Source organism: Dendrobium catenatum, unplaced genomic scaffold, assembly GCF_001605985.2.
Source record: "Dendrobium catenatum unplaced genomic scaffold, ASM160598v2 fragScaff_scaffold_1076, whole genome shotgun sequence".
Taxonomy (NCBI): Eukaryota; Viridiplantae; Streptophyta; class Magnoliopsida; order Asparagales; family Orchidaceae; genus Dendrobium; species Dendrobium catenatum.
In genome coordinates this window covers 466,057-538,145 of record NW_021319538.1, presented here as the reverse complement: position 1 = coordinate 538,145, position 72,089 = coordinate 466,057, and the positions used below count along the sequence as shown (strand labels likewise).

The window sequence follows — 72,089 nt, the reverse complement described above, 5'->3', positions numbered from 1 at the left end:
TGTGTGTTTATTTAATGTGTGTGTGGTAGACATGTAATATTAGAGTTTTACGTGTTAGATATGTAAATTGTATGAAATAAAGTGGTATGTATGTAAATCCCAACAAGTTGAATTAGCTACTCATTTAGGTTTTAATATTATGACATTTTAGTGTTAGATAAAGAAATTTATTTCTCTTAAAGATTCATAGATAATCAATAGGTCAAAAATATTATATTTTTTTTAAATTAATGGCTCCCATTTCTTGAAAAAATAAAAATATGTAGATGGCTGATGATCTTAATTGGATAAAAATGAATTTTTAAATGTATTTGATGATTTTAATTGGTGAAATATAATTATAATGTATGCTGTTTTTATTTGGAGAGCCTCTTTTATGTTATGTGATCATTTAATTTTTTTTTTCAAATACTTTATAAATAATTAAATTATTATAAAAATATCATAAATTAAATGCAGTAGATGCTAATTATTGGTTTTGATTGAGAAATGATAATTCTCTATTTTAAGTGAACTTCAAATCAATGTGAAGTTGATCCAAACTTTTGAAGAAAGAAATTCATTATATTATAATTATTAAACCTGCAATGGATTGGAGCTATCAGTCCTTCATCATGGTGATATAGAACTGTTGAAATTAAGCATTATTACCATGCTTCATTCTAAAGCTTTCAACATATAATGGCAGTATCAGTAAAAGCTATGGAGTTTGGTGAGGATATGACTTCTGAGATGAATAAGATAAGCAGAGTTTGTTTGTCAATCAATTTACCTGCATGGAAGTTTCTGGTTGCGTGTGAGATCTCATCATAGCTAAAGCATCTCCATGAAGGTTTCTGCTCCTCATACTTCTTTGGCAAGCTATCTTCTCCTATTTCCTTTCCAGATAAACCTTCTGCTGAGCCAAAAAGAAGGAACTTCAACTTGGAGAGACCCCTCCGCATCTTTCTCCTATTCATTCCACCATTGTAGGTACTTGAAGAACTATGGATTTCCTCAAGTCCATCTAATACAGTAACAGGTGAGCTCAGCTCACCGAAGCTCTCTCCGGCCGAGTGTCGTCGCCTTTCCCTTTGAATTTTTGATCCAAAAAGCTTTGTGATGGTGAAAGGAGTCTTGGTTGCTGGAGTTTCTTTGTTAGCCCATTTGAAGCTTGAAGAGTGTTCATCTGTCATGGAAGCAAAATATTAGTCACAGAATGTAGAACAGAACAAAAGCAGTGGCTGATTTGGTTTAGTAAGGAGATTTTTTACTTTCAGATATAGCAGATTCTGAAGGAGGGTCCTGAGGTAGCAATGATTGAGTTTGTTTACCCATGACAATCAGTGAGCAGTTCTCAGGAATGTGCTTGAAGCAGTATTTGGTGATTAGATAAGATTTACTGCTAAGAAACAGAGAAATCAGCTAAGTAAAAAAAAGTGGGCTGTATTTTTTGTTAAAAAGATTCAGGCTAAAACGGCTTTTTTATTGCTTCTTAAGACAGTTTTTGTACTAAAAAGTTGCTTTAAGAAGCAGGAAGAAAGCCGTCTCAAACGAAGCCTCGAAGTACTGTTCAAAAGTTGTTTAATGAAGCAGTTCTCTAAACTAATTTGATCAGAGAAAAAAAGTTCTTTCTTTGATGAAATGAGATGAATCTATTAAATGTAAATTTCTGCTACTGTAATGAAAATAAGAAGTTACACAACGAATGGCCCATTACCTTTGTGAAATCCTACTTGAACCGCAGCCGAGAAGAAGAAAATTAGCTTCAAGCAATGTAGCCTCTTCAGCAAGTCCCTCTCCAACGCTGCTGCTGCTCCTGACTTTTGCTTCTAACCTCACCTTTGCAATGGAATAAAGAAGCAAGTATGAATCAGACTAATTATTTTCTTAGCTGCTCGAAATTCCAGATTCCAGACCTACCTGTTTTGCCTGAGAGATCTCTGCAAATTCTCCAAGCATGGAGATAACTGAGGCCTTGGCCTGTCGAAATCTTTTCACATCCGAGCAAATTTTCTTTCCTTCCTTAGCCACTGCAATTCATAACGGTTGAATTTCAATTCAAACTCATCTTATTCTTTCCATTTTCAAATTTCATAACAAAATAGAAGGTCTGATGTTTACTAATGACATGCAAGGCAATCACTGTATCGTTTGAACGAGTTAAAAGCTCCATCCCCCATGAAAGAAGCTCAGAACTAGCTTTGGAATCGACTGAAACATCAACAAGTATTCTTCTGCCATGAGAGCCCTGCAAGGAGCTCATTCTGTCAGCACTGTCCTGGTTTCTCTTTCACTGCAGAGTGACAGAGAAATCTTCCAATTTGTAGGGGGAGAAGAAGCATTGTGTGGAGGCCACCGTTGGCTTCATTCAAGCATTCCTTGCTTAAGAAGCATAAAAAAAGATTTGAGTGGATATAGGAGATATGAGTGATGTAGGCTTAGTTTGATTATGGTGCTTTTACTCTGAGCTCTATCTTATAAAATTTTCATACTACTACAGAAATGCTAAGTAATTTTGTAAGTTAGTGGGCTTAACTGAGTCCGATTAGAACGAGCTCAGGTGTAGTCAGTTCAATTCATCAAGCAAATGAGAAAAAAAAAATCAAATAAAATATACGCAATGATACTTTTTTAAACAGTATTTCTTACAACTAAAGCATTTTCATTGTTCAAAAAGTAAATTATGAGAAAAAAGAAATCAAATAAAATATGAGGGCATATGATGTTTCATTGTGCTTCATTTTTTTTTTCTCTATTTATTTTGTATTTTATAAATGAATGCATAGCACTAGCACATATTGTTTCTAAAAAAAAGATTTATTGAAAAAATACAGCGTCAGCGTTACCAAACAAAGCTTCGGAGGGAAAAGCCGTGGGATTTTTCCTGCTGCTTTTGGGATATAGTGCTTATAATTTGGGTGGTTGGTGAGGTTTGGAATGGAAGCAAAGGCTTGCAGAAATCAATTTTAACTTGCTGTTGAAGCCAAACAATGGTGGCCATGCTAAGTGGAGCTCAGGCTGTTTAGTCCCTCATTATAATATAAATTTTGCAGAAGTTGGCCATAAAAACTCCACCTTTTTTCCTTTTTGTATATATTTATAAGTTGAGTCCATATCAATATTTCACCTTTTCTTTGGGATGACCATATAACTATCACTGTCGTGAAGGATTCCATGGATGGTGACCGCCATTGTTATAGACAAAAAGATTTACTAAGCTATATATATATATATATATCATTAGCTAGAAATGAAGATTACAAGGCCCAACTAACAGCTAGGGAAGAAAAAACATATTGAGTTACATTCAAATTAGGCAAATGGGCTATCCTAAAAAAGAAAAGAAAAGAAAAAGCACAAGTAATGAAAGTTGGACTAAGAATGACTAAAATACACCCAAAATCATTGATAATTACAATATCAAAGTGCTCCATGGTTGTCGGAGCGACCTTCTGGGAAAATTAATCAGAAAAGCCTGGTTGAGAGCATGGCTATCCACGGTGATCAGCAATATTGGATGAGCCAAAAATATTTATCATCGTCTGGTGATGCAGCCAAAAAATCTCAGTGTGAAAATACTCCGTAGCTTACAAAGAAACTTGAAGGCACCATCCCAACTAAAAGAAAAATTAGCAAAGCAGAACATTCATATATCCATAGAAAGAAAGATGCAGCTGAGCTTGAAATGTAGCAACACCAAAAAAGCCACAACATAGAATATATGCAGAACCCGAAAATAAGAGGCATCAGGCTATGGGACCAATAGATCCTTCATGTTTTTTTCTAGCCAATAATTTTGAGCTTTATTGCTTTTTTTATAAGAGTTGTAATCGTTGAAACACAACAAAATTTGATACCAAACTTCTTGCTATATATTCCTCTCCCTCCATAAATGATAAATAGAGTTGCAAATAATCAAAGAGTATAAGTTTTTGATATTTTTGGAGAAGAACTGAGAATCAGCAAAAACATCAAAAAGCTTAATAATATTAGGTCTTAGCAAGAAACTATCCAATCCAGGCAAAAAAGTTGGAAAGAACAAAGATGGAGAAATCACATTCAAAAAACATGTGAGAGCAATTCTTTTGGCGCTGAGTGGCAAAGTATACAAGTAGTCTCAACAAAAATATTTCTTTTGAGAAGAACATCAGTAGTTTTAAGACCTCAAATCAAAGCAAGCTAAGAGAAAACAGAGAACTTGAGGGTAGACCATTTATGTCAAATATAATTGGACAAAAGAACCTTTGCAATTTCCTTGTAAATTCATAAATGAAGTTCTTAAAGGAAGGTCAATCAACCCCACACCATGAAAAAGTACATTAGGAGAAATCAGAGATGGGAACAATATGCACAATCCCCTGAGGTGAGGTAGAATGAAATGAAGGGAATGTCAATTACCATTAAGAATAATTGCACTAATTGGAGAGTTATGGGAAAAGGTGTTGAGAAGAGGTCCACAATCCATCAAAGCAGAAATAGCTTGCCCATTGCACTAGGGATATCAAAATAGAGAACAAGTGCTAGATGGGGAAATAATGAATTTAAAGTTATGGTTGGCTTGTTGGGCAGTATTAGACATATATTTCAAGAAAACAGATGATTTTATGAGGCGAGGGTTCCATGGAGAGTCATATTTGTGTTTACACCAGAAGACAAGAGGGCTGTCAAAGTTATAAATTCTAAAAAAATAGAGAAGCCATATGCAAAGTGTAAAGCATGAAGAGAGGGTAGGCCCAACCCACCACAATCCTTAGGTAAGTAAGTTTGCTTCAAAGAAATCAAATATAATATTTGGCTATAGTGTTCCCTTGAAAGAAGAATTTAGCACATAACTTATCAATTTGTTTGCAACAAGATTAGGGAAAATCCATACTTCTTATTCAATAGGCAATGATGCTCTAAATAGTAAACATTATGTATTGCAACCTTCTAGCGAAGGAAAGCAACTTTGCTTTCCAACCATCTAAAAGTGTATAATGTTTCAACATAAAATGTTAAAAGTCAAAAACACGCAGCTTTTTAGGGGAAACATAAACACCCAAGTAGGTAATATGATTGTTGAGGCAGGAATATTAATAATATTATAATTTTTTTAAGAGTTATGGGTGATAGGGGAAACAAAAATATAACATTTGTTGTAATTTATTCGCAGCCAAGAAGAAGAAGCAAAGTGATAGAGAATGCTAATGAGGGATGTAACATTATGCTTAGTGGAATTCCCAAATAATAAACAGGTCATCTGCATACAACAAGTGTGAAATTTAAACATCAGCAATAATAACCCCATAAAAAATATGACTTCAAGAGGGGATATTAATAAGGTTAGAAACCATATCTATAATAATGCAAAAGAGATAATGGGATAATTGGCAACCTTGTCTGAGCCCCAAAAAGATGAGAAAAATTCTTCCAAGCCACTATTAATGTTACTAAAATGATAAATCTCTTTAATATAGCTAACGATCCAAGAGACAAAAAGAAGGGAAAAGCCCTTTTAGTGAAGCCTTTGAATAAGAAATGCATTTGAACCATGTCAAATGATTTATAAATATCTAATTTAGGAAAAAATAGCTTATTGTGAGGGGATTTAATAAACTCATCCAGCAGCTTTGAAGTAATAATAGAATTATCAATTGAAATCCCATTATTAATGAAGCCACTATATTTTTTTATGAATAATGTGAGGCATCAAGAGTTTCAATCTGTTGCAAATAATCTTAGTAATCACTTTGTAAAAAGCATTACAGAAAGATATCGTTATGAAATTAGAAATCACGGTTGAATGAGTGGTCTTGGGAATTAAGGCAATAACAATCGCCTTAGCTTTCTTAGGAAGGTGGCTAGTATGGAAAAATTGCTTCACTACATAACATTCATGGTGCTCAATAAAACTCCATGGAGCTTAAAAAAACTCAAATGTGTAACCATTTAGGCCGAGTGTAGCAGAAGAAGGGGAAGAAAAGATAATTTGTTTGATTTCAAAGTTAGTAATTAAAGCTGTAAGAAAGAGGACAAGGTGAGGAGGAAAAAGGTTCTAAGGGGAGGGAGAGAAAGGTTCTCTTGTTGGGATTAAGAGTGTTATAGAGTTTATGGAAGTGGTCAATAATGACTTTGGTGTTATCAATACTAGATGAAGATACCCCATACATAAAGGAGATGCAATAACCCTATTTTTATTTTGCCTGACTTTGCTTCAAGCTGTAAATTTCATGTCATCCTCCCCATGAGTAAACCACTTGTCCTTAGACCTTTGCAGCAACCAAGAAGTCCAAGAGGTAGAGAAGCAAGCCAATTGAGCATTAATGACTTTCAGAGAAGAGTTTAAGTCAGGGTTGAGGGGATCTTGGTCAATCATAAGAAGCTAGGCAGTATTCTTGTTGCTACTATAGAATAGACCTGGTGGAGTTTAGAGAATTAGAGGATGCCTATTATTTGGATTTAATAAGGATTTTGAGGGTTTGGAGCCAATTGTACAGTTCAAAAATATGGAATTCACAATGGGTTTTTGAGAAAAAGCCTTGAGAAGGGCATCCCAAAAAATGGGGATAGAGGTTCTATAATTCTTAAGCAGGAACTTGTGGTTTATTTGAAGTGGAGAATTAGTCAGGAGGATTAGGTGAGTATGATCATAACATCTGAGTTGGTCCATATTATAGTATAATAAATGGAAATTCTCAAACCATAGATCATTTGCGAACACACTATTCAATTTAATAAGAATTAGATTATTAGCTTTTTGGTTGAACGAAGTATGAAACATTCCAATAGAAGTCGATTTTTTAATACCAATATTAAATATAATTCTATTAAAGGAAGACCAAGCATGTTGTGATGAAGAGCATTTCCACCAGATATCTCATTGGAAAACTTGCATAAATTGAAATATCCAAAAATAGCCCACTATTACGGCCCGGCCCAATTAGCTCGCAAGTGCGAGGCGGGAACGAAAGTCGGACAGGGGGAATTTATACAAACTTAACATTACTAAATAAAAGGATATCTTCAAAGCATAATGAAAGAGCCACTAAAGAACTTCAAGTAAAATTTTCCATTCATTTCATTCATTATCACATCAACATAAAGTTTACAAAATATGAGAGGTGTCCAAAAAAAATCATTTTCTTACTTTTCATTTCTAATCCTTCTATTCAAAATATCAAAATAACAAAACAAAATCTGTCGCCCGTCGTCTCCCTACGACGATACGTGATGGGAGGTCTATCCACCATCTATCCTTTACTAAATTCTCCTTAAAAGTAAGAAAATGAAAACATAGAACTTGAGGGTATGTCAATTACCATTAAGAATAATTGCACTAATGGGAGAGTTATGGGAAAAGGTGTTGAGAAGAGGTCCACAATCCATCAAAATAGAAATAGCTTGCCCATTGCACTAAGGATCCCAAAATAGAGAACAGGTGCTAGATGGGGAAATGATGAATTTAAAGTTATGACTGGCTTGTTGGACAGTATTAGACATATATTTCAAGAAAATAGATGATTTTATGAGGGGAGGCTTCCATGAAGACCCATATTTGTGTTTACATCATAAGACAAGAGGGCTGTCAAAGTTATAAATTCTAAAAAAAAATAGAGAAGCCATAAGCAAAGTGTAAAGCTAGAAGAGAGGGTAGGCCCAACCCACCTCAATCCTTAGGTAAGTATGTATGCTTCAAAGAAATCAAATATAATTTTTGGTTATAGTGTTCCCTTAAAAGAAGAATTTAGCACATAACTTATCAATTTGTTTACAACAAGATTTGGGAAAATCCATACTTCTTATTCAATAGGCAATGATGCTCTAAATAGTAAACCTTATGTATTTCAACCTTCTAGCAAAGGAATGCAACTTTGCTTTCCAACCATCTAAAAGCGTATAAAGTTTCAACATAAAAGGCTAAAAGTCAAGAACACACAGCCTTTTAGGGGAAACAGAAATACCCAAGTAGGTAATATGGTTGTTGAGGCGGGAATATTAATAATATTGCAATTTTTTGAAGAGTTGTGGGTGATATGGGAAACAAAAATATAACTTTTGTTGTAATTTATTCGCAGAGAAGAAGAAGAAGCAAAGTGATAGAGAATGCTAATGAGGGATGTAACATTATGCTTAGTGGAATTCCCAAATAATAAATAGTAGGTCATTTATATGCATACAACAAGTTTGAAATTTAAACATCAGCAACAATAACCCCATAAAAAATATGACTTCAAGAGGGGATATTAATAAGGTTAGAAAACATATCCATAATAATGCAAAATAGATAATGGGATAATTGGCAACCTTGTATGAGACCCAAAAAGATGATAAAATCCTTCCAAGCCACTATTAATGTTACTAAAATGATAAATCTCTTTAATATAGCTAACGATCCAAGAGACAAAAAGAGGGGGAAAGCCTTTTGGTGAAGCCTTTGAATAAGAAATGCGCTTGAACCGTATCAAATGATTTATAAATATATAATTTAGGAAAAAATAGCTTATTGTGAGAGGATTTAAATAAACTCATCCAACAGCTCTGAAGTAATAATAGAATTATCAATTGAAATCTCATTATTAATGAATCCACTCTAATTTTTTATGAATGATGTGAGGCATCAAGAGTTTCAATCTGTTGCAAATAATCTTAGTAATCACTTTATAAAAAGAGTTACAGAAAGATATAGGTATGAAATTAGAAATCACAGTTGAATGAGTGGTCTTGGGAATTAAGGCAATAACAATCGCCTTAGCTTTCTTAGGAAGGTGGCTAGTATGGAAAAATTGCTTCACTACATAACATGCATGGTGCTCAATAAAATTCCAAGGAGCTTAAAAAAACTCAAATGTGTAACCATTTAGGCCGAGTGTAACAAAGAAAGGGGAAGAAAAGATAATTTATTTGATTTCAAAGTTAGTGATTAAAGCTATAAGAAAGAGGACAAGGTGAGGAGGAGAAAGGTTTCGAGGGGGAGGGAGAGAAAGTTGTTGTTGTTGGGGTTAGGAGTGTTATAGAGTTTATGGAAGTGGTCAATAATGACTTAATTTAATGTTATCAATACTGGATGGAGATACCCCGTACATAAAGGAGAAGCAATAACCCTATTTTTGTTTTTCCTGACTTTGCTTCTAGCCGTAAATTTTATGTCATCCTCCCCATGAGTAAACCACTTGTCCTTAGACCTTTGCATCAACCAAGAAGTCCAAGAGGTAGAGAAGCAGGCCAATTGAGCATTAATGACTTTCAAAGAAGAGTTTAAGTCAGGGTTGAGGGGATCTTGGTTAATCATAAGAAGCTAGGCAATATTTTTGCTGCTACTATAGAATAGACCTGGTGGTGTTTAGAGAATTAGAGGATTCCCATTATTTGGATTTAATAAGGATTTTGAGGGTTTGGAGCCAATTGTACAGTTAAAAAATATGGAATTCACAATGAATTTTTGAGAAAAAGCCTTGAGAAGGGCATCCCAAAAATTGGGTATAGAGGTTCTATAATTCTTAACCAGGAACTTGTGATTTTTGTGAAGTGGAGAATTAGTTAGGAGGATTATGTGAGTATGATCATAACATCTGAGTTGGTCCACATTATAGTATGATAAAGGGAAATGCTCAAACCATAAAACATTTATGAACACACTATCCAATTTAATAATAATTGTATTATTAGTTTTTTGGTTGAACGAAGTATGAAACATTCTAATAGAAGTCAATTCTTTAATACCAGTATTAAATATAATTCTATTAAAGGAAAACCAAGCATGTTGTGATGAAGAGTGTTTCCACCAAATATCTCATTAGAAAACTTACAGTAATTGAAATATCCAAAAATAGCCCACGGTTGAGATATATAAATATTCAAAAATTGATCCCAAAGAGATAACCTCTCATCAAAAGAGATAGAGGGATACATCACAGATAATTGGTAGGGGGAAGAGAACCAGATAAAATGGTATCATGGATTACTTAGCTAGATAAAAAAGAGAGAATAATAGGTTTTGAAAAACCAAAATTATTATAATTGTCTTCATTCATAAAAATTTGGTGAGATGCAGCAAACCAAAAGGATCATCTAAAGCATAATTATTATTTTTTGCTTTAATAATACAAATCATATCCAAAGAATGGATATAGGTTAACTCATTACTGTTAAGAATTTTATCTGAGCAATTAAAATAATGAATATTCCAAGATGCTATGGATGGTTTGGATCATTGGGACTTGGAAGATTGGTTTGTTGCAATTTTGGAAAGTTTGGCTCAGGTGGATTTGGATACATGAGAATGTGGTGGGTTGGGAGAAGTAACCACCTGAGAGATATCGGATCCTTAGATTGTAAAGAAACAAAAGTGTTATGGATTATGATGGAATCAAGAGAGGGGTGTGATGATATTAGGATGTATATCATATGCATGTTGATCATCTATGGGAGAGTTAAGGTTTGGGATTGAAGCTTTTGATGATATGGGGATGGAGAACGAGGTAGGAGGCTATTGGAGGGGAGGTGGAGTGGGGAACTACTTGAAGGGGTGGAAGAATATCAACCATAGCAGTTTAGAGGTTAGTTGAGGGGATTAATGAAGGAGGGGAATTTTGTGGAGGGGCTTGAAAAGTTGTTGCCTTTATATTTGGTTTAGCTAATTTAAGGAAGCGGGGGGTCCATTTATGAAGTATGGAAGGCTTGCTTTGAAAGAACCCACACGTCCAGGCCTTGTTATAATCTTCTTCCACCACAGAACGAAGGAGGAAGAAGCCCTCTTAAAGAGAAAGAGGAGTTAGGTTACCTTTGAGGATTCATGTTTTGCAAATAACCACCAAATGGGCTTGATAGTATGGGTGTAGACCAACAAAGTATCCTACCAAAGATAAAATTAATCCAATCTTTGGAACCTTCAGAAACCTCCTCAGGGGAGAAGTGCACCACATTATTAATAGCTAGAATGAAGGATAAAGGTAAAATCAATAGTTGAAGGGCTGTAGGTTTGAAGAATTTGCTTCCAGTTCTTATTAATATGCTTTGGTTGAGGAGCCCCTAAACACGATGCTAAAACAGGAAAGCCGGAAGAGAAGAAAGCATCCATATAGTGGAAGAAAGGAGAAATGGAGAGGTAGTCTATCGCTAATAGAGCTAACATAGTGAGAAGGTAAGGAGAAAATAAACAAGGCGACTAGGGTTTTTTCATAGGAGTTGCTCTCAATTTACAGGTACTCACAGTAGCTGACTCTGTCGATTCTTGCTTCTCTCGTGCTACATGTTGTTTTCTAGTGCTATATTAGCTACATATTTTCTTTCAAGAAAGACTATAAATTATGCATTTTATCTTGGGGTCTATTAAAAAAAAAGTTTCTCGCTATTTATTTTTTTCACATCACAACTATAGCTCCGTTTGACTGCTGCTTTTCAAAAATTTTCATTGTGGGAAGATGCTTTTTACAACTAGAGTTGCTCATATATGTTAGTTTTAAGAAATCAACTACTCGATTTCTTTTAAATAACATTTTTATAGTAGTCATAGCAATTTTTGAAATATTTTCTTATCTCATAATTAACAACTTTATAAATAAAATATTACAACCATCCTAAACAGACTCTTAATTAATTTGTTGGTTGAGACCTTAGATTCCTAAACAACATGACTTGAGTTCGACATCTTGCCTATATAATGTTTACGTATAATGTGTATGAATTTACAATTAAATTCACTCAAAAATTTCAAGAAAAATTTTAAATTTCTTCTGTTCAAATGTAAGAAGAAAATAAATAAATAAAATCGGGTTCAAGATTGATGATACTCTCATCTTCTTTCTTAGGAGAAAATATTATTAGGAGCAATAGCAAGAGTAACATTCAAATTTTGCACACTTATAAAATTAATACAGATCTATCTCAAAAGGCACCATCCTCTTATAAATCTAGTTAAAATTCATAACAATAATCAAATTTCAACATAAAAATACATAACATCAAACTAAAATACCATTTTATTTAATTAATCATTAATAAATATTGAACACAATTAACCCCCAAAACATCATACACCTTTGCAAAGTCATTAATGGTTAAGCGTTGTTCAACAGCTTATATGTACACCCCTTTTTCATCCACCAAAATCACTAATTAAGGCTTCATTTGTCACAACTTTTTCATTGATTTTTAAAACTATTGTTTAGTAAAAAAATTCTAATTCAAGAAATTTTTTAACTAAAACACTGTCTTAGAAAGCATTAAGAAAGCTGTTCCAAACGAATCCCAAGACTTCTTACTTTCTTATAAAACATTTTTTAGTTCAAAAATTTTTTTATTAAAAGAACTGTTTTTAAAAAGCTATAAACCCATCCCAAACAAAGCCAAAGCCACGAAAAGATTTCCATATTCAATCTTCATCAATCAAGAATTGAATCAAAGAAACAAGCAACAGCTCTCTAACATCAAAAAATGGTGATTAATTAATTAACTAATCACAATTCCCTTAAAACGCAGAGTAGCAGTTCAATAAGTGCTCAAATAATGCATATATATATATACGTATTGATGATCAGCCACGCAGCGCAGTCCTCCTGCTCCCCATCGCTGTATCATACTGCCCATAAGTGCTCTCCCTCATCCTCTGCACCGCCACTCGACCACCACCACCCAATTCAAAGCTGCTCGCACTCGTCGTCTCCGTCTCCCTCTCCCCATCCTCATCCTCCACATCCCCGTCATTGCTATCATCATCATCCATGGCCATCAACTCCTGCCCATACTTTATGCTCTCCATTCTCAACGTCGACGAGCCTTGCCGATCACCATAACTCACCGCCTTCATCATCTCATCATCACCACCGTCGACATTCCTCTCCCCTCCGACCCGCCCATACACACCGCCATTACCACCCCCGGACAAAATATCCAGCACCTGTCTCATGGTGGGCCGCCTGTCGGGATCGGACTGGACGCTGCGGGCCGCGGCGTGGAGTATGCGGCGGAGGTCGTCGGCGTCGAACTCGGCGTTGAGGCGCGGGTCGATGAGGTCGGAGAGTCGGCCTGAAGAGATGAGGGGTTCGGCCCATTCGGTGATGGTGCGTTTGACGCCGCCGGGGAGCCTCTCGATGGGCTTGCGGCCCGAGACGAGCTCGAGGAGGAGAATGCCGAAGCTGTAGACGTCGCAGCTCTCGGAGACTTTGCCCCACATGGCGTACTCGGGGGCGAGGTAGCCGAGCGTGCCTTTGACGCGTGTGGTCATGTGGCTGACGCCGTCGGGAATGAGTTTGGCGAAGCCGAAGTCGGCGACGAGGGGTTGGAAGTCGGAGTCGAGGAGGACGTTGCTGGCCTTTATGTCGCGGTGGATTATATGCGGAGCCGCCTCGTGGTGGAGGTACCTATATAATATTGATAATATATATGCAAATATAATGGTTAAATATTATTTTTTTAATTGAGTAAAAATATGAAGAATATATCAACAAATAAAAGAATTTTACAAAAAAATATTAAATGGGTCTTTTTTTTAGGTTAAATTTGAGTTAGTTGGAACCCGACAAGTTTAATAAGCGGGTTCAAATGCACGACCCAAACTCAACCTGTTTAATAAGCAGGTCAATCCAAATCCGAATTTTTCAAATCGATTTGATGATTCGTTTCATTTATTGACACCACTATCACATAGTAGTGGCCAAATTATTAGGTCTGGTCACCAGACCTATTTGTAGGTCCGGACATCCAATAAAAATTTGCCACGTGGACTGCACTTTGACTGCGCTTTAGGTGCGCTTTAACTGCATTTTACCTGCGCTTTACATGCACTTTACATGTGCTTTTTTGAGTCAAAGTACAGTTCATGTGACAAATTTTTAGTAGATGTCCGGACCTATTTCTAGGTCTGATGACCGGACGTAATAATTTGCCCTAGTAGTGGGGCTTCACCGTTGCTAACCTTATGCCACAAGCTTCAAAGTCATGTAATATAGAATAGGGGTTGCCCCTGGACAAATATAAATAGATTTTGTTTGATTGACTCATGATCTAAATGGACTTGCATTCACATTCATGATTTGTCCCATTAAATTTGTCTCATCAAATTACAATTGTGCAATTATGAATTTATTAAAATAAAAGTCCCCTGATATTTGAAAGAGTTTTTAGTTTTTTACTTTTGAATTTGAGTACTTCATTGAAGTCCAATAATTTTGCAAAATTACTCATTTACTAAAACTTATGTGTTCAAAGGATGAGCTCTCCAAGCTAAAAAAAGTGCAATTCTTTTAAACATTATATTCTTCTTACATTCACATCAACTTAACTAATTATACCACTGTGTTAACAATATTTAAGAAATATTCATTATCACTAGATCCATAATAATGCTTAGATATTATTTAAAAATCTGATTAAATTAAAATTTCTAGTCATACTTTTTTAAAATGTATTAAGGAATTCATGTCATGAATATTCGACTAGTTTTACGCTGGCTGTCAACTACCTAATGCAGCTCTCAATTTTCTCATCCAGAACTTGGGACCTTATAACTTCAAGTGTTAATTAGATTTAGATGAGAATTTGAAGCTTAACATGACACAATGGAGAAAAATGATTCATATAGCCGATCCCACATTGTGGGATAAAGGCTTGTTGTTGTTGTTGTATACTTTTTTTTAAGTGAACATAACTAAAATATATTTTTAGTCACATAAATAATAATATCATAATTTTGGAAAAAAATGATTAAATATCAAAAAATGAAATAAAAAATTAAGTAAGATCTATCATTTATTCAATAAATAAATTTATTTTAGCCAACAACACCAAATTATTTCATTTCCACAGCAATAGAAAATATTTTTTTATAAATTATTATAATTTGTCAACAAATACGACAAAAGTGATAAATTCAAAAAAAAAAAAAAGGAAAAAAAATAAAAAAAAAAAAAAAAAACTTACATCAGGCCTCGAGCAGATCCAACAATAATATCCATTCTCTTCTTCCAATCCAATCGCATTTCATCAGCAAATTGGCCATGAAGATGAGAAAGCAAGCTGAGATTAGGCATGTAGTCATATACTATAAGCCTTTGATCAACTCCAGCACAGTATCCTCTAAGACCCAACAGGTTCTTGTGCCTCACTCTTCCAAGTATCTCAACCTCCACAGCAAATTCCATCTCAGCTTTTGAGTTCATGGCTTTCAGTTTCTTCACTGCAATCTGTGTTCATCCCCCCAACATTCAAAATCAGAATTTTTTTTTTTTTTTTGGATTAATCCACACGAATACAAACAGTAAAAAGTATTCTGAAATATAAACCTGAAGACCATCAGTAGTCTTTCCCCAATACACACTTCCAAAGCCCCCTTCTCCAAGCTTGTAATCTTCGTTGAAGCCATTAGTGGCTGCATGGAGCTCCTTATAAGTAAACAACCTCCATGACGAGCTTTCTGGCGCTCCAACATATCTATACACAGGAAAGCAATACATATAAAACTAGTTAGGAAGAAGAAGTTCTCTCTCCAGAGCTGCTTAAGGACGAAAAGTAGAATGAAACTAAGCTTAAATCTCACCCTTGAGTGCCGACCTTCTCCTCTCCACAACAAGAGCTGGTCACCGCCCCCATGGCGATCGCCGGTTCTTATCTTCTCAGGTGATCGATGATGTTCTCTAGAAACAGCTAGCAAATCAAAGAGAACAGGCTCTTGAATACTAGCTAGTTGTTCTTCCGGCTTCAAATAGAAGAGAAAAGGTGAATGAGCTCATTCATTAATATAATAATGAAGATAAGTATGTTTCCAAATTTTAAATTAGAACATAGAACAACCATGGCCGGGCCGGCCGGGATTGCCGGCAAGGTTGTAGTTGAAAGCTGGATTGTATATTTGGCAAGCGACGGTGACTCAGCAGTAGAGTCGGTAACTCAGGTGCTGCAAGCGAAGTATGAGTTGACATATGTTGATGTCTGGATGTGAAGATTGAAAGGTGAAGGTGAAGAGTTTGTCGCTATTTACAGCTAGAATTCGTCTTCATGAACTGTTCTTAATTTGTGAAATTTTTTTGGATGCCCGGAAATCAGTCAATCAGAGTATCTTTGATATTTGCTTGGAAATTAAACTTGTTTAAAATTTTTATTAAGCTGTAAAAATACTTATAGTTAAATTTAAAATTTTGAAAATTATTTGTCTTAAAATTTTGAAATTCATAAGAAGCTTATTATTATAAATAATGATAAAATCATATTATATATCTTCTCATAATTATTTCGGATTATTCAAACAATAAATATTGTTTTACACTTCAACTGCATATAACGTGTGTCATCAAGTGCTTCAAAATTGCGTTATTCAATCGTCAATGGGAAGTAACTGGTCCATTACAATTGTCGCTATACCACCATCATTGACTAATGGAAATGATATCCTAGAGATTCCCATCAAGTCATCCAAGGGGTGAATTGATTTGTTTACATGAATAGGGGATATTTAATAGACACATCAAGAAAGCGTCAATGGAGTGAGGTATATAGGATAATCTATATTCTTAATTTTGAAGCAAGTCTCTCTCTCTCTCTCTCTCTCTCTCTCTCTCTCTCTCTCTCTCTCTCTCTCAATTATTTGATACCAAATTTTCCTAAGCATTTATGAGATGAACTCTCTCTCAAAGGAACAACTTAGTAGAAGATGAATTGTTATATCAACGAGTCTAACATTTGTCCCTCCTAACACACCCTTTTATATCGATAAAAAGTAGTTATTATAATAGTTGTGAACTTACAATGGTATGACATTGAATGCGGCATCATAAATTATATATACAAATATGACTCTATTTTGAGGAAGTTATAAGAAGGTGGTACTTTATTCATCACTATAATCTTGGACAACTAAGTTCATACTATCATCATGATTGTGAGATAAGGGGTCCTCTTATATTCAGAGTGATTCATCTCTTAGGTATCATCCAAATATTCCTAGAGCTCTTCTCCTAGAGCTCCACAACTACAACATGGAGGACACAATGTGCAGGCCGACATGAACAATTATGTGAAACCCTCACACCCCTTGACTCCCTCAAGGAAATTCTCTCTCAACCTCATATCTTCTCTCCTAAGTGGTTTGGACACTCTTGCAAGCAAGGAGATACTTCTCCCTCTCTAAAGCTCTATATGATCTCTCTTAAAAAATGACATTGACTACTCAACACGTACAACCCAGTTAAGTCTTGTGTGAAATAAATAAAGTTTGGTGTTTAAAATAAATATAAATTGATGTTAATACATGTAAATAAGGATATGTAACTATATATGATGATATGAATTACTATGCACAATAAGAATCATTGAAATAATATAGATAAGTTACAATGCCATAAATAGAGTATGACTTTAATGTTATAGTCTTAGTCATAATTGTGTCATACATGACACTTATACATATGATTCTAACATAATAATATTGATCATGATCATATACATTGTGTATGATATATATAATTAAGAGTCGTATAGAGAATATTGAATCAATAAAGGATTGACCTCCATAATTCAATTAATAATAGCATACATATTATTCAACTTTCTTGCATTCAGTCAACTACTAAGCTATCCTCTCACTTTATATGTTTACCAATTTTTTAGGGAAGGGGAAGTCACTAGTTGGAGTAGATCAAAGGTATATTTGATGAATTATTAGAACCATGATTATTAAAAAATATTTTTATATGAATGGACTTGATATATATTCTCGATCCGTATGACATTAAGTCTTTCGCTCGTCATTTTAGGCTTCATTTGGGACGGCTTTTTTACTGCTACTTAAACCAGTTTTTTAGTACAAAAATTAAAATGTTTGTACTAAAAAGTTGATTTAAGAAGAAATAAAAAAGTTGTCGCAAACGAAGTCTTAGTCGCCTCTCATTAACTCGACGTCGGTGGTACTATCAGGCCAACACTGATATTACTGGAGAAAAAAGGTAATGGGAATAGGGGTGTTCGAGTGTCGTTGCTATTTGAGGATTATGACTTATATTTTTTATGGCAAAGACATTTAGATCCAAAAGCAGCATATAGGTCTATTCTCCCAAAAAAGTAAATGTATGCAAACTTGATCAATTCTGTGCATTATAAGATAATCAAATTTGTATTAGGCAAACGGATTTAAATTAAATTATGATTAAATAAATTATATTTGGAAACTTTTCTTTTCAAATTCAACCACTCAAATGGAATAATCTGCATAAGAACTTAGTTCATTTGACTAAATTTTGGCACCATCAAAGCAGCCCCTTGCGGCAAGAATATGATAGATAAGGCTTCATTTGGGACGATTTTCTTATTGCTTCTTAAAACAGCTTTTTAGTATAAAAATTAAATTTTTTGTACTATAATGCTGCTTTAAGAAGCAGTAAGTAAATCATCCCAAATGAACCAATGAATGATTTTAAAGATTTGTTGTTAGTCATTGACATTTTCTTAGAAACGACCAAAAATAATGAGATAAAAGATGAAAGAAAAATTGGGTCAACATATTCTTTCATGATTTCAAATAAAAACATTAATATATTTTAGATTTTAAAATTAAATGTCCAATATATTAAGATTTTAAAATTGTACTATTAATTTTTATTTGAGTGCAATATAATAATTAATTAATTAGTTATATATTATTGATGAGTGTCGAAACATTTGCGATGGCATAGATCGATCTTGAGAGTTTAAAGTCTTAGTTTTTCATAAAGGTCTAGCACATACATAGATAAGAGACAAGTGCAATAACTATAAGAGACATCAAAATTTTTACATAAAAATCTCGTGGAAGGAAAAACAACGAAGCTTAACCATTTTAAAATGAATCTACTAGTATTAGTATATGATTATAAGTGAAGTCCTTCCTTGAGAAAGGCATTGATACACTACAAAGAGCATATTAGTTGGTTGAAGTTAGAGAGTCTTTTGGTAGGAATCCATCATAAACACAAGTGTTGGAATTAAGGGTAAGAGTTGATGCCAACAACGTGCATTGATCTTATAAATGATTGTGGGTGCTGGCATTTTTAATAATTGACAAAGTCAGTAGGCGTTGGAGTTTCCATGCAATTATAATTAGAAGATTGTAGGTTGGCGGGCCTTAGTCAATGGGTGACATAGGTCAGAGGATTGTAGTTAGAAGGCAACAAAGGTTGAAAGGACCCTAACTATGCGACAATGGTCCAAGGATAGTATTCGAGAAGATAATGTCGAATGATTGTAGTCAGTCAACAATAGACGAAGGACCATAGTTGATAGGTGACAGATGTCAAAGGATTGTTATTGACGGGCAATGAAGGCCGAAAGGACTGTAGTTGGGCAACAATGACTGAAAGAACATAATCAACTGACGAATAAGGGTTGGAGGAATGTAGTCAATGAGCGATAGAGGTTGCAAGAATCGTAGTTGGATAACAGTGGCTGCAAGATTGTAGTATGACGATAATGGTTAGAGGATTTTAGTTAGCGAGTGATGGAAGTCTAAATAACCATAGTCATGTGATGGTGGTCAGATGCCTATGTTTGGGCAATGGTGCTCAAATGATCTTAGTCGGGTGACAGTGGTTGGAGGATTGTAATTGATGAGTGATGAAGATCAGTGAACTGTAGTCAGATAATTGTGGTGAGAAGACTGTAGTGGAATGATTGTAGTTGAAAGACTATAGTCAAACAGTAATGATCTGAGGACCGTTGTCAGGCAATGGTTGTCTGAGAACCATAGTCATACGAATGTGGTCATATGATGATAGTCAGACAATGTAGTTGGATGATCGTAGTCAAATGATGTGGTTGGAGAACTGTAGTCGAATAATGTAATCAGAGGAACATAGTCAGTAGGCAATAGAAGTCAGAGCAATGGAGGTAGAAAGAACTGTAATCCTCGGGTGACGTTGGAAGGAAGGCTGTAGTGAGTAGGTGCCAAAGGTCTGAAGGACTATAATGAACCGACAGTGGTCTGAGTGTCATAGCCTGAGGGCGACGGTTGTCAGAGGATCATAATTGGGCAACAATATTGTATGAGGACTGTTGTCAGGTGATAATAGTCGAGGGACCATAGTGGTTGGTCTGTGAAGGCTTGGCAAGGGTGTTCTTAGAGCCTCAGAGTTCTCTTGAAACTCAAAAGAGAGTTCATGCTCTAACTTTAAGCTCTCTCCCTCTCTCTCCCCCATCCCCTATTCATGTAGAGAATGGATGCCTATTTTTAAATTTTTTAGAGTGGCATATACCAATAAAGGTGGAGAAAATCCGAAAGACTTTTTTGGACGACTCCTATTGATTCTCTTATAATAAAATATTTCTTAAAAAAATAATTTTAAATTTCTATTATCAAGTTTAAATCAGACTTTAATAATTCTGTTTTTTTTTTGGCAACGCTGAGATCAATTCAGAAGCATATTCTTTCTAAATGAAGATTAACTTCAAATATTATAAAATAATTTTTACATCGAATAGATCGCCTCTCATTGTGCAATGAAATCACTAAGTTAGAAAACAAAATAAATATTTTAAATTTGTAATCATATTCAGGCTTTCATCCAATATATATATATATATATATTCTGGCCGAGGCAGAGCGGTCTCTGATGAGAGAGATGACGTCTTTGATTTCTTTTAACAAATTCGTTAATTGAGCCGTACAAGCAGTTGAAAATTGTAACCGAAATCATTAAAAAAAGATGGGGCCTTGAAAAATATGATTATTTAAATTTTATCAATGACCATATTTTATAAGTTGAAAGATATATTCTTTATTTTGCATTAATATTATAATATTTTTCTAATTTTTTTTATTACACATTTTTTGTTTAAAATGATCAAAAATTTTGATCTAATTTTAATTAAAATATATTTCAAAATTAAAAGAGCCCTATAGTCCATGTAAGTTTTGGTTAAGAAAGGCCTTGTATGCAAGCAATTATAGATTTCTTTTGGGATAACTTTTATATTATTTTATGAAGAAGCTTTTTAGTACATTTTTTTTTTCGAAAAATATAATTAACTTAAAAACTGTTTTAGAAAGTAGTAAGAAAGCTGGGATGACTTTCAACTGCTTTTTAAAGCAGCTTTTTAGTTCAAAAGTTAATTTTTTTTATTATAAAGTTGTTTTAAGAAAAAAGTAAGAAAATCGTCCCAAACGAAGCCTTAATCAGTGTGGGTCTCCGAAAGGATTCTGCTCGTAGGGTTTCTAATGCAAAGGGTATGACCGCACTATCCCGTAGGACAAAACAATCGTAGGCATTTACACTTGACACAAGCAGGCTGATGAAAGTGCAGATGGAGTCATAAATACGATTAGTCATAGAAGAGAGCAGCTTTCACCTACACACCTTAATGAATAATAATATGTATAACCCAAAAGTCACGAGATTTCCCTCATTTGATACATCAACTCGAATGTGATTTATTTGATGTGGGAATCGACTAGGTCATGACTCAATATTCCTTAAAGGGAATCATCAGTTTAGGTCAATTTTGATCAACCTAAGGTCTACCTAAATTAGGATTAGTCTAACTAAAGATCAATAGGATATCCTAGAGCATATGAATTAATTTAGGTCAAATTGGGCCCAGTTATGGGTCATATAATCAATTAAGATAATATAGGTCAAATTGCACCAATGTTTAATCAGGGCCTAATCTTGTATGGACTAGAGCTGAGCCACCTAATCTAAGATGTATAAAAGGGGAACTTAGACTCTATCGACCTAAGACTAAGACAAGTCTGAGACATATGCCTAATCTAGTGGTAAACCTAGGATGGGAATGACTAAGTTGGGTCTATGTTAGGTTTGAGCTGGTCTAGCCACTTAAAGTCAAAGGACAAGTCTAAGAAGCTTAGGATCACCATGGGCTAGGCAAAGTAAGGGACAACAAGAATATGTAAAAGTAGAGATATTATAACGAGCAAGTTTGATGTTCCTCATGTACATTTAAAGATGATACATTTAGGAGATCATGACATGTGATATATATATTAAAATAAAATAAAAATTATAAGTTTGAGATATGAGGAAATTTGTTTTATATTATAAAATAATTTTTACTGGCTTTTCTAACACCAAGACCATATTATTATATAGGAGCGACTTATGCAATGTGATTCAAACCATTTACATAATGTATTTATTGGAATTAATAAATGTGAGGAAATGTTGAGTGGATTGATGAAGCCCTATGGGTAGGTTATGGTAGAGTGGGAATTGGGAAAGTCCATAGTACTGAAGAAGATAGTAGAAAAAAAATTATGCTTTTGATCGTGAAGGCATCATTAACTCCCTCCATATTAGTAGCTTAATTTTACAAATATAATATATGAAGTAGATGGTATTAGACACTTTATTTAAAATCTTGAATATGTTATCAAGATACACGTGGACACCATTCCTTGGTCACTTGCTTTTATTATCTTCTATATATACATCTGTAAACACTTCTCATAATAATATAGTTTTATCTCTTTCCTTTACCTGCTACCTTTTCCTAGCTTCCTCTTTCTTGTCTTGTCTGTTTCAAGAACATAACATGGTATCAGAGCGGGTTCTCCCGTGAATACCTAGGTATCTTGATCTTTCTGCTCCCTCTATCTCTCCCATTGTTCCTCCTCCGGCGATCAATCCATGGCCTCCTCCTCATCCACAGCAGCCACTAATGATGCCACACAAAATCCGACTGCCATTCTTGATCAACAACCCATCCCTCAACAGCTCAAATTTCTTATGAGCAACATCAAAAGCATCATTTCTACCATTCTCACCGCTGAAAACTACCCTCTCTGGCGTTCCCAGGTACTCAAAATCTTTAAAGCCAATAGGTTCGACGGATCTTGCCTCTGCCCCACCGACACCGAGTCCTCAGCCGCCCAAAACTGGCTACTCATCTATCAGAATCTGGCTGCCACACTTTACTCGATCATCTCACCCAGCATTCTACCTTATGTTCTTTCACTTGAACATTGCTCAGAAATTTGGGACACAATCTCCCGCCGCCTCCAGTCCTCCACTCGCTCAAGAACTATTCAGCTACGCAACGAACTTCATCATGTCTCCATGAACACAAAGAACATGTTGCAGTATCTGCTCACCATAAAATCTCTTGTTGATGCCATCGCTGCCACCGGCTCTCCGCTCGATCCCAAAGAAGTTATATTCTACACGCTCAACAGTCTACCGCCCAAGTTCCAGGCGTTCAAAATCGCTATACGCACGAATCTCCAACCTCTAAGCCTCGACGACTTGTACACCCTTCTTTGCAGCGAGGAGTTAAATCTTGTTCAAGAAGAATCCAAGAATCTTCAAAAATTGCAATTAACTGACCCCTCCACCGCGCTCTCCACTCACCACAGCAACAATCGAGGACGTACTCGCCCGGCGTCCATTGGACGTTCTTTTCATCCTAGTTCGGACAAACCCAACACACGCTCGATAACCTACCAAATCTGCTCTAAATCGGGCCACTCAGCTCTCAAATGTTGGCATCGCCACGATCCGTCCTACTCCGACGACAAAAATAAAACAGCCCTCTACGCTCCTGCTGAAACCAACAGCTCTAATGATTGGTTTCTTGACTCCGACGCCACCAGACACCTTACTGCAGATCCTTCACAGCTCAACTCAATCAAACCGTATACATGCAATCAACAAATCACTCTCGGCAACGGCAACCAAATCCCTATTCAAAATTCAGGTAAAGGCATCCTGCCCACACCATCAGGTAATCTTCAACTTCAACATCTTCTTCACGTACCTAATCTTTCTTTCAATCTTATTTCTATCCATCGGCTCACCAAGGACAATGAATGCATTGTCCAGTTCTCGGCTAACGGTTTTAAAATTCAGGACTCGAAGACGGATCGTTTACTACTCACGGGTCCTTGTCTTGACGGTCTCTATCCCATTCGGTCTGCTCACCACAACCCTCCTCTAGCTCTCGTCTCAGCCCAAGATGTTCCCAACTTATGGCACAAAAGGCTCGGACACCCCGCGGATACCACCGTGCAATACTTATATAGATACATTCCTTCTCTTTGTAATAAAAACATTACTCATTGTAATTCTTGCAGAATAGCAAAAAGTCATCGCTTACCGTTTACTCGTTCAACTAGTCGCACTTCGCATCCGTTTGACTTAGTTCACTCAGATCTTTGGGGACCGGCTCCAACAACATCAGCTCAAGGATTTAAATACTACATCTCATTTATAGACGATTATTCAAGATTTTACTGGGTTTACCCCCTAACTAATAAATATGATGCTTTTTCTAAATTTAACGAATTCAATCATATGATCTCTCGTCAATTTAACGCTAAGCTTAAAATTTTTCGGTCATACGGAGGAGGAGAATTTGTAAATGGTAAGTTTCAAAATCTGTTTCGGCAACTTGGCATACAACATCAGTACACTTGCGCCTACACCCCACCTCAAAATGGGGTCGCCAAACGTAAACACAAACACATTATCGAAACCGTCCGCAGCATACTTTTGGAGGCTAATCTCCCGAACTCACTATGGGTTGAAGTGCTTATCGCCTATGTTTAATTACCTCCTTAATCGTTGCCCAAGTCGCTCCTCAACAACTACAGCCCTTACCACATCTTGTACAATAAACCAGCCACCTACGATCATCTCAAAATCATAGGATGCCTTTGCTATCCCTGGCTAAAGCCGTACAGCTCCTCCAAATTCTCCCCTCTATCTACCCCATGCGTCTTTATCGGCTATGCCACCGCTCAAAAAGGATACCTTCGTCTCAATCCCACAACCGGTCGCGTCTACGTGTCTTTCCACGTAATATTTAACGAAGCCATCTACCCATACCGGTCCAAAGAATCTCAGCTAACACCGGACAAATCTCAATGGTTCCCGCCTCCCCTCCTTCTCGTACCCACTAACCTACAACAAACAAACAACCCAGCTCAAGCCACGTCTGGCATCGTCACCCCGGCTTCCTTTCATCCAACCGACCCTCCTCTCAACACACAACCGAGCACTGTCTCTTCAACTCAACACACATCACTCATTCCTACCACGTACACATCACATGAAACAGCCGCCAGGCTTCCTCAACGCCCAACATCCAAATCATGTATGCCGGCTGAAAAAGGCACTCTACGGCCTCAAACAATCTCCACAAGAATGGTTCGCAACGCTCTCCGGACATCTCCTCACTCTTGGTTTCAAGCTAAGTTCCTCCGACACATCATTATTTATCTATCATAACCATAACATAATCATGTATTTCTTAGTCTACGTTGACGATATTATTCTTACAGGAAACTCCCCAACCGCAATCAACAACTTCATCAACAATCTCAACACCAAATTCCCCATGAAAGATCTTATTGGCACTATATCCCAATTCCTCGACATACAAGTTGTCCATAAACCTTACAGAATGCACCTAAATCAAAGCCGATTTGCTCAAACTATCTTATCCCGAGCAGGTATGACTAATTGTAAACCCGTCTCCACACCGTTTAAACTGAAATCTTCCATTACACATACTAACTCTAATGCATTTTCAAACCCGTCTCTCTATCGCCAACTCGCCGACTCACTTCAATATTTGACGCTCACGAGACCAGATCTCTCATTCGATGTCAACAAAGTGTGCCAACACATGCAAAATTCAACCATCGCACACTTCGACGCTCTAAAACGCATATTGCGGAACCTTCAAGGAACAATTCACACCGGTCTCCCTCTCTTCCGAGACAAGCCTTTCCTCCGGTCATTCGCCGACTCAGATTGGGCCGGCGACGACACTGACAGAAAGTCTACCTCGGGTTTCTGCAATTATCTCGGCTCATCACTCATTTCTTGGACAGTCAAGAAATAAACCGCCGTCGCCCGCTCATCCACTGAAGCCGAATACCGCGCACTCGCCGCCGCTGCTACAGAAGTTGTCTGGATCCGCAGCCTTCTTCGCGAACTCAACCACAACCAAATCACAGCTACTCCATTGTATTGTGACAATACCTCCGCCATCGCACTTGCAAACAACCCTGTCTTCCACGCCATGACCAAACACATCGAGGTCGATTGTCACTACATTCGCAGCTGTATCAAAGATAAAACTCTGGACGTTCATCATATATCCACCAAGGACCAAATTGCTGACTGCTCACAAAAGCACTACCAGCTCCACGTTTCAAAGCCCTCTCGGACAAGCTAGTCGTTTCTCCCGAACCAACAGCTTGAGGGGGGCTATTAGACACTTTATTTAAAATCTTGAATCTGTTATCAAGATACACGTGGACACCATTCCTTGGTCACTTGCTTTTAATATCTTCTATATATACATCTGTAAACACTGCTCATAATAATATAGTTTTATCTCTTTCCTTTACCTGCTACCTTTAATTTCCTAGCTTCCTCTTTCTTGTCTTGTCTGTTTCAAGAACATAACAGATGGTAAGTTTTATAAGCTAGTGTTATGCTTTTTACTGATTTATTTAATATTTTTATAAAGTTATATATTCTATGAAGAGATCCTACTATGATGTAGCTGCTTATATATACGTACATAATAGAGTTTATAGAACTATGAATATTTATATTTATATATATTTCAAAGTGGTGCAGCAGCTAAAGAAGGAGGAAGCCGGAATGGAGAGAAGAACTCAATGTAAGTATGTAACAGTGATAACCAGATATTTTGTAATTTTAAGTCTAAGGCATCCTTCTTACAGCCAGGGTAATAAAGAAAACGAAAGTGCTAAGTTTGGAAAAGCATGAAATAAAAAGGTGCAGTACTAAAAATAACAGAAAGGTAACTTAAGCAGGTAATAAGAAGAAGTGGAGCAGTAATAAGCAGTATGTGATCCGCCGGATCACCGTAGGCGAATGGTACCCGCATCACAAAGTATTCATAGTTCTATAAACTCTATTATGTGCGTATAAGCAGCTACACCCTAAACCCTAAAGTCTTAACAATTAACTATTGTACAATATACACATGCTAGTAGATAAAAGAAAATAATCGGTGAATTTTTGGATGATGATGATGAGTGAGAAAGCAAAAGGATAAGAGAGCTTGGGAGGCCAATGAAGGAGAAAAGAGAGGAATGAAAACAAACATTCAATAAATTTGAATAAATTAACAAAACATGACATCATGTGGTTCTTAATTAACTCTTTATCTTTATTGATGTCATTTTTATCTCATATAATCATTATAAAAATTGAATTTTAAATTTAGTTAAAGTAATTTAGTAGAATTAATAATGACACATATAATCTAGTGGTTGGATTGAAGCTTGTTGTTATCCTTCATTGCACTCGTCTTTAAATATTTATCAACAAATCCTATATATGAAGGTTTCGTTTGAGACAACTTCCTTACTGTTTTGTAAAACAGCTTTTTGGTACAAAAATTTTTTGAACTAGAAATTTTTGTGCTAAAAAGTTGCTTTAGAGAATATGAAGGAAATTATCCTAAATAAAGCCTAAGATATTTTAGACTCATATCGTAGACTAGGCTTGGTTTCTATGTCTTCCAAAGTTTTTCTTACAACAACTTGCCAAAATTGACAATTCACAGTAGAGATCAAGTTACTCGGCAAAGCTCAATTCACAGTAGAAAACAATAAAAAAGTTGTCCCAATATTAATTCTCAGCAACATGTCTCATATAGTTTAGACCAAATACATATTAAAGATTTATTGTGCATTTCTTGCATATGTAGCCAAGATTATAAAAAATATATGGTAACTTTTTTTAAAAAAAAATATTGAATCAAATTTTAGAATGATAATTAATTTAATAATTTATACTTATAATTAGTTTTAAATTTCTTCTTCATTGCTAACAACATTTGGTTTCTTGTGTAGCCTTACATATAGCCTCTCTTGGGATTGAATTGAGTTGGTAGTGTACAAAACTGGGAAAATTCTTATGTGCTCACGTCGAACACGTTCGAATGTGAAGGAGGAGGCGTCACATCACCCAATGCAAAACTGAGAGCTGTTGGGGTGAGAAGCCGAGAGAGAGAGAGTTGGGCGGAGACACGAATGAGATTTCTTCCCTCTCGTGTAATTTCTAGCAAATCAAGAGGAAATAGGTACATTCGAGATTGGAAGCAAGAAGTGAGATACTTATGATTCTTCTTATAGCTTTGAGATTTCTTGTGCTTGCAACGACGATGAAGAACCTAGTCTAGGGCATTAGTTGGGATGGCAACTTTATAGAAACAAAGGAAAATGAACAGATCTAGAGCTACATCACTATGGATGTAAATCATAGAACTATTCTTTCTTCCGTGTAGTATATTAAATTCAAGATTATCAGGTGATATTATTTCTTTCTTTGTTTATATATTTCACTAGCTTTAATTCAAGATAATTGTTAATATAATTGTTAAATGTTAGTCTCTTGTAATATGTGAAAGTTAATAAAGCCCTATCTTTTTCCCCATTGAACTTTTATTCTATCCAGTAAACGTAGGCAGAGGAAGGTTCGGTTTTAGGCAAAAAAGTGCCTGTACCGAGTTTTTTTTCAGTGTACCGAGTTTTTTGAAAAAACTCGGTACAGGCGCTTTTTTGTCTAAAACCGAACCTTCCTCTGCGTACGTTCACTGGATAGAATAAAAGTTCCATTGATATGGGCACAAACGCGCTGAATCATGTAAATCTTATTTATTTGTGTTTTGGATGCATTTATGATTTTCTTTCTTTATATGGTTATTGCTGGTTTTATAAATTAAGTTTTTGGTTAATCATTAGACCAATATTTTCCACTCAATGGGTTTGCAAAGAAACTTTAATAGTTAGCATATTGTTAATTGAGCATTATTTAGTGCAAATTATTTAGTTAATTAATTATAATTAATTAAAAAGTGTCCTTTTAAACTATCATTAAATATTCTCCTAAGTTTCTTTAAAGTTTTGGCAATTTTTTTATGGCACTAAGCTATATTATCTTGTTTAATTAAAGGATAACTATTATTTGAAAAGTTTAGACTATTTCTTTTATTTAAATTGTTTGTAAGTGCATTGTTGTTGACCTTGAAATAATAGGTCCTTCTATGCAACTTGAATCGTTATTTAAAAGTCTTAGTTTCAATCATTTGAAAAGATCCTGAGTCAGTTTGGTTTTCAATTATATCAAATTTATTAGAGCCACCAATTAAGGTTAACAAAATGTGGTAAAATTGAGAGGCTTAGTAGAAAATTTGATTTCTCAATTTGGCATAACTGAGTGAAAGCTATTTTGGTCCAAATAAAAGTTGATAAGGCTTTAAAAGGAGATAAATTTTTCTTGCTCCTTAAACACATATGAAAAAGTAGAAATCATAGAGCTAGCATATGATACACTTGTGCTACATTTGGGATCTGATTGTAATTAGAATGGATGTATATGAGTAAGAACTTGCAAAATAGAATGTACTTTAAAGTTAAATTGGTTGGATTTAAATATCTGAATCAAAAAGACTTAAGGATAATATATACAATTTAAATAAAATTATCATATATTAGAAAATCTAAGAGTTAAGGTGGATGATGAGGACCAGACAATAATCATCAGAAATTCTTTTCCTAAATCATATGTTCATTTTGTTGAAACAATGAAATATGTTTGGGAGAATTTGTCGTTAGAGGAAGTTCAGATATCTTTAAAATCAAATTAGATTGAAACTAAGAATGAGAAAGAATGTGAAGGATCTCCACACTCAAATGCTAGAGGTAGGTCAAATAAAAAAGAAAAGAACAAATAGAGATATAAGTCTAGGTCTAAATCAAATGCCAAATTCAAATGATTTCATTACTACAAGAAATGTCATTATAGGAAGAATTATCCTAATTTGGAAAAGAAGGATGAAAAAAATCTATTGAATTTTGGGATGCTTCGGTATCATCATATATATTTGTCGATTAAGATGTTTTCACTATTGTAATGGATTTAGTTCATTCATTTCTCATGACTTTTAATAGGCAATGGTTTGATTTATGACAAAAGTCAGTGGTGGAAAGATCGTTATGGGAAATGATGCAGCTTGTAGAGTAATTTGAATTTAAACTGTAAAAGTTAAGGTTGATGGTGGAGTGATTAGGATTCTTACTGAACTCAGATATGTGCCAAACTTGAAAAGAAACTTGTTGTCTTTTGATACTCTTGATACGCTCTATTACATGTGTAATGTTGAGAATGGTGTTCTTAAAGTGATCAAAATTTTGAATGTAATTACGAAGGGTAAGAGGCATATGGATTGCATTCTCTATTGGGAAAGATAATGACTAGTTCAGTAGGCATTTCATATATTACATAGATAAATCAAACAAAATTTTAGCATCTTTGACTTGGTCACATTAGTCAGAAATGATTAAATATTCTACATGAACCATGAGTTTTTTTGGCAAAGATAATGTGAATAAGATTAATTTTTTGTGAACAATGTATCTTTGTAAAGAAAACAAACTCAGATAAAGATTTATACAAGACAACAAACAACTAGAGTGATTATTGATTACATACATTCAAGTATTTGAGGACCTACTCCTATTTTAACTCTAGGTGTTGGTAGGTATTTTTATCTCCTTCATTGATGATTTTTCAAGAAAAGTTCGGATGAATATTTTGAAACATAAAAATGAAGTATTTAAGACATTCAAGCAATAGGAAATGCTAGTCGAAAATTAGACATAAAAGAAAATTAAAATGTTAAGAATAGATAATGGGTTGGAATACTTGAATAGTGAGTTTACTAAATTTTGCAAGGATAATGGGATTGTCAGACATAAGACTATTAGATAGACTCCACAATTGAATGGTATTACTGAGTGAATGAATAGGAAATTGCTAGAGAAGGTCTAAAGTAAGCAATCATTTGTAAAGCTAGATAAGCATTTCTAGGGAGAATTATTTAATACAGCTTGCTACTGAGTTAATGGAAGTTCATTTATTGCTCTTAATTCAAAACTACTAAAGAATTCTAGATAGGGAAAAAGGTAAACTATAGTAATCTAAGAATTTTTGGATGTCCAATGTAGATTAATATAAATCAGGAAAAGCTGAAACTAAGTTATGCAAAAAATATATATTCTTTTGAGATCCGAAGGAAGTGAAAGGGCATGGTGTTAGTTGACTGATGAATCAAAGTGTATCATTAGCAAAAATGTTATCTTCAATGATCATAATATGATGATTAGTCAGATTACTAACATAAATCAGAAAACCATAAAGGTTATGACATAGTGAAATTACCAGACTAGTGACACAAATCAGTTGTAAGTGGAGCTGATATCGACATATGGCAGTAGTATAATCATCAGGAAGAAGCTGAGACTCAACAAGATCATATTAGTTTTGAGAATTATAATTTAGCAAGAGATGAAGCAAGGAGGAATATAAGAGCACCTAGACATTTAGGTTATGCAAATTTGACTATGTATGCACTTATAACTACTAAAAATTACTAGAAAATGAGTCAAGTTTGTACAAGAAAGCAATGAATAGTGATGAAAAGAGTTTCTAAAAATAGGTTATGAATGAAGAAAACAAATCATTAGAAAAAAATTGTACTTGAAAACTTGTGAGAAAACCACCTAACAAGTGGATCATGGTCTGTAAGTGGATATATAAAAGAAAAAAATGGCATTCCTTATGTTGAACATGTAAGATACAACGAAAGTTTAATGGCAAAGGGTTTCACTCAAAATGAACAAATAAATATCAATGAAATTTTCTCACTAGTTGTTAAACATACTTTGATCAGAATGATTTTATCTCTAGTAGCCATATATAATCCTGAGCTTAAACAGATGGAAGTGAAAATAGCTTTTATGTATGGAGAAGTTGATGAAGTAATTTATATGAACCAACTAAAGGTATTTATTAAAGCGGGATAGGAAAACATAGAGTGTTATCCTAGGAAATATTTATGTTGGCTAAAGCAATCTCCGCGATAGTGGCATAAGAAATGTAACTCATTTATGCTTCATAATTATTTCAAAAGAAACACTTTTGATATGTATGTTTACTACCAAAGATTCTTAGAGAACAGAGTAATATTTTTGCTTATATCCGTCGATGATATGCTTATAGCCGGTGATAGTTCTTTGGAGATAGCAGAGTTAAAGAAGCTTCTAACAATCATTTTGAGAAGAAAGATTTGTGTGAGGTCAGGTGTATCATTGGGATAGATATAATAAGAAAAATAAATAAAAACTTGTTATATTTATCTTAACACAAAGATATCTAAAAAGTTATGAAGAAATTTAGAATGGATATAATCAAATCAATTTCACCCCTATCAGGTTCATAATTCGGCTTTTTGTGTCACAATCTATAACAACAATGGATGATCATAGGTATATGGGGTTAGTACCCTATGCAATTGTAGTTGGTAGACTTAAAAATAAATAAATAAATAAATAAAGTGTAGTTGGTAGACTTACATACTTTATGTTTTGCACTACGCCAAATATAGCACATGCCACAAGTATGATTTGCTTATTTATGGCTAATAATAGAAAAGAGAACTTGAGGGTTACTAAGTGGATTTTCGAAAATCTCAAAGGATCAAATTATGTTGGTTTGACTTACAAAAAGTAAAATCGGCTAGAGAGCATATTTTAGGTTTTGTGGATTCTTATCATGTATGAGATCTGGATATATGTAGATCGTTGATAGGTTACGTCTTAACAATTACGATGACACAATGAGTTAAAAATTTAATCTTTAATTAGTTGTGGCCTTATCAATCGTAGAGGTAGAATACATGGCTATTATTGAAGAAATAAAATAATTTGGATGAAGAGTTTCCTTGAGGAGCTTGAGAACACAAAATTAAAAAAATTGTTACATGATGTGACAGTTAAATGTGCAATTCAACTAATGAAGAATTAGGTATTTCATGAAGAATCGAGTATTTCATGAAAGAACAAATCATATTGATATCAGATTGTATTTATCAGTGATGTTTTGGAATGGATGTTTAAAAAGTTTATACATACAAGAATCCTACTGACATACTCAAAAAATGTAATATATGGAACCAAATTTCAGCATTACCTAGCTCTGCTTCAAGTAGGTAGGCCTCTTGGATAAGGAGGCTTTGGGAGAAAGAGATAGCTTGGCTTATCTACTTGATTTAAAGTGGAGATTGTTAAAAAAATTGAATCAAATATTTACTCTACTAATTTACACTAAAAATTAGTTTTAAATTCTTGCTTTATTGCTAACAACATTTGGTTTCTTTGTGTAGGCATGCATATAGTCTCTTATGTTACCATTTTCTTTGCTTTATTTTGCTTTTATATGAACAGGTGGGACCAAACTAAGTTGGGAGTGTGCCAAATCGAGAGTTGTTGGTGTTTAAAGATGAGAGTGAGGTCGAAGATGAGACCAAGAGTTCTCTCTTGGGTGATTTCTACTTTTCTAGGAGATTTGAGAAGAAAGAGGCGCATTTGAGCATGGAAGCAAGAGGTGAGATTCCTATGATTGTTCTTGTAGTTTTGAGATCTTGTGCTGGCAAAGACAATGGAAAAACCAATTTAAGGCATTGGTTGGGTTGGCAAATTTGCAAGAAATTGAGAAAGAAGAAAGGATCTAGAGCTACATCAAGGCAGAGTAGATCAGAAAACTATTCTTTTTTTTTTCTTATAATAGATCAGGTTCAATATTATCAAGTGATATTTTTTCTTTCTTTATTTATATGTTTCATTAGCTTGATTCATGATAATTTCTAATATAATTGGTAAATGCCATGCTCTGGTAAAATGAGAAAGTTAATAAAAGATAAGCCCTTTCTTTCTCCACGTAGATGTAGACACATATTTATCGAACCATGAAAATCTTCTGTGCTTGTGTTTTGGATGCATTTCTAATATTCTTTCTTTATATGTTGCTGCATGTTTTATAAATCAAACTTTTTGTTAACCATTCTATTTAGATTTGTCAGTCAAAAGATTTGCAAAGAAACTTTAATAATAAGTAAGAACCTGTCATGGCTAATTATACATTATTAATCATAATTAATTAATTAATTACCATTTTAAACTATCATTAAAGATTATCTTAGGTTTCCTTAAAGTTGTGACAATCTTGATTCGAATAAACTATATTATATTGTTTTAATTGAAGGATAAAAATTAGTTGTCAAATTTGTTCTCTAGTTCTGTCATTTAAGTGGATTGTGGATGTATAGTTGTTGAATTTAAAATAATATTTCATTCTACACAACCTAAACTCTTATTTGAAAATCTTAGTTTCAGTCATCTGGAAAGATTTTGATTCAGTTGAGTTTTCAGTTGTACCAATACTTAAATCTTATAGGTTCAACAATCTAATGAATGATGAAGCTTCTCACTCTAGAATCTCTTTATCCAAATTCTTTTTTTCTTATTTATTCTCCATTTTTCTTACTAAAGTCTTGAAGTTATGGACAATTTTGGATCCAACAAAATCAATAGCTCCATGCCATGTAACATTGCTAACCTCTTCACTCTAAATTCAAATTTTAATCGAAGACATCAAGGATGATTCAAACAACATCAAGAAAAAAAATTCAAACTCTATCCATGCCAATTTCCAAATAAATAACTTTGGCCCCCATCATTACAACTATCAATCACCTCATGTTGTAAGTTGTAACCTCATTTTTTCTTATTTTTGCATGTCAGATGCTTATATAAAGAGATAAATATGTTGAAGTTGGTGCAAGATAGATTTTTTTACATAATAAACATTTGAGCAAGCTCATCTTCACTCTTTGAAGAGCTTGGTGGCGAATACTTAGATTGGAGGCTTGGTGGCAAATCATTGTAATTCTTTACAATGATTGTGCATATTTGCATATTTATTTCTTTTTTTTTTTCCAACATGCAATACTCTCCGTTTCTTCCCTTCAACTTTATTTATCCTCAATAACTCATCATCAAGCTCTCAAACTCTCATTTAAGGAAAAATCCAACTAAATTAAATTAAGCCCTTAAATTCCTCCTCATTCATATGCCCTAATCTTCCCAACCCTCCCCACATCTTCACACTCCTCACCCTCCAACCTCGCATCCTCACTCCACACAAGCCAAACATGAGCAAGCTACAAATAAATTTCCTTTCTTAGTGAACCTTTTGACCTCCTCAATATTCCACCCCATAAGTTGACTTCTCAAGTCAACTCTTGCTCACTTGAGAAATATACCTTTGTATTGCCTTCTCAAGTACATATCATCTCTATTAATCATCTTCTATTAAGGGAAGCTCATATCTTTCAAAATCTACTCTTCCATGTTCATCATAAATATATATTTTTTTAAATAAATTTATTTTTTATGTCAAATTATGTTATATTTTATTACATACATATTTTTATTCTATTTTAAGAGATATTTTTTATATTATTTTTTATTACACAAATGACATTATGTTCAATGGATGATATTTATATGGCTAACTCCTCATGAAATTGCTACCACATAAAAAGCATTGAAACAAATGATCTTTTTAGCATAGCTTGATCATAGGGTGGACAATATAGTAATAACTACTAACAAAAAGTTCAATATGAATTTTGGTGGATAGTTAGTTTGAAATTTTTTAATAAACAAATTGCATTAGAATTATTGCGTAGTTTTGACTATATGACCATAGGTAAGTACTGACAGTCTAATCCTTAAGAAAATCTATTTCTGACATATTGTGGGGTCACCAAAAAAATCAGTAGATTGACAATTTTTTTTCGATGGCAAGATTTTTCACTATAAATTTGCCTTAACGTGGGTGATTATAAATTTTTTTTTGACATTTTATAGGAAGAATCTATTGAAAATGATTTGTTTTTTAATGTGTCTCCTCACTACCGACTTTGAGGAGTATAGCCTCAACTTGTAAGATAAGAACTATTCCTCAACTTCTAAGATAAGAAATATTTCCCCCCCTCATTATTAGCTTCGAGTTACATAGTCGTTATCTTCTTCCAAAAGAGAGATTATTAATCCCTACCTTTTATTATTAGTCCGGATTGTTTTGGAGCTCTTTTCTTTTATAATACGAAATGTCTTTGGTGGTTTATCACCTCTAGATCATTAAATCAATTGTATCTTATTGGAGATAAATTATATTGATTGCCTTTAATCATCCACAGGCTCTAATTGTTTGGCATCTCATCTTTTCAGAAGAGAAACTATCTCAATTGCACTTCATTGCTGTCCACATAACACTTCTAAATTTTCTTCAACGAAACTTGTAGATAGTTTTACTATCCTCCGTGACCTCCTCGCATTACCACATCACTACTTTTAGGTTAAATCAATTATCTCTCTAGAAGAAGGGCCACCCTATCTACTTATAGTCATCAACATTACCTTTCTATGTTTGCTTACTTTTAGGTTAAATCAATTTTCTCTCTAGAAGAAGGGTCACACTATCTACTTATAGTCATCAACATTACCTTTCTATGTTTGCTTCGATGTTGTCTTCGTTGTTCAACTTATACATTTAAGATGAGAATTAATTGACCATCCCTAATAGCTCACATAAGCTTTTTGCATCACCTAACTGTAAGGTCATACCGCCTTCACCTCTAGTAAGAGGACTAATACAGTCATCATCAACTGCTTCATATTATATACTTATTTTCATATCATATAAATTACTATATTTGTAGCTCCTATGTATTATTAGTGAAATGCCCTATTTCAATTAAGCTAAGCCTAATATTTTTTTTTTCTTTTTGAAATGTCCTCTAATCATTTTATTTTATTTTTATCACGCATGGGCTATCATTCAAATTAAAACAATTAAAATCTATCTCTATTATCTTTACATAATACAAATAAATATATGCAAACAATTTTTTTTTTTAATTTTTTATTGTGCATTCGAATTTTTATTATTGAATCGGGCTCGATTTATATAATTACGATCAACGGGGCTCTGCCTTTGAAAAGCTTCTCTGTGCAGTCCGCTGCAGGGGTCTACGGTCCCGCACCTCAGCGACGAAAGAGTTAGGGTTTACTCCTCATGGCAGGTCCCGGCATACATCACTTCCACCAGCCATGGGCTCAGCTTGCGCCCCCGCCGCCATCAATCTCTACTCCTCCATCCATCGCCGTTCCTGCCCGCCCAACGAACGACGAGGTAACCTGACAGTATTCCTTACCGCTCGTCTAACCAACGATATTTATCCATCTCTTTCTCTCTCTCGTTCTTTTTCTAGGTTCGGACGATCTTCATCGCTGGCCTTCCTGCAGACGTGAAGGAGAGGGAGCTTCATAACCTTCTGCGTTGGCTGCCTGGCTTCGAGGCGTCTCAGATCAACTCGAAAGGGGATCTGCCCATGGGTTTCGCTCTTTTCTCCACTGCCCAGCATGCTATGGCCGCTAAAACTGCGCTCCAGGTGATCGTTTCTCCCACTTAGATTTCCTATTGTTTTGCTTTGTTTCTTGATGCCAAGAGCATGCTAAAGTGTTCGGTATTTGGTTAGGACTTGGTGTTTGATGCGGATTCAAAGTCCGCTCTTCATACAGAGATGGCGAAGAAAAATCTTTTTGTTAAGAGAGGTAGCGCATTGGATATATCATGTCTTGTTGCAATGGTTTTTGATTACATTGTTACCAGTCCTTTTTGGGTTTTGTTTTTTTCTCAAATTTCGTTCATGACTTGAGATCTATAATTATTTGGTACTGACAGATTCCGTATATGTAGCTATTTTTTGTCTATGTCAGATTCAGTAACATAAGGCCCATTTTTTTTTTAATTTGTGGAGTTACAAATTTTTCTCTCCAAGATAAATGGAAATTCTTGGATAATCAGATATTCAAAAGTTTGCCACAAGTTCGTTTTTGTGGTTGAAATTTAAACAAAATTGTAAATTTGTTACAAGCTATAAAAATAATCCCTTTTAAAACACATCTGTGTGCCTTCAACATGCCTTGGGAAAAAAATGCTTTTCCACTTTAATGTTTGCTAAATTAATTCAAGCTGCACTATACCATATGCGCATTCAATGTTAACAAAAACATGTGAAATTTTAGTTAGTGTAGAACCCTCAGAACAAAGGAGCTACAGGAATGAGAAATAGAGCAAGAGTAAGAATAATAAATCAAATTGAGTTCAAATCCTAGTATATCATATCATCTATAATTTCCTTTTCTTCCCCTGATACATATGCTTTTCCTGCTCTCAAGCTGGAGCTAGTTTTTACTAAAAGAGAATCCTAACAGAAAAAAAGGGATATAATACTATTGTTACTAAAAAAGATAACTTGGTAGTGGAGGCTATAACGATTTAAAATAGAAAGGTAAAGTAAGCATGTGAGTTATTCCCTCACACAAATGATGCACTGCATCAGATCGCCCCGGCTGAAGAAGGGGCCTCATTTGCTAAGGTTAAAGTGGATTGAGCATTGTCGGAGGGAAGTATAGAGATCAGAAATATTAAATGTGGAAGTGGAAGAAGTGTTGTAAGTCAATGACGTATGCGTTATCATCAATTTTTTGTAAAATGGGGAAAGCATCCACTTTTTAGCGTGATAACTTTAAATGCGTTTTTGACACATACGAACCATAACCAAATCACCCGGATTGAAAACTTTGCGGCGACAGTGGGAATCAACGACAAGATTATAACTATTATTGGAAGCAATAAGTTTGTTGTGGATATCAATGATTAAGTTGGTGAAATTATTGGCAATGTTGTTACATTTTGGTAAAACTGCAATATCAATAGTGTGGTTAGGTGTCTTCATACAAACAATACTAAAAGGACATTGGTCGGTCGATAGATTTGGCATTGTATTGATGAAAATTTAGCCTGCCTCAATAATTCATCCCATAGCTTTGGTTGGTCTTTGACCAAACATCTTAAAATTCTTCACACAAATGATGCACCGCATCAGTAGTGCTCTTTACAATTCGTTAATTGACAGCATGGAATTGTCTCAATTGTACATCTTTTTTGGCTTAGAACCAAATTGATTCTTTGAGACAAATATGAATATTCTAAGATTATGTTTTATTAACCTATTGCATAATTCTCATTGTCATCATTACTGCAATCTGCATTATTCATTAAGCTTACTGCCATAATGCGTATTTTGTAACTATTTGGCATCACCTTAGTTTATGTTTTTTAGTTAGAAAAAAATTTGAACAAACTTGATAAAAGAAAACGAAGGCAAAAACCTCTTGGACTAAGGTAATGGTTTGAGGTGGAAATAACACAAATGTTCAGATGTTATGAGAAAATGGCTAAGTAAATGAGAAAATGATTTAAAATAAGGTGTGAAATTTCCTAACTTTAAATCTCAAGTTTATGTTAGACCGGTCCAATGGACCAGTCCAACCGGTCCACGCGGGACTGGCTCAGGTGGAATAGGCGGAAGAGTTCAGCCTCTTCCTTTTCGAGTGAACGAGCCGCCAAAGCTAACGAAGCATTTTAGGAAGGATTTTTGAGGGATTTGGGAGGGAAATATGAATGTAGGGACTATTTAGTGATTTCCTTTTGAATTGTATACATTAAGTAGTTTATTTTCCGACGGTTAGGGCATCTTGAATTTGGATGAAATTTGAGATCTCTTAGATTTAAGTTTTCTTTTGGGCTCTAGCAGCGTTTAGAGATTTGGGAGAGATCTCGATCCTCCTCTCGAATAGAGGATCAATTGTATCTTGCTATTTTCCATTTCCCTTTCATCAAATAATACAAAATATCTACTGTTTTCATGGTTTTTTGTGGATTCTTGTGGAGGATTTTTGCTGTAAAGATTGATAGGAATTACTTGAGATCTTCAAGTGTTTCCTATCAAATTGGTATCATAGCTTATTTTGGGACTGTTTAGTGGAGTTTTCGGAGAAAATCAACAGCTGAATTTTAACCGGAAGGGGGTTGTTTTGCTATTTTTGGAATCGAGATTCAGATTTTTGAGTCCAACAAAGATTAGGATATCGATGGTGGCCAAAAAAGTGGATTTGTTGGAGGAACGCTTGGAAGGGGAGATCGAACAATTAAAAACTGAAATTTCAAATCTCCACGCTCAACTTTATGATATCAAAAGTCAAATTTCAGCCATCAACGAGAAGATGGATGAGAATTTTTCCAACCTGGGGGAGATGTTGAAGAAGTTGCTCTAGGGCCAATGGTGCCGTTAAAGGCGAGAGAAGCCTCCGACAAACCAGGAAGCGGGGAAAACTCTAATCCAATAAGTCAAAGGGTAGATCAGGAGGCGGTGACTCGAAAGGGAGAAGAGAGAATACCTCTCCTAGGGAGGAACCTGGTAGAGGGTTTGAGGAGAGGTGTGAGGAGGTATGACAAGAACGAAGATGTGCTGATTTAGAGAGGAGAGGGGCGCGGTTGGAAAGGGAAATGAGTAATTATGACCAAAGTGGAGATGAATTTGAAAGGCGAGGGATTTGTTATGATTCAAGAGGTGCGGAATTTGAGAGGAGAAAGTGGGAACATAGAGGGATGATTGGGACACTTAGGGGGAACCACCCCCCTTGGGAAAGGGGAAGTTATGAAGGGAACAAAGGGAACATAGGCGATCTGAGGGTGAGGAAGCTGAAGATGCCTATTTTTGAGGGAGAGGATGCCTATGGGTTGATCTACAAGGTGGAAAGGTACTTTACGTCAACAAGTTGACGGAGGAGGAGAGATTGATGGAAGCCGGGATGTGCTTAGAAGGGAAAGCTTTAGCATGGTACCAATGGAGGGATACGAGGCGACCAATAAGGACTTGGAGGGAGTTTAAGGACTGCTTGTTGGAACATTTTCAAACTAGTAGGGGAGGGGACTTCTATGAGCAGTTCTTTGCTTTGGTGTAGGAGGAGATAATGATGGAGTATCGTGAGCAGCTTGAGTACCTTACCAGTCTATTGGATCAGCTTCCGGAGACTGTACTGGAGGGGAACTTTATGAATGGATTGAAACTAAAGATCCACACAGTAGTCAGAGTGATGAGACATCAGGACTTGGGAGAGTCTATGGAGTTAGCTCAGTTGGTGGAGGATCAGAGGCACCTGGAAAAAGGAACAAGAGGCAGCAAGTCAGGAGGCTCATATAGGATGACCATCACCTTTTTGACAAGCAAGGAGCCATCATTGAGTACTCTTAGGGAGACTTCGAAAGAGAAGATTACATGAGAAAGACATGGGAACAACTTCAAGAAGCTCACATAAACATAATTACAGGAGAAGATGACAAAGGGGATCTATTTCAGATGTGATGAGAGGTATACGTCGGGGCACAGGTGTAAGGACCGAACTCTTCAAGTTCTTACCGTTTGTGATGAAGAAGGAATGGAGGAGGGTGTCGTCTTTTCACCTTGCAGACAATGTGGATCTTTGGGAGGGGAGTATTGTTAGACCGGTCCAGTCGATCCAGGCGGGACCGGCTCAGGCGGAACAGGCGGAAGAGTTCCGCCTCTTCCTTTTCGAGCGACCGAGCCGCCAAAGCCAACAGAGCATTTTAGGAAGGATTTTTGAGGGATTTGGGAGGGCAATTTGAATGTAGGGATTGTTTAGGGATTTCCTTTTGAATTGTATGCATTAAAGAGTTTATTTTCCTAGGGTTAGGGCATCTTGAATTTGACTGAAATTTGAGATCTCTTAGATCTAGGTTTTCTTTTGGGCTCTAGGGGCGTCTAGAGATTTGGGAGAGATCGATCTTCCTCTCGAATAGAGGATCAATTGTATCTTGCTATTTTCCATTTCCCTTTCATCAAATAATACAAATTATCTATTGTTTTCGTGGTTTTGTATGGATTCTTGTGGAGGATTTTCACTGCTTTTCTAAAAATTGATATGAATTACTTGAGGTCTTCAAGTTTCCTATCAGTTTCACACTTGAACAAGGGCATTGCATCTGGAAAAAAAATTGAATTAGCACGCTTAGTCATGCACATCTCATCCATGACTAGGGGGAAAATCTTTATTCATTATTGAATATATTAGTATTGTGAATCGATGCTAGTATTTTGATTTTGATGTTCAAAATTGTTTTTTAATAAATTAGTTTGATTAAAATTGATAGATTATTCTGTTTAGGCTATTATTAATTTAAGCCTTAGAAGTTAAAATTATTTCAGAATGCTTGAAGGCAAATTAGAATTTACCAATATCATTAATGCATCACTTGAATTGAAAATACAAGAAATGTATAATGCTATTAGCAACAGTTTCTATGCGGGCAATTGCACCGAATTTAATTCACATTGTGTGAGAAAATATATGTCGGATTGAAGTACTTTAGAAGACACAACATTAACACTATAAATTTTCAGAAGTGACCTATGCCCTATCTTGATAAACTAGATATTGGTAATCATGAAAGCATAGTACAACTTATGATCCATATTTTACATATGATGCTTAGTTTCATTTGGCTTATGGAAAATTACTCATTCTAAGATGGGTACGATGTCTCTAGTAATAGAATTTAAACTCCAGATACGTTTTATCATATTTAAATTAGAAAAATGAATGGTAAATTGTGAATTTATGGTGTTAATTTCTTATCTGCATTCAATTTTGCATGTTAAATGCCTCTTTTGAATCTAAAATGAACTATACGAATGTCTTGTGGAACCCTTCTCATATTTCATGCAAACTCAGAATAAAGAGATGATGCATGTGATATAGAATTATTGCTTTATAGTTTGTCCTAAAATTTATCTCAAAGAGTAAAATCATAAAAGTATGGTTGCTCATAGTAATTTCTTTTAACATTTTCAAGTTCAAGTCAATAGGATTTGAATTTCCTGTTAATACTGACAAGCGAATAAATGCATAATAATTATCAATTTATATAAGACAATAATATGCTGATTTTTTCATCACACCATGTTTTTGAAACATATGAATTTAATTGTTATTTTTTTGGGCCAATGAACAACCTAAAAATATATCGTAGCAATTACAATTATATATTAAATGTTCTTAAACCATAGTCAACAAGTCGTTCAGTCTATTTCAATCGTACTCACACCCTTTAGTGGAACAGACTTACAAAAAGGATATTTGACCTTTCACTTTTATTAATGTTTTCTAAGCATACGCGTGTTGCCACTTACTCTAGAACTAGGATAGGTTTGTCTAAAATACAAGAAAAAGAAAAAAGAACTCTGAACATTCAAGCTCATTTTATCTAAAAATTTTACTTTCAATTTCAAAGCTTTATTTTTTTCGTTATTCCCAAAGCCTTTATACTTGTTTGAATTCACTTTTGTTTCCTATTTTGTGTTTTCTTCTTTCAAAAAGTAAGACAAAAACATGTTTTGATGTGTATTTGTTTCATATTGTCAGACCTAAAGCACATAAAAAAGGTAAAAATCCTTATTTTATTTTGGGGAGTGATCCCGAATGTGAGACCACTAATGATGTGAGGACACGGTGATGGTGTGGCTTGGTAGGAACTTTATGAGCTTCGACAATCAAAGAGTTTGTCACACTCCAGGATCTATATTAGAAGAATTACATATGTCTTTCATTTTAATCATTTAACCAGAGCTAATCAAGGACTACCGGAAATAAACATGATTGAGTTTTGTCTAGAACTGTAGGTAGAAAAATTATGCATGTTGTTTGGAGCCTTATATTATAAGTTCCTTACATTTTCTTGAAAACATATAAAATCACGTAATGAGCACATAACTCAACAAGTAACTAAAATCTTATAACTAAAATCCGAATTTAGGGGTTTTACAAAATTCTACTTAAATTAAATCCTAGTTGCATCCAAATAAGCCCTAAAAATAATTCATGGTATGAAATTACACAATATGAAATAACCATTGAGCCACAGCTTAGGTTGAGGCATAAGGAAGTAGCGTCAAGGCTTACTGTTCACATAAGGATAGTGAGGCACATGCTCACTTAATTGAGCCTTGAGCTGTCTAAATTGAGATGCACACCTTAACTTTTCAACCAAACCTAATACATTAAAAAAAAAAAAAGTCTTCATCAGGGTGTGAGTGACATTGCAATATTTACAGTCAAGTTCATACCAAAAGAATAAATCACTTGACTATCTTAATGATAAATTCAGTGGTTTATAATATAATGTATAATAAGAGATTAACAAATAGATACTCGAGGAAGAAAGTTTTGGGGGAGGATTTGAAGACCTCTTGGTTATTAATGACGTGCCATAGGATGACGATTGGTTTATGGAGAATGAAAATAAAGTACACTTTTACAATTACAAGAGGGAAATTTCCATGTTGAAATCTTTGTGAAGGAAAGAATAAAAACATCACAAATCATATTCGTCTTTGGGATGGGGAGGGATGAATATCTTATCATAGTTCCTCTCCAATTAAAGAAGATTTAAAATGTAGATCATGGAAAACTAATAACAACATGGTCATGGCATGGTTGATTAATTATATGACAAATGAAATAGGAGAGAAGTTTCTCTTATACAATACAGTTGAAATAATATGGGAAGTTGCAGGGGCTTATTCTCATGTTCAAATATGTCTTTGCTATTTGAGATTGAGCGCATCATTTGTGATAAAAGACATGGAATCTTACAGTTAATACTTTTAATGTTTTCAACCGAAATTAGCATCAATTAGATATACTCTAGGATTGTCCTGAACATAGAGCTAAATACAAAAAAAATTGTAAAAGAAATGGTTTTTTGAGTTCTTAAGGGTATGGATAAGAACATAGATGACGTTCAATGGAGAATTTTGTTCGTCTTTTTTAGAAGCATTTGCAAATGTCAGAAGATAATAAAGTTGAAAAGAAGTCATGATGGGTGATCCGCATTCTCCTATTAATGGAGATAAGACTACCATTGTTGTTCATTCAAGACAATAATTGAATGAATACAAAAAGTCAAAGAAGGATGGTCTTTGTTTGTGCACTATTAGAGATTTTGTCTTACAAAGGATAAAATCAACGGCATAAAGACCCAACTTTGATACCATGCTGGAAGAAACAACATTTATGCATCTACCACTATCCATGATGTCCTTACAGTTCTTGTTTTTGATTTTGGTGTATGTGTGAAAAATCGCGGTTCTACGCCAGTCATCAGTGGGTGTCGGGTGTGATAGCGCACATCTCACCATGCATATGAGAGAGGTATCCAGTTTCTGAAGGTAATGGAGGATCGTAGTGTCGTCATCCTCCTCGAAGTACTTGCCTTCATCCTCGACCTGGTGGATCTGATCAACCTCGGGCTCGAGATTGTCCTCAGTAATCTCCTCGATGATCGAGATTTTATAGGGACTGGAGCACTGATAAGCGATATGCCCATATCCCTGGCATCGAAAGCACTTGGTACCGGGACTGGACTGCGGGGTATCTGGGGTGGGAGGTTTATTCCTAAAATCAGAACGAGGTGCAGGACCCATGGGTGGTCGGGTCGAGTGGGTCAGGTAGCAGAAGTGTGAGGAGTGGAATTACTGAACGATCTGTAGGAGGGCCTAGAGTCATGTGAATGGCTCGGGTGCTGGGAACGGGTCTCCTCTAAATTAAGTACTAGGCTATAGACATTCTCCAGGGTAATGACGTTTCGGGCAAACAGCTAGTTGCGAAGATCCTCTCGCAACCTGGTCCGAAACATAGACAAGATCTGCACCGGGGTGGTAGAGGTCTCCCCCTTGCAGCGAATCTGGAAGTCATCGAAGGAAGCGATGTACTCCTTAACTGGTTTGTTGCCTTGAGTCAACCTATTCCACGTATCCAATAGTCGGGGGAAGAGGGAGGCAAGTACTTTTGCTTGAATTCTCGCTTCATGGATGGCCAATCAGTGATGGGGTAATCGTTCCTAGCTTCCCTAATGCTCTCTAAGTTGGACCAAAACTGGTTCGCCCTACTCGTGAGTTTCATCTCCGCAAAACTGACCTTCCTAACATCGGAGATATTATACCACATAAAAAACTGTCCATACCTTTGACCCAGTCCAGGAAGAGCTGGGGATCAAGAGTGCCATCAAAGTAGGAGCGTCAACTTTAATATTTTTCATGAGTGGTATATCAGGATCATGACGTGGGTCATGTCCATGGTGGGGAACTCGATGATTGGCACGACGTTGCCTCTCATCCGGGTAGGTGTCATCCCCATACATAGAGGGTGGTCTAGATGGGGTGTAGGGGGTAGGGTGCTCTCTTGCTCGCTCAAGTGTGTCAAATCGCTCAGTGGTGTCTCTACGAAGCTCGGCTTGGTTTTCTTTGAGTTCCTGGCTAATATTGTTCATTTGACCTACCAACAAGTCTAAAGTCCTTCCAAGTTGTTCCAGGTCCATGGCTAGACACTAGGGGACACTTGAGAGTGAATCTAAATAAAGGACAATACCTAAATGCAGTGGTAGACTCTCTAGATTGACACTAAATGGTGCAGTAAATGTTTGGACAGCAACTGCAACAAAGTGATAAGTTCTTCTAGGCAACTAGGAAAGTTATTAAAAAGAGGGCAGCACCTAAATACCTAAGAAACAAGTCTAAAGCTCACTAAAAGGGTGCAGAATTTTTCTGGACAGCAAACATGATAATGATTTAAGATGATTAAAATGAAGTTATGCATGCGGAATTAACTAAGCATGATTAAATAAAGCCATAGGATGATTTATAGCATGAAAATCCTAAGCTAACCATGCTCTGATACCAGATGATGTAGGACCAAAATGCTTGCAATCATTTTGATAAGAGCTTGCACAACTTATTGATTAGAGTAACAACAAGTAAAACTACTAGCAAATAAATGCGGTTCTACGCCAGTCATCAGTGGGTGTCGGGTGTGATTGCGCACATCTCACCACGCATATGGGAGAGGTATCCAGTTTCTGAAGGTAATGGAGGATCGTAGTGTCGTCATCCTCCTCGAAGTACTTGCCTTCATCCTCGACCTGGTGGATCTGATCAACCTCGGGCTCGAGATCGTCCTCAGTAATCTCCTCGATGATCGAGATTTTATAGGGACTGGAGCACTGAGAAGCGATATGCCCATACCCCTGGCATCGAAAGCACTTGGTATCGAGACTGGACCGCGGGGTATCCGGGGTGGGAGGTTTATTCCTAAAATCAGAAGGAGGTGCAGGACCCATGGATGGTCGGGTCGAGTGGGTCAGGCAGCAGAAGTGTGAGGAGTGGAATTACTGAACGGTCTGTAGGAGGGCCTACAGTCATGTGAATGGCTCGGGTGCTGGGAACGGGTCTCCTCTAAATTAAGTACTAGGCTATAGACATTCTCCAGGGTAATGACGTTCCGGGCAAACAGCTAGTTGTGAAGATCCTCTCGCAACCTGGTCCGAAACATAGACAAGATATGCGCCGGGGTGGTAGAGGTCTCCCTCTTGCAACGAATCAGGAAGTCATCGAAGGAAGCGATGTACTCCTTAACTGGTTTGTTGCCTTGAGTCCGCCTATTCCACCTATCCAATAGTCAGGGGAAGAGGGAGGCAAGTACTTTTGCTTGAATTCTCGCTTAATGGATGGCCAATCAGTGATGAGGTAATCGTTCCTAGCTTCCCTAAGGCTCTCTAAGTTGGCCCAAAACTTGTTCGCCCTACCCGTGAGTTTCATCTCCGCAAAACTGACCTTCCTAGCATCGGAGATATTATACCACTTAAAAAAACTGTCCATACCTTTGACCCAGTCCAGGAAGAGCTGGGGATCAAGAGTTCCATTAAAGTAGGAGCGTCAACTTTAATATTTTTCATGAGTGGTATATCAGGATCATGACGTGGGTCATGTCCATGGTGGGGAACTCGATGATTGGCACGACGTTGCCTCTCATCCGGGTAGGTGTCAGGGTGGTCTAGATGGGGTGTAGGGGGTAGGGTGCTCTCTTGCTCTCTCAAGTGTGTCAAATCGCTCAGTGGTGTCTATACGAAGCTCGGCTTGGTTTTCTTTGAGTTCATGGCTAATATTGTTCATTTGACCTACCAACAAGTCTAAAGTCCTTCCAAGTTGTTCCAGGTCCATGGCTAGATACTAGGGGACACTTGAGAGTGAATCTAAATAAAGGACAGTACCTAAATGCTGTGGTAGACTCTCTAGATTGACACTAAATGGTGCAGTAAATGTTTGGACATCAACTACAACAAAGTGATAAGTTCTTCTAGGCAACTAGAAAGTTATTAAAAAGAGGGCAGCCCCTAGATACCTAAGAAACAAGTCTAAAGCTCACTAAAAGGGTGCAGAATTTTTCTGGACAGCAAACATGATAATGATTTTAAATGATTAAAATGAAGTTATGCATGCGGAATTAACTAAGCATGATTAAATAAAGCCATAGGATGATTTCTAGCATGAAATCCAAAGCTAACCATGCTCTGATACCAGATGATGTAGGACCAAAATGCTTGCAATCATTTTGATAAGAGCTTGCACAACTTATTGATTAGAGTAACAACAAGTAAAACTACTAGCAAATAAAACGATGAATCAAAACATAAGAGCGGTCATTTTCGTTTAGGCTAAGTTGCACATCAAGAGCTTTGAGTCATCAAAATAACATAGGAAATCAATATCTTGCAAATTTAATAGCTTTTAACAAAAATACCTAATCTAACAATTAGATTAGAAACAAATAAACTGCACTCAATTCCCTATGTTTACTTAAGCTTGACAGAATTAGGCAAACATGATCTTCATGACTAAAATCAAATCAAAAGGAAGGTGCTAGACTTTAAGAAATACAAGAAAAGGGAGATTAGAAAACCTTCGTCAAGGATCGATTGTAATCATCCACTCGACGGTTCCAAGTTTCTCTTCAATAGCCTCGATCAAAGTATTTAAGATGCGCTCTACGTATTCTTCTACGGTGTGGTTGATGCGAGGGTTGACGTCGAAGAAGGTCGAATATAAGATGCAAACAAACCCTTGCTCGTCGTAGGAGAGGCCTTAGTCAAGTTCCGGATCGGCCATGCATTTGCTTTGTTGTATGTGGTGGTATAGACGACGTCCTTCAAAGCTCCTAGATCTTTTGAGAGAAAGGGGATCCTCACAAGAAATAAGAGATAAGGAGAGGACAGGGTTCCGCCAAAGAGGGGAGCCATACGTGGGTTAGGATTAGGTTGGATGAGATGTTTAAATTCAAAATTCTGAAATAAATTTCAGATTTTGAAATTAGGAGGGGAATTTAATTCCCCCAAATTGGGGAGGGAATTAACGAGAGAGAGAGAGAGAGGGGTAGTTAGGCTAGGGGGGCCGGCGGCATGGTGAGAGAGAGAGAGAGAGGTTTAGGAAATTAATTAGTGGGTTGCCTAATCAAGGGAGTCTTAAATTTGGCAAGGGATTAAATCAAATTCAAATAGAATTAGATTTTGAATTGTTATGGAAACTTTCCAAAATAGATTAGTTAAAATTTGGAGAGAATTTGAATTTCAAATTCAATTGATCCTAAATTAACTCCAACTAAATTAGGAAACTCAAGGAGCAGGGGAAGATGAGTGGGACTAGCGGCCAAGAGAGCTAGGCCAGCAGCTTTATGGGGATGGGGGGAAAATTAAGGAGGCTTTAATGCTTCCTTAATTTAGATGACTAGATTTGGAATGAAATAATTCATCCAAAAATAATTTAAAATCCGATAGGGGAGATTTGGAAACTTTCAGCAGATAGATTTTATGATTTAGGAAAGATTTTGAATTTTAAATTGGATGAATTTGAATTCAAAATTCTGTCTAAATTATGGCAATCAAAATTAGGAAGTAAATCTAAGAGTGGGCGAGGGGCTAGGGCTGGCGGCTTGGATGGGGGCTTGGGTAAGTAGAATTGGCGGCTAGGTGGAGGGAGTTTGGAGAATTCTGTGTGGATGAAGTTTGGACAAGGTGAGGGAAAGATGATACGACCGACGGTGATAGAGGGAGGAAGAGAAAGAGATAGAAGGTAGAATCATGAACCCGACTCGTCTAGGTTGGTGGGTATTGCACAAGTCTCCGTCTCCTAGGGATTTCACTCCAATCTCCCAAGCTCTTATGAGAATTCAATTGAGAGAAACAAAGTTTTCAATTAATCATTCATTAATCTCAAAAGAAGAATACTAGGGCTATAAATAGCCTCGTACAAAGACTCACAAAAATAAAAGGACAACAATGCCCCTAGGGCTTACATATGACCTTCCTTAATAAAAGTGTGCATCAAGAAACTAAATAAGCAAACTAAAGCAAATACAATACGACATCATAAATAAGAAAATACGTAAAACCAATGTTTAAAATTGCGTATTCGGGTATTGAGGCGTTTTTCATTTGTGAGGCGAGGCGTAAGCCTCAAGGCGTTTGAGGCGTAAGCCTCAAAATCAAAAGATTGCGTAAACAAAAAATGATAAATTTTTTATATACTAATGAGTGAATAATATAAAATATAAAAAAACATAAGATATGAAGTGAAATCAAAATATCTCAATAATAAGACAACATGAAATATAATTCAACTCAAAATTCTATCTTTCCCAATTCCCATTATTTTTTTCATTAACATATAATTCCAATTTTTAAAAATAAATAACAATGACATATCACATAAGAACTCATAAGTCATCAGCAGTGTCATCACTAAGGGGTTCTTCATTTGAATCATCATTATGGTGAACTGCTCTCTCCCCTTCCTCTCCTATAGAGTCCAATGTCGGGCATTTACTTCAAGATTTATGTAAGTTTTAATATATATAGCGTGAGGCGAGGCGGGCCTTAACCAAGTTAAGGCGCAAGCCTCATTAAAAAAACTCGAGGCAGAAGCATCGAGACATTTTTTACTGGAATTGCGCGAAGGCGGGACTCAAGGCGAGCCTCATATTGCGCAATTTTAAACCATGCGTAAAATAACTCAGAAATACAATGACTCAATCGTGGTCGTAGATTGACGGCCACGTCTCTGATAGACTCTCCACGATCTGATGTCCCCATCACTATTTATGGTGTTTATATTGAAAATATAATTGTTATTGAAAATTTTGAAGATGAAATGACCGAACTCAAGAAAATTCTTGCAAAGAAATTTGAAATCAAAGATCCTGTAAACCTTAAATATTTTATGGGAATGGAGGCTTTCTTGGTCAAAAGGAGGAATCTATATCTCTTCAAGAAAATATGTCCTACACATCTTAAAAGAATGTGGTATGTTGGGTGGTAAACCAATATAAACACCAATAGTCTCAACATCAAATTTGGAAAGATTGACAAAAGAAAATTAATTGATAAGATTAATCTATTTAAGACTTGTTGTAAAACTTATCTTTCACATGCTAGGCCATGTATTGGTGTCACATCTCAAGATCTAATAGAAGATGTGTTCAAATTCTTATGTAACTCATCATCAATAACAGAAACATAGAGCCAACTAATACATCCAACTACAAAATATAAATGGTTCATATTTTATCACAATAGTCAAATACAATAATCCAATATAATAATTTCTTCTTTTTGCTCGCATACATATATCACTACATTACAAAGAATGGCTCCTAATAAAAAAATATACCTATAGTTTGAATCTTTTAACTTTTAACCTTCTTTACTCAGCTGGGGCTTTCCTTTTTTTTGGAATCAATATATAAATATACAAGATGAGCAAACCTCTCAGTAGACTACCTGAGATCCTACTAAATAAATCAATCTTCATATTTAAAAATTGTACAGAAAAATAAATACGGAATTTTACTGTTCATATTTGAATATTGTTCATAAAAAAAGGGACTTTTACTGTTCAATCGAAATAAAATAGTAAGTATGCAATGGCCCGCACATAATGTGATTATCACAATACACCTGACCATTAACAATGGTTATATACGGAATTTTACTGTTCAACCTTCATATTTGAATATTGTACATAAAAAAGGGAATTTTACTGTTCATTTGAAATAAGATAGTAAGTATGCAATGGCCCGCTCATAACATGATTATCACAATACACATGACCATTAACAATGGTTATATGTCAACGGTAAACATTATTTAGAAGCAATAATAAAATTAAATCTTGAACTTGTACATGCAACTACATAAACTTGGAAGTGACAACCGCATAAAGTTATAAATTGATAACAACATGATCAATTCTTGAACTTCTATGTAGCAACAACCTGAGCTTTCTTTAATCTTGAACATAACATTTGAGTGAGACATATATATATATATATATATAATGCAAAATATGACTTACATGCACATGTTCCAATGCCTGCTTATAACTCCACTTTCACTTATATCTGAATTTGATCATTCTCAAATCTATTTAAGATAGATGGAGACATGTCTGATTTGTTTTATAACTTTATTTTTATTTATATCTCCATTTAATTATCTCACATCTATACAAAATAGATAGATGAATGCATCAATATATATATGTAAGTTAAATTCACAGTTTTTAAACTTAATTTAAACATGGAATAATTTATAACTCTACTTTTATTTATATCTCCACTTAATTATCTCACATCTGTATAAAATAGATAGATGAATATACATATATGTATATATAAGTTAAATTCACAAGTTTTTAAACTCAATTTAAACATGGAATATTCATAGAGACCTAATAGATGCAAAATGAACTCATAAGTCTAAGTAGGTTCTATGCTGGTCCTAACAAGTGATCCAGTGATTATGGAAGTGATTGTTAGGATTGGGTTCTCTATTAGCATTTTATGCCAATTTTGAATGATAGAAGGGATGAACACATGGAGTTTGTGTATAGAATTATGAATTATTTCAAATTTGACTCTAGGAAAGGGGCTATTTTTTTGTAAAAGCTCAAATCGAGATGTATGAATCTATTATGTTGCATGTTGGGCTGGCTTTGTCTGTGATTAGAAATCCTCATCCAAAAATTGCTTCTTTGTGTGGGGTCATCTTGTTTCATAGACAAGCAATAAGGTATTTTTGGTTAAAAGGCGTACTATAAAACTGAATTTCACTCAATGGCTATTGATATATGTGAAGGGGTTTGTTTCAAAAGATTACTTGAGGAACTTGGGGTCCAAGTCTAGGGACAATAAATCTTCTTTGTGATGATTAGTCTGTTATATGATTGGGTTAAACATATTGAAATTGATCACCATTTTATTATTTAAAAGATTGATGATTATCTAATCAATTTAGTCTATACTTAACTAGCTCTCATTCAAATTTAAAAGATTGCTATTAACAGAAATATTATGAAAAATCAATGTATTCATATATATGTAACCTTTTATGATTAAAGTAGTGAATTTTATTGCTTTCACTTCAAATTCTTTAAAAACCTTGCACTCTTAAAACCTAGGTTGTGCCCAGTTTAAGAAAATTAACCACTTAAGTGAACCATTTACAAGATTTTAGAGAAACAAGGAAATAACTTTCTTGTGAATCTCTGGCTTCCCATTTGACCATGATGTTGACTAAATGAATAGCACATACAATCAAAATTTTATTAAAAAATATTTTGATTGTTTTGTACATGCCTAAAACTCATATTTATAGTGAAAGAACTTTTGAAGTTCCTATCGACGATCAAAATAGTCCCATTATTCAAATTGAGCTGCTCTGCTAGTCAAGGAGCTGCAAGTCTTTCGATTGCCCATGATTTTAACGGAAGTAATGAATGCAGAGGAAGCTTATTCCTGTAAGTTCCAGGATTGCCTGCTATTGCAGTGGAGGCGGTAAAGGTAGAGAAAACCAACATTATGTAAGCCAAAGACTAGCAGAGGCAGGCAAATTAAGCTGTGAATACTAGTAACCAAAGCCCCGCGTCTACTGGAAATTCTAGTTTCATTTGTAAAATCACAAACGAATGACATTGTCACCTGCTAAGTGTGACTTCTCTGTTATGCACTTTATGTGCACAACATATTGTTGAAATTGTGAGACTGTATTGTTAAGGAGTTAGGTTGGTTTTGAGAAACAAAGTGCCGGTTGGAAGAATTTAATTGTAATTAGTTCATAAGGCCAAGTAATCTACACTGCAAAGAACATATTTTTTTGTTATTTCCTATTCCATGGTTCTGAATTCACATGAGGGAATTGTATAAAATTTTGAGAAGCATTGGGATCACATCTCTGGAAAAAAAAGTAATCAGTTGTAGAAGCTGTATTAGAGATTGAGTAACTTGTGAGCAAGAGATTGGAATTTTGGAAGAAAGAATCATAATCAACATTTACAGGTGGGAAAAAGGATAATGTTCGTTTTCTTCATGGTAACATGTGATTTGCCTAATTAGTTCTCAATTTCTATCAATGGTATCAACAATTTAGTAGTCATACCTACCATTCCTTAGAAAAACTATTAGCATACATTGTCTTTCTTTAATAACAATGGATGTTTGTCGGTGATGACTAATCTCTCGTCTTTCATTCAGTTCCAAATTATGACTTGCATGTTTTGTCATTTTTCATGAACTTATAAAGAAAGGCGAGGTATGTTCATTGAGTTTAACTAACTATTACATAACCCTTGAGGTTCAAGGGTTGTAAAAATGTCAAATACTTACCTTATGTTACATTTTTCTACTAACTTCTGTTATTTTGATATTACAAGGGTTATTTACTCCTGAAAATTATGATTGTTGTATTTGCTATTTTACAAAATGTGTCAAATGCAAGCTTATAAAACCTAGTACAACAACAATAACAACATCAAGTCTTATCCCACTACGTGGGGTTGGCTTCATGAATCCTTTTTGTCCATTGTGTCATGTTAAGAGTCAAATTCTCATTTAAATATAATAAAGAAAGGTCATTTCAAATATTTTCTAACCAAGTCTTTTAGGTCTATCTCTACCTTTCTTAACATATGCCAAATCTAATATATCTACTCTCCTAACAGGGTCGGAAGGCCGTCGTTTTACATGACCAAACTATTTAAGGCGATTTTATCTAATCTTGTCACTGGAGCTACACCAACCTTTTCACGGATATGCTTGTTTCGTATCCTATATCTAAGAGTAAATGCACTCATCCACCCGAGCATCCTCATCTCAGCAACACTTAACTTTATATTATGCTTCTCTTTTAATGGCCAACATTCTAAGCTATAAAGCATTGCAGGTCTCACCACCATCTTATAAATAAAACAAACCCAAAGCATTCCTCCACGTCAACCATCCAATTTGAATTCTACTAATAATATCCCCATCATTTCACCATCATTCTGAACAGTAGACTTAAGATATCTAAAACGAGTACACTTATTGATGACTTGATTGTTCAAAGTCATAAACCTCCACTAGATCTATTACTATTAAAATTACACTCAATGTTTTCGATTTTAGATCTACTCAAACAAAAATCTTTAGATTCTAAGGTTGACCTCCATAATTCGACTTTACCTTCAACTCCATCTCTAGTATTATCAACAAGAAGAATATTATCAGCAAAAACATACTCCATGGTACATCCTCTTGTAAATGTTGTAAGAACATCTATTACTAAAGCAAAAAGATAAGGGCTTAAGGCTGATACTTGATGTAATCCAACTGAAATAGAAAAATACTTGGTCAAACCACCTTGTGTTTAAACACAAGTAATAGATCCAACATACATATCCCTAATGACTTGAATACAAGCATTATTAACCCCTTTCTTTTTCTAGAAGTTTCCACAGCTATTCTCTTGAAACTTTATCACATGCTTTCTCTAAACAATAAATATCATATGTAGATCCTCCTTATTCTCTCTAAATTTCTCCGTCAACCCTCTCAATAAATGAATAGCTTCCATAGTATACATACCCGGCATGAATCCAAATTAATTTTGAGAAACCTATACAACCTAGTGTTCTTGATGTATTCTCGGATTCGTTCATACATCTTTAGATAATTTGCTTTGTATGTTACATTGGTGTTTAGGTTTTGTGGTTTTTAGTTCGTAAATATTACACACACCTATCTATCATATGTTTAAGGAAAAATATGCATTTTAACATTAAAATAATGGATGTTGGATGAAAAGTTATCACAACTTCACAAGTGAGGCATTTGATATTTTATCAAGCCTTAGGGGATGTAAATGTTATCTGGATTGATCTAGCATTCATGGAGCAAGTCTCCTGATAATCTTGTGATTGGGAAAAATGGCAGCTTAAGAATACCTCTAAAAAAGATAGAAACATAAGAGATTAAGGATAAACTTATTGGTATATTTGAAAATTTTTACTTTTGAGCTATTGATTTAGTGGTGGCCTTGGTGGGGAGGATTCTCTGAGAGAAAGTTCTTAACCATTGCTTGATAGTTGTTCTTTAGTGGTAGTATGGTTTATTATTTCTCTGCTATTGCGCTAACTGCTAATTCTTATTTTCTTGGTCAATTATACTGGAACTATATTCTGTTTGCAGGTGTTGGGGCTGATTTCAGCTCCTTTGACCAAAGCAAACGCATAAGAACTGGTGGGGAATATGCTCAATCTGGTTATCCAAGTCCTCCCTTGCACCCACAGCCCGCTTCCCTTTGGGCAACATCAGGGTATATTTGTTTTTATTTCACTGTTTTAGTAGTTCTGACTACGTTTTTCTTACCATGATTTTTTTTCATTTAAATTTCGTAGGTATATGGCTCCCCCTGTTCTTTATGCCCCATATGGAGGATATCCAGTTACCCAGGTGGCTTTGCCTACCCCTGCTCCTGTGCCACCTCCAACGGTTTATGCTCCTGTTCAGGTTGGATGCATACCACTTTTTCTGATTGGAAATTACCTATCATTATTATAATAGGAGAACATTTTTTGCCTATAAGTCATCCAATTTTATGATCAATTGAAGAAGGAATTATTCCCATTCCACCTCTTTTTCTTTTTCTCTCTTATGTATTAGCAAATAGCATCAATGGAGGCATTGCCATCAAGCGAAGTATGCTTCAGGCTAGAGCTCTCTTATTCTCATTTAGATTAGGGATCAATTAACATATAGATTTATTTTTTCCTTTCAAGAATCCTATTGTTCCTCTTTGGTTTTCTCATTGAGGTTAGGGGCCAATTAACATATCTCCCTTCCATATTTTTTTTCCCTTCTAAACTACAAATGATATATGTTCTATGCTATTTACAAATGATATGATTCTATTTGATGAGGCCTTTAGTGAAGTAAGTGAAATTTAGAACAAAGGTAGGCATGTTTTGAAGTTATGTGGCTTAATATTTAAATTATGCAAACAAGTATTGAGACATTTTCTTTTTCTATGGTGAGACGTAAGCCTCAAGATATGTTTAGGCCTAAGTCTCAAAGTAATATCATTAAATAAATTTAAAATATGAAAAATAAAGCATTTAAAAGTAATAATTTTAAGTTATAACCTTAAAAAAATCATATAAACACTCCATAATAAGAAATCTAAGATCAATAAAGAATTACAATTTCTAAATAAACTTTTCTTAAAATATTATAGTTACGACTTAGAACTCTCATTTCTAAAGTCTACCTCAATCCATCACTTATGGGTCTTCATTAGAATCATCATTATAGTTAATTTCTTTCTCACATTCCTTATTCTTACTTGCATCAACATCCTTCTAATCTTCGTTATCTTCTATCTCAATCAACTTCTTTTTCTCTAATCAATAAAATTCGGTAATAATATTATTTATAATAATGACTATATTGGCCTTTTATAATTTATGTTATTTACAATTCAATACTTTTTTTTTTCTGTTGTTGCTTGGCGACTTTTGTTGTTCATGTTCCTTCATAAAAAATCAATATTGAGAATCCTCATGTAATTGTGATGTTGAAACTCCATTTCTATTCTTCACAAATCATTTATCATCCAATAATACATCATTAATAAGCAAGGGATCTTCATCATCCTCCATAACTTTCTTCCTTAAATGTCTATCTATTAATCTCTTGCTTTATATTATACTATGATGCACCGACACGGACACAACGACACAGACACGACACGGACATGACTTTTTTTAAAAATATAGGACACGTGTGCGGCGTGGACACGACATAATAATTTTTTAATATGATATATAGAAATTAAGGTAACATTATGTTAAACCAGTCTAGTGGACCGGTCCAGCCGGTCTGTGCGGGACCGGCCCAGCGTGAACTGGGTTGAGAAATCTCTGCCCGCTGGGATGCCGAGCGAGCCGCACACTGTGCGGGAGCTTTTTAGGAAGCTTTTTTGAGAGTTTTGAGAGGGAAATTGAATGTAGGGACTGTTTAGGGATTTCCTTTTTCAAAAGTGAATAAGGGACTAATGCATACAAATCAAAAGGAAATCCCTAAACAGTCCCTACATTCAAATTTTCCTCTGAAAACCCTCAAAAAAGCTTCCTAAAAAGCTCCCACACGGTGTGCGGCTCGCTCGGCATCCCAGCGGGCGGAGATTTCTTCGCCCAGTTCATGCTGGGCTGGTCCCGCACGGACCAGCTGGACCGGTCTAACACATGATATTAAAAATGTCAAGAAATAATAAATCAAAATAATGATAACTTGTTTAGCTTATAACATAAAGGTGTTTAGTATAAAATGTCTAGTACAACCACAAAAATATAAGCAAAAAAATTATTTAGTACAACATGAAAGCCCAACTACTCAATAGAGGGAATGATAGAATTAGATTCAGAGGTTGGTCTTTGGCCTTCAATATCATCATCAATTCATCATTGAATATCATTGCTTCCAACTCTGGTTCATGTAGAGAAATATTTGCAACCTCCAATAATCCCATATCATCAAGGCACTCGAATCCATCTCTAGCAACATCCCACATTTTGTTATCATCTGGCATATAAAGTGGGGTTTTTCTTGATAGGGATGAAGATTTGTATGCACATAAACTAAATCTTCACCCCGTTGTGGAGTTATTTTATTCCTCTTCATTGATTGAATAAATGAATATCTGCTCCAATTTCTCTCACAACAGGAAGAAGATGATACTTGACCAAGAAGTTTTATTGCTATGGTTTGAAGAAGCCGTGCTGAAGCTCCATGAATCAACCACCGCATTTTTGGATCCATCCTTCATCTGTCAACTAAAGATTCTTGATCACCAAAATCCTATAAATATCTAAAGAACTTTGCAAGTTTTATATTAATTTTTCTTCTTTCCTCATTTGGGAAATATCGTTTCAAGCATATCTTTCTCATATTTGATACTTCTAAATCTTTTTGTGGTGAGACACTTTGAGGATTTTCTTGAAGCCATTCTTTAATTGAATACCTTCAAATAATATAAAGCATATAAAATTATTTATTTATTTACCAAGAAAATTAAAAATAATTTACAAGATAAATACAAATATACCTTGGATTTAATGAATGTGCCCAACAATGCAGAGGTGTGTTGCTTTTGGTTCACCTATTCTCAAGAATGGTATAGACAATACTCCAAAAACTTGAATCTTCATTATGTGACTTTCTTTCATGTCTGTATATAATATCTTTCACTTTTGTTAACATAGAGTCTCACATCTCATAAATCAAATTTTGGTATGATTTATCTGTGTCAGTCTCTCTCAACTTGTCATAAATCGGATCAGTGAAAGCCAAAATGTAATCTACATCATCCCACCACAAATCATCTAAGACCTTTTCTTTCACATACCTTGCCTTCCAAACATCTTCTTGATAGCAAGACCACTTCTCACTAATCACCATAGATTGAAGAGCATTTTTTATTTGTTTGAATCTTCTCAACGTGATTATTACAGAGGCAAAATGAGTTTCAGCAACAACTAACATTCTCAAATGTGAGAAATCATTAAATATTGAAAGTCTCGTTGAGTGGTTCATAATGAAATTTCTGATCAAAATAGCATCATCTGCAACCGCTGTTATTCAATGACATTCAGCATAGATGATTTCATTTGCCTCTGTATTCTTCACTGCACAAATATTTTTTAGAGCTAGATTTAAAGTGTGCACATTCATTTGCCTCTGTATTCTTCACCGCACAAATATTTTTTAGAGCTAGATTTAAAGTGTGCACAACATATGAAGTCCAGAATATATGAGAATAAGTTTGCTCCGTCAACAATCCTGCAGCTCTACACACCGGTGCATTATCTATTATAACCTGCACAATATTTGAAGGCCCAATAATGACTATCACCTATTTAATCAAATTGATAATGAAATATTTATCCTTGTATTCTCCTTCACAATTCACAGCTTTAATAAATGTTGGACAATTCTCTGTAATAGCCATGAAATTAATAAGTGGTCTTCTTTGAGGATCAGTCCAACCATCAAACATCAAAGTGACTCCTTTTTCTTTCCACACACCTTTTGTTGGTTCAAGCAACATTTTAATATGTGCTCTTTCTCTTTCCAATAATTTTGATCTTAATGCATTGTAGCCAGGTGGAACATAACCTGCAAGGTTGTTATTACATGCAAAAGTGAATGCAGTTTTGTAATGATGATTTCTTGCAAGGTTGAAAAGAAGTACAGCTGAAAAAAATATCCTTGTAATTTCACCATCCAATTCCTCTCGCTGTTGCATGTTAAAAGCCTTCTCCAAAGCACTACTGGCAACTCATTTTCTTTTCTTTGAATCATATCCTTCACTTATATATGATAATGAATGATCAACTCTAATAGATGAGGAAGAAGTGTGGGATGAGCCATCGGTAGATGGCAAAGGTATCTCTTTAGGAAGTGCCATTTTGATCCTAGATTCAGCTTCATCAACTTGTCTGCTCAATTCAATCAATTATGACGTAGTAATCTTAGGACACATTTTAATTCCATGGTCATAAATCTTAAGTAGATGTGGTTTCATCCTAGAATAAGATCCTTTGTAGGTGCCACCACAATAATTGCATTTGAATGACACATTCCCTCCAAAAGTTTTTCCTAACATTGTAACATGAATCCATAATGGCTTATCAGTTTCTACAGATGGCTCTTTTGAACATTCACCTAATCCACTCCCGCCAGCAGCCGAGCTCATTTTGCTAACAAACCAATCATGCATATGAATAGATCAAATTAAATTGATATGAAGTGAAATCAAAATATCTCAATAATAAGAGAACATGAATACAACAATATATCAGTCTGCCGGGGATCCAAACATTCCCTTCAAAAGTTTTTCCTAACCTTGTAACATGAATCCATAATGGCTTATCAGTTTCTACAGATGGCTCTTTGAACCACTCCCACTAGCACTAGAGCTCATTTTGCTTTTAAATTCGCTGGTAAAGTAGAAGAAATAAAGACTTAATAAATATTGTCAAACAAAGTTAAAAAATAAATAAAGAACTTTTACATCATGCGTTATGCAAGGGGGGTGCAACTTTTATATATATTGGTGCAAATTAAAATTTTATAAGGTTTATATTAAACTCTTCTTATCATATTGATATTGAGGGTTTAGATAATATCTACTTGTGTGTAGATATCAATGCAATTGAGACTCGCATTTCTCCTATTTCTCTCTCTCAAATTTTATTAGAGTTTCCGTCATTAGCCATCTAGGCCTTTTTTGATCCGCTCTCTTGCCTCATCTATAACTTTATTAAATAAAGATCATCGTTCGTTATTTCTGTGCATAAATCATTCTCAAGATATGAAGGGCTTTGTAGTTATGATAATATAACTTTGCCAAAAATTCTTGTTTAAAACAATATTTTTCACTTTTTTTTGGAATTCTTTGCCCAAGCATTACTTAACTACAGTATAAAAGTGAATATAGCCCTCAAAGGTTTCCCTACTTCTAAGATACTTTGTCAAATCAAGTACATAGTGGAAAATCTAATGGCTATGGGTCAATTGAGTTCATTTTTAGAGAAGTTTCTCATCAAGGCTAAAAACTCAATTATAATTGTAAATAAACTTGTTTTTCCTCTTTCCTTAGTCAACGCATTCTTTTGTTATTGCAAGTTCCTAAGTTGATCAAATATTAAATCAATAGAATGTGTTGCACATGAAATCCATTAAACATGCTTTCACTTCTCTATTAGTTTATATCCTGTAGCTTTAGATGCACTTGCATTGACAAACATGTAGAACAAGATGTTATCCAATTTGTTCAATTCTACATGAAATAATTTAAAAATTCACTCTACAGCTTTCAACTTATCTAATGCTTTAAAAGACCTTAAAAATATGACGCCAAAAGGGTTTTGGGTAATAATTTGATCAAATTCCTATTTTTGGTATCCGACTAACCACCAATTATTATTGTAACTTGAATTTTGTGGCCTTTTTTCTTAATCTCCTTAATGTGATATTCTTGGCGGTGCTAAATTCCTCCTTCAGTATGTAAGTACTAAGTTCATACATGGAAATAATTTTAAGGCTTTGATCTTGTGAACATATAAACATCATTTCAAAATAACTTTTTATAAGATAAAAGACTCTTACAAAGATAATGGAGAAGTTGCCAAATTAATGGGAATCATATTCTTAAAAAAGGCACTCCCAATATATGTACAAATGCAATTATGAGCCTCTTTGGCATTTTGTGAAGTCATTTGAGGGCTTGCCCTTCTATAGTAATACTTTTATCCTTCACAGTTAGCATATATCGATGGATAGTTCCTCTAGCACGCCTTTATTAGAGAAGAATGACCTAGGAGAAGAAGAATATTTGTTGCTACAATAATAGTAGCCATTATCAACCATATCATTAAATTGCCTTTGTTATAAGTGCTTAGACATGGTGTTGAAATCCAGCCGTTCCTAGTACAAAGAATCCGACGGACACAAAGATCAATCCGTGGGATACTCTTATGGATCACGCCATAATGAGGGAACGAATTTAGGAAAGATTTTATTCTCTTATTTGTGTATTAAATCTGCAATTTATTATTTCCGCATTTGGACTCTTGTATAGATCTATAAATAGGGAAGATTGTGATGAATAAGAACAAGCTTTTCCCTCTCAAATTCTCTAGTTTTAACACATGGCTGTTTATTCATGGAATCAGAAACATCTTTTGTCACTTCTATTACTTTTGCACATGATGCCACATTTTTATGTGGGCCAAAAATATTTTCTTTCATTCTTGTTACACCTCCTTTGGACTTCTTTCTCATAATAATTGTTTTTCAAATAAAAATGTCTTCCCACTCCTAAAACTTATGCTTGAACACTATGCTTTCCATACCATATATTTTCTATTGCATCTTACATTTCCTATTGAACCCTTTTTAGATGTTCTCGGCATTTTCAAATAATCAAAAACTTAAAAAAAAGCAGCAACCAAGAATTGCAAGGGGAGGAAAAAAGAAAGAAAAAAAATAGCACCGAGAAAGAAAAGAAGAATGAAAGCAAACTAAGAGAGAAATATGGTATGTGTCAAGGGTTACCATTTATAAAACCATAACAATTGTGCAGGAGTCTGGTATAACATCAATGACACACGGGCGCAAGCTTCTCCTTAGCGGCATAGGTCTTGACAACAACTCAAAGAGTCTTTGACTTAGGTTTCTTCACCCTCACAACAATAACAACCTTTTTTAAGGCTATTTTGAGGATCCTTGATTTTGTTTATAATGTTTAATAGAGTAAAAAACAGGATTTTGTTTTAAATAAAATAGCTATATGGGCCATCTAGACTTTGGGCTCTTTTCCCCTACGTAAGGCTATAGCTTCAAGATGTTTTACATTTGCTTCTCTCTAAGTTGTGCCACAAGATATATCTTTATTGTGCAATTTTGAGCATTTACTGGGTGAACAATATGTTATTTTAATGGGTATGAAATTGATATTTACATACAAGTATAGTTATACTAGCCTTGCTATGTGGTCTAAAGTGTTGTGTTAAATAAGTTAATGATTGTCAAGTTGATTGTGGCAGATTGAGATTTTTAAGGTGGGTGTATGGAAAAACTAGCATGGATAAATCTAGAAACGATTGTATGAGAGGAATTGTGGGAGTAACACTTATTTAAGATAAGATAGTAAAGAAAAGACTTGGATGGTTATGGCATGTACAACAAAGGGTAGATAATGTACCATTAAAATATATAAACTAATTGAATTTAAAAGGATTTTGAAGAAAACGTGGTAGGTCAAAGGTAACATGTATGTATGCATTTTTTTTTTTTTGCAACTGAGCAAACCCTAGACCTCTACTTCAGAGAACTAGGGCAATGCCACACAACCAAGCGATAGATGATAACATGGATAGATGTTGTACAAAAAGATTTATGCCAAAATAGATTCAACACTTAACTGTCAGCAAAAGTGAATAGGAAATGAGGCTTCATTAAGTCAAACCCAAATTATTAGATTAAGGCTAATAATTACTATGAAACCTTTGTTTCTGATTGTTCCATAACTTGAGATATGTTAGTAAAAAGTATTGACTAAGGCTTCGTTTGAGACGGCTTTCTTATTTCTTCTTAAAGCAGCTTTCTAGTACACCAAATAATGTTTTTTACTAAAATTCCGTTTTAAGAAGCAATAAAAAAGTCGTCCCAAACGAAGCCTAACTTTAAACTAATAATTAGTTCACTTGATTTTTTAGAAAGGTAGTTCATATGAGGGTGGTAAGCAATGCTAAAAATTGTATCTAAGGTTGCTATAATGTGGCCTGTATGCCTTTTAATTGCTTTTTATTGTATATATATTTTCATATTTCATGTTTTCTTGTAAATTTGTTTGTGTTCATAGTTATCAGAAAGCTATGATGTTTCCTAATTGACCGAGTGTTCTTTTCTTCTTTTTTTTTTTCAGAATACAAAAGACAATCCTCCTTGTAATACTCTTTTCGTTGGGAATCTTGGAGAAAGTGTGATAGAGGAAGAACTGAGAGGCCTCTTTAGCCTGTATACTATTTGCCTAATCTCTAAATTCATATAATTCATGTTTTTTTGTCCATATCGTTTTACAATGATTTATTGACAATATTAAGCCCCTTAACTGTACTTGGACTTGCATTACCTACATGTTTTACTCCTCTTTATCATCACCTCAATTCCAATAAAATCCCAAGGCTATTCTTAAAATTTTTCAATCGAAAATGCCCTGTTCTCTGCATATCTAAAGCTTGCGTGTGAGACCAATATAATCACTTGACTATTGGATCATCCGCAAGTTTCTAGCTATGGTTCCACCGTTCCATTACCATCTAGTGGTGGTCTACTGCCAAGCATTGATTTTTCTTTGGTCCAGCCATTGTCAGGTGGGCACCAAGAAGGGGGCGATGATTAAATTTAATAGAATCTGCTTAAAATAATGATGCTGAAGTTCCTTCATTTGTTAAGTTGGGATTTTAGAAATCATAACCTTTTCGATGGTGCTATGATTTTATATTTATATTAATTATCCTTATGGAAACAGACAGCCGGGTTATAAACAAATGAAGATCCTGCGTCATGAAAGAAACACTGTTTGCTTTATTGAGTTTGATGTAAGTAGTATGGAACTATACATGTTCTTTTTATTTTATGATACCATACTTACGCATTTCAAGTCACGATATCAAATGTTTCAATCTGTGCAGGATGTAGCTAGTGCTACGAGCGTTCACATAAATTTACAGGGTGCTGTTCTGCCCAGTGCTGGTCGTACCGGCATCAGGATCCAATATCCTTTTGTTAATTTTATTGATACTTGTGGAACTTTAAATATTTAAACTGCTTGATTTGAGCTATAAAGATGAAATTGAATTTACTGTGTTGGCAACTTGAAGCATGGGGCCATAAGAGTCTGTTCTTCTCTAATTATAATGGTAATTGCATTATCCAGCCCAACCATGCATTTCATTATGGATGGTTGGAATTGAATTCTCAAAATTTTTTTAAATCACTTTAATTTTAATAGACTTAAACTCGACCATGATTGATTAGGATGATCTAACTGCGCGTGCAATTACCATGGTAATCAGAGAGGATTCAAATCCTTTGGGTGACATTCCAATTCTGACACTTCCCATGCTCCAGGAGTACCATTACTGTCCATTATGTATATTCTATCTATAAAGACTCAAAATGAGTGGCTACATACTGCAATTGATACAAAAAATAACTCTTTTCCTAATTTAAGTAAAAAAAAGTGTAGTCAAGTATTTCATATGTAGGTTATTCTTTAATGATAAATATTATTCTGTTTTATGTGTATGTTGCTTCAACTGAATGATTTGCATTGTTATTTATATGTAGGTTGTGAATTTGTTCATATGTACAATCATTTTTATAGATGTATCATAAATATATTGAAGTTATTAAAGATATGTGTGATGAAGCAGTGATCAACATTAAAAGCAGCAGTAGAGTTTTTAAAGAGTTCCCAATTATACTTAGATTATAATGGATTAACATTAAGTTTTTATGCCTTTTTTTTTGTTATGGCTTACAAGTTATAGTAAAGTGAGATTCTTTAGCGTGTGCTATTTGTAAATGATAATTGTAATAGGTGAGATATTGGTTGAACAAGTAAAAAATTCTAGCCATGAAGAAAGAAATTTTAGAAGATAAGGGGCTTAGGACTAATAAAGCAAATACTATATGGATGCAGTTTTAGAGTCACATAAAACTACTTTTTGATAAAATAATGTGCTGGAGAATTAAATTTAAATTTATAAAATTATAATTAGATAAGCTATGCTATATGGATTTGAGTATTGAATGATAAAAATATCATTGATAGTCAAATTGAGCTTGATAGAAATAAGAATATTTAGATGAAATTGTGATAAAATAAGGAAGCATAGAAAAGATGATTATCCATTGTAGACAAGGTTGTGAAAAATAAAACATTAGTGATCTTGATTTATTCAATAGAGGGTGGGAGATGATATACTTATTAGAGGAGCATTTAATATTAATGCTACAGAGTTAAGAAGGCAAATTGGTAAGCCAAAGATAACATATGATTAGTACTAGTAAGTGTTTGTGAGATTTTTTTTTTAACATCTCATTTTGCGTTCTTCAATAAGAAATGACAACAGATTATTGAGAAATCCAACCTCAAGTAATTGAGATAAGATTAATGATGTTGATGATTCATATATATATAGACACACACATATATACACACTTTTTAAATAGTTATAGTTTTCTATCTTTTTTCATCCTTGGCCGAATGTTAAATAAACCCGGTTCACCTAAGTTCTGATTCTTCATGGAAATAATATTTCATCAAACAATATCAAGATGGATTGAAAATTCTAACATGGAAATCAATAAGTTGGAATTTTGCGATATTTTTAATATTTAAGTTTAAACAATGCTATGTTTTTTTTTTTATATATTTTGTGAGGTGATGTAGGATTGTGACATTAGTATGTTCTAGATTCCACTGTTACTTGATTTTTTCTCCTTCACTCCTATATAAGTTTTCAAAAAACCCCTTTGGGCGACGGAAGGACATGAATGGCACCGCTGCAGAAACCAAAGGATGACTTAGCAGTCAATTGAAGCAATGTGCTGCTCTTTGGGCTTTCCCATGAAGGTGACAGTATAGGCTTCGATTTGCAGAACCATGTTGCTGCATCTCACTCCATCATATCATCAGCATCTTTGTGTGTCTGCACTGGAGCTCATGCCATTGCCATATTGTTCAAGTCTATCAACTGTAGCTGTTATAAACTTAAATACTATTACCTTCATGGCCATCTTTGACTTGAACAATACCACTTGTGCTTTTCATGTTCAATATGTAGCTAATTTGAGTTTTTAATGTGCTACTCATTAACCATTTGCATTGGAAAACCCAAGCTCATTTCATGACATTTTGAGAGGATTATGTTCTCAGATTCATCTCATGAGGTATCATCATTTGTTAGAGGTTTTTCGAAATATGATCATCAGCATCACATTCTTCATTTCTATCAATCAGTTTATCCATCGCTGTGGTGAAGCTAACCAATATAATTTCTTCCAGGCTAACAAAACCAAAAACAGTAAGTATTTGTTGGTTTGAGTTATGTGCAGAATTATTTTTGGTGAAGTTCTTGGTCAAAAGATTGAACAGTGGAGCCAGCAGGCGTTGCTCAGAATTTCTTTAACTGGGTAACATTCATGTTAAGTGCCTCATTTTTGCCGGTGCTGATACAAGAACAACCGTTGCTTTTAATATTCTATCTTAGGCGTCGTTTGGGACGGCTTTATTATTGCTTTATAAAATAGTTTTTTAGTACAAAAATTTTAATTTTTTTATTCGAAAGCTACGTTAAGAAGTAGTAAGAAAGCCGTACCAAACGAAGCCTTAAAAGCAGGCAAAATTTTGTAGTTCAAATATTAATCTTAGAATCAATATGCCTCTTCTCCTGACATTTAAGCCATTTTATTGAGTTCAAGTAGTGCAATGAAATTTTAAGCGAAGATCTATGTTCCTCTTGTTTATGTCCCATTTGTTACTATTTGATGGTTCTAAACATCTACAAATGAAGTAATTAAAAAGCTAATAATATTTTGCATTTGCAATCTTGATAGAGTTTGATATGTTGAAATCACTGATCACTTTGTAAAATGAAACCTGTGACATGGTAAGCCCATTGCCTATTAAAAATCTCATCATTTGTGTCACTCCATTTCAGTTTTTGGATTGAGATTTGAGCATCTATATAACACCAAAAACAGGATTTCTTTTATTTAAAGATTTCAATTGTTTTGGATAATTGGATGAATCTTTAGTAGAATTGAGATTGGAATTCCTTCTAATCCCTTTTGTCTTAATATTAATAAAATCCTTGTTTTATGGGTGAGTAGTGATTTAATAATTCCTTAAAACGTTCATCCAAAACAATTAAATAAAATTTTAAAATATTTATAATTTAAGAAATTTTAGCTTCTCATTTTTTCTTCCCATGAATTTTTTTTATTTTAATTTTTAGGGACTCGCCTTAGCTAGTTCCTCAGCAAATAATTTGGTTTTGAAAATGATATTGATTTTGCTAACCACTACAGAACAGTGGAGCTGACAATGTAGCTTCTAATGGTGTATTTGAGCCTTTTAAGTTCTTCAAAGGAGCATTGGAGCAGGATGATCATGCAGATGTAGCTTCCAAAGAGAGACTGGTCAGCCAATTTTGCTATTTGATGCCCTTCTGAATCAAAGAGGAGGATCGCCTCTACAAACAATAACAACATCAAGCCTTTATCCCACTACGTGGGGTTGGCTACATGAATTCTTTGAGAAGCCAGGAAAAGTAAGTCAATAAAGAATCATGTGAGCAAAGGTACTCATACAAACCGACGCGGTGGCTAGTGATAGCCAACGGCGGCGCAGGTGATGGGCAGTGGCGGTGCTAATTGAAATTCGTCTGGGATAAATTTTTTTCCTGCTTTTTAAAACAGTTTTTTAGTATAATTTTTTTTTAAAATTTTAAAAAACAGTAAGAAAGAGGTGGGGATAGTGGTTGTTCCAAACTTTCAAAATAATAAAAAGTTATTTTGAATATTTTTAAAATAATTTAATTTATTTTAAAAAAATGAGAAATATAATAAAATATTTTCAAATAGGCCGGTCCCTTGGTGAGATCAAGTGGAACTAGAAATAAAAATTGTTTGCCTGGTGCATTAATAAAAAGAGGGATGGGTTTCTTACCCTTTTTTATCTCTTTTGACAGCAATTGCAGGGCCTGTTCAAAGAAGTGCATGGACTACAATCTTTTTAGATTTCGGACGTGGTTTGGAGGCGAATCATAATGCTTCACGTCATCTATTTGTTGGGTATTAGTGCTCGGTTCCTCTGTGTATCAGATGACGTGACGTGCTATTATTCGCCTTCCGATGGTCCGAAATCCGCACAGAATAATTTCTCCTAAAGGACCATTCAAGTACAATTGATCTATGGGATATATATGTAGGATCTTATAAATCATGCATGCTAGTAAAGTGCAACCATTAGTTATTTCTTTAATTATTCTAACGATTTAAATTCAAAATAATACAATGGGCGAATCAACGTGTGGTTTCTAGATGCTAATAAAAATGAATAAATGAAGCTTTAGGATATAAAAATTACTAAGTTCATCACTAAAGTGGTTCAATTACTTGAATACAATTTGATTTAGGTTTCGTTGGTTTTTTTTACTATTTTTTAAATTAATTTTTTTAAGTATCAGAGCTTGTTTAATTTTTATCTAATTGAGATGAGCTTGTTTAATTTTTATTGAGTTTGAGCTTGAACTTGACATGACACAATAGAGAAAAAGGGATTTACGTGAAGACTTAATGTTGTTGTTGAACTCGAGCTCATATTTTGAGCTTGAATTTGACTTGTAAAACAAAATTTTGGCTTGAGCTCGTCTGAATTGTCGGAGCTCATTTGAAAAGTTTGAGCTTAATTCAATTATTGAGCTTGATTTTTTTTTGTGTATAAAAAAAATAATAGAGGTATAAGAAGATAAATTAAAAATATTAAAATATATTATATAATACTAATTTAAAATTAATATTTAAATACATTTAAATTAATCAAGCAAGTTGATGAGCTTAAGAATTGAGCTCCAGCTTGTATGATATATATGTTTGAGTACAAGCTTGAACTCATGACTTGATAAGATCGTCTTGTGAGCTCATTAATGAGTTGATTTTGAGCTAGCTTAGCTCATTTAAATCCTGTTGGAGGTATAATCTGAGGCTGGCTAGGGTTGATAGTGGATGTTTGGGTGCTAGAAAAGTTAATTTTCTCAGAACTTAAAAAAAAAAAGAATAAGGTGGTGTAGAGAGCATATGAAAATATTTTTATTTAAAATAAATTAAGAAATTTTATTGTAATATTAGTTGATATATGATTGTTTAGAGCTAGATTTAGGCTTCGTTTGGATAATCTCTCTTACTTTGCTTTTGAGACATCAATTATAATTTTCGTTTGATCATTATTTTTTTTACTATTTTTAACAAATTCTTGGATTAGGATGTTGTTTTCTCTAGTAACTTGAAAAAATTGTTTTATCTAGAGTAGTTTTACAACCACTTTTTAAAAAAGTTGTAGCTATTCCAAATGAATTCTTAGACTTTGTTTGAGATTATTTTTTTATTACATTCTAAAGCAAATTTTTAGTGCAAAATTTTCATAGTTCAATTTTTTTTTGTGTGGATGGTGAAATAGATGGGGATATTATTATTAGAATTCAAGTTTGATGGTTGAAGTGGAGGAATGCATCAAACTTGTTGTGTGAAAGAAAAATCTCCCTCAAACTTAAATGGGCAAATTTTATAAGACTGTGGTTAGACCTGCAAAGCTTTGTGGTGCAGAATGTTGGTCATTAAAAGAGAAATATAATATTAAGTTAAGTGTTGCAGAGATGAGAATGCTCAGGTAAATAAGTGGCTTTACTCTAAGAGGCAAGATACGAAATGAACATATATGTGAAAAGATTGGAGTAGCTCCAGTGGAAAATAATATTAGAAAGAGTCACCTTAGATGGTTTGGTCAAATAAAACACCGACATTCTCATGACCTAGTTAGGAAAGTAGATGTATTATATTTGACTTATATTAAGAAAGGTAGAGTTAGACCTAAATTGATTTTGTTAGAAAATATTAAAAAAGACCTTTATTTATTAGATTTAAATAAGAATTTGACTTTTAAAAAGACACAATGGAGAAAAATGATTCATTTAGCCGACCCCACATAGTGGGATAAATGCTTGATCTTGTGTAAAAAATTTTTGCATAAAAAAATTATTTTAGAAAGCATTAATAAAGCCATTCCAAACTAAAGCTTTATTTGTGTCAGCTTTTGACTACTTTTTTTTTGTTGCTTAAATGAAATTTTTATGCTAAAAAATTGACGAAGAAAGTAAGAAAATAATTGTCCCAAACAAAGCCTAAGTTCTAATTATCTGATTTGTAAAAATGGTCATCAAGCTCAATTTTTATGCACATTTTTATTTAAAATGTAATTAATTTTTTTATGTTGGAAATAAAAAAAAATCACTCTGAAGATGATACAAGTTGTGATTTTAACAAATTTATAATTAAAATGGCAGCTCATCTAAATATTTTTATCAATATCAAAATCATAAAATTTACGTTCAAATGATCATAAGAAGAGAGCTTAGAATCATGTTTAAACTTTTTTTTAAGGTCCTCTTGTTCTTCAATATTTGTGCCGTAGTTAAAATTTGCATATCGTTGATAATATGTGGAAAAAGTCCAAAATCGTGGTTGAAAAGGCGAAATTTTTAAAAGAATTATGTTCATATAGGATTTACTATTTAGGAGAAGGAACTTGATATAAATTAAATTTTAAACGGGAAAAAAAAAAAACGCACTGCATGTGTGTTTTTTTTAATGAAAACTAAAAAAAAAAAAAATTGCTTTAAACGCATTTTTTTTTTTTTTTGTGTTTTCCATTGAAGCTTTCTTTTTTAAATGAAAAAATCATAAAATATGGATAATTTCTTAAATGATTTTTGATGTTCTT

General features: G+C 34.6%; 4 protein-coding genes across 6 annotated transcripts in view; 2 read left to right on the top strand and 2 right to left on the bottom strand.

Annotated features, from left to right (window-relative positions):
* Positions 1-2,261, bottom strand: part of LOC110094522 (probable receptor-like serine/threonine-protein kinase At5g57670) — a 6,694-nt gene extending 4,433 nt beyond the window's left edge. Inside the window, 5 exon segments of the mRNA XM_028698383.1 lie at positions 773-1,168; positions 1,254-1,381; positions 1,700-1,821; positions 1,903-2,012; positions 2,104-2,261. Of these exon segments, the coding sequence (XP_028554216.1) occupies positions 773-1,168; positions 1,254-1,381; positions 1,700-1,821; positions 1,903-2,012; positions 2,104-2,245 (898 nt within the window). The 5' untranslated portion in view covers positions 2,246-2,261.
* Positions 2,262-12,445: 10,184 nt separating this feature from the next.
* On the bottom strand, positions 12,446-15,874 carry LOC110094539 (PTI1-like tyrosine-protein kinase At3g15890). Its single transcript, XM_020819797.2, has 5 exons — positions 15,748-15,874; positions 15,494-15,652; positions 15,240-15,387; positions 14,878-15,140; positions 12,446-13,319 (listed from the first exon to the last, which is right to left on the bottom strand). The coding sequence occupies exons 2-5, from the start codon at positions 15,544-15,546 to the stop codon at positions 12,494-12,496; spliced, it is 1,290 nt and encodes a 429-aa protein (XP_020675456.1). The 5' UTR covers positions 15,547-15,652; positions 15,748-15,874; the 3' UTR covers positions 12,446-12,493.
* A 9,110-nt stretch (positions 15,875-24,984) lies between these two features.
* On the top strand, positions 24,985-25,782 carry LOC110094540 (uncharacterized mitochondrial protein AtMg00810-like). Its single transcript, XM_020819798.1, has one exon. It carries the CDS (start codon positions 24,985-24,987, stop codon positions 25,780-25,782), a length of 798 nt encoding a protein of 265 aa, XP_020675457.1.
* Positions 25,783-36,822: 11,040 nt separating this feature from the next.
* On the top strand, positions 36,823-69,046 carry LOC110094527 (cell wall integrity protein scw1). Of its 3 annotated transcripts, none has more exons than XR_002302882.2 (10): positions 36,823-37,022; positions 37,102-37,281; positions 37,369-37,444; positions 56,147-56,273; positions 56,356-56,467; positions 64,446-64,537; positions 65,052-65,121; positions 65,215-65,297; positions 67,047-67,163; positions 67,646-69,046. XR_002302882.2 is itself a non-coding variant. In XM_020819775.2 (9 exons), exons 1-9 carry the CDS (start codon positions 36,906-36,908, stop codon positions 67,111-67,113), a joined length of 924 nt encoding a protein of 307 aa, XP_020675434.1. In that variant the 5' UTR covers positions 36,823-36,905; the 3' UTR covers positions 67,114-67,540. The 3 variants fall into 3 exon arrangements, 1 of the variants encoding a protein (XP_020675434.1); XR_002302881.2 differs by having other exon boundaries at positions 67,596-69,046; XM_020819775.2 differs by lacking the exon at positions 67,646-69,046 and having other exon boundaries at positions 67,047-67,540.
* The last annotated feature ends 3,043 nt before the right edge of the window (positions 69,047-72,089 follow it).

Excerpts from the sequence above, each read along its gene's own strand:
- LOC110094539 (XM_020819797.2), bottom strand. The coding sequence starts at position 15,546 with ATGGGGGCGGTGACCAGCTCTTGTTGTGGAGAGGAGAAGGTCGGCACT. Across the intron at positions 15,388-15,493 it reads GAGAAGGTCGGCACTCAAGG|ATATGTTGGAGCGCCAGAAA; the intron begins GTGAGATTTAAG and ends TCCTGTGTATAG. Across the intron at positions 13,320-14,877 it reads GGATCTGCTCGAGGCCTGAT|GTACCTCCACCACGAGGCGG; the intron begins GTAAGTTTTTTT and ends AATATTATATAG.
- LOC110094540 (XM_020819798.1), top strand. The coding sequence starts at position 24,985 with ATGAAACAGCCGCCAGGCTTCCTCAACGCCCAACATCCAAATCATGTA.
- LOC110094527 (XM_020819775.2), top strand. The coding sequence starts at position 36,906 with ATGGCAGGTCCCGGCATACATCACTTCCACCAGCCATGGGCTCAGCTT. Across the intron at positions 37,282-37,368 it reads CCGCTAAAACTGCGCTCCAG|GACTTGGTGTTTGATGCGGA; the intron begins GTGATCGTTTCT and ends GTATTTGGTTAG. Across the intron at positions 65,298-67,046 it reads CGTACCGGCATCAGGATCCA|GTTTTCAAAAAACCCCTTTG; the intron begins ATATCCTTTTGT and ends ACTCCTATATAA.